The 60,473-nt window shown below is 48.0% G+C and overlaps 3 protein-coding genes across 3 annotated transcripts; all 3 read right to left on the bottom strand.

Annotated features, from left to right (window-relative positions):
- Positions 1-385: 385 nt before the first annotated feature.
- AHNAK2 (AHNAK nucleoprotein 2) lies at positions 386-30,840 on the bottom strand. The gene is given in 17 exon segments (XM_072865494.1): positions 386-11,653; positions 11,656-13,080; positions 13,083-13,926; positions 15,030-18,235; positions 18,238-18,792; positions 18,795-19,661; positions 19,664-20,476; positions 20,479-20,765; positions 21,860-24,047; positions 24,050-25,024; positions 25,169-26,636; positions 27,428-27,609; positions 28,392-28,533; positions 29,139-29,195; positions 29,962-30,051; positions 30,673-30,749; positions 30,804-30,840. Coding segments are annotated over 17 exon segments (23,517 nt in total). The 3' UTR covers positions 386-1,349.
- Positions 14,125-14,806, bottom strand: LOC140652749 (protein AHNAK2-like). The gene has a single exon (XM_072863962.1). It carries the CDS (start codon positions 14,758-14,760, stop codon positions 14,125-14,127), a length of 636 nt encoding a protein of 211 aa, XP_072720063.1. The 5' UTR covers positions 14,761-14,806.
- On the bottom strand, positions 20,922-21,757 carry LOC140652750 (uncharacterized). Its single transcript, XM_072863963.1, has one exon. It carries the CDS (start codon positions 21,723-21,725, stop codon positions 20,922-20,924), a length of 804 nt encoding a protein of 267 aa, XP_072720064.1. The 5' UTR covers positions 21,726-21,757.
- Positions 30,841-60,473: the final 29,633 nt, after the last annotated feature.

The raw sequence follows: 60,473 nt of genomic DNA on the forward strand, positions 1-60,473 counted from the left end.
GATATAGAAACAAAGAACATCTCAAGCTACAGATGGATAGACGACCAAGTACACTTCCTTTACAACCCAGTTTCTAAATGTTTTGCTGTGTCTGCTTTCCCTGTACTAAGTAGAATACGGAGAAAGAAAATACAGGATGAGAAAACTACTATAACAAAGCATGTCTGCACAGGCGTATCTATAAAACTTGGGATAGTAATGAGTGAAAAGTCTCCATTACCACCATATTTAGAAACTGTGCTGTCATTAAGCAGCCACTTCAGCACATAGTGGGGTATACTCAAACCTTTTGCAAATCTAAGCTGGGATTTTCAGAATCAGAAAATGCTATCAGCACTATCAATAACTCACGCTACTCAAGTTATTATTCATATGGTGAGTTTATTGTGAATTAAGAATACAGACAGTGTTTTAATGATACATGTGAAGGCTGTCACATATGCACTCTGGTTTTCATTGTGTACTTGAGAAAAGCATTAATAAAAACAGAGAAGCAAATAATTATATACATCTAATTTCCCCGAAAATCTTTGAAGCAATTCCACCAGTGCAGCAGATCATTCTCTGCATTTAACTATCCAGTAAATATATACATTAAAATTTATTTATCCACATTTTAATAATTATTCTTTGTCAGCATGTTTTATTTTGGTATCTTAAAAATGTGAATTAGTTATATGGTTTTTGGTCTTGAATTTATTCTGTTGGGTTTTTAAAAATTCTTTTAAGGCTAAATATGACCCACCACAATAATCAAAAAATGAGAAGAGAGGAAGAGGTAAAGCATTAGTTTCTCTACACTAGTATTTTGGGTTTATTTTGCATTTTAAAATGTTTGTGGAATATACATATTACCTTAGCTGAAATAAAGAAAAATATTTTAATAAGAAAGCAAAAGTAGGTCAGAAAGGTCCAAAATCGAAACAGGTAAGTATAGTTATCATAGCACTAGTTTATACTCCATTCTGGAAATAATCTATAACCTAAACATAATCAGTATGTTTTTTGAGAAGCTTATTTAACAAATCTTTTTGCTATCATCGAGCCTTTCAATGGTTCGCTTTCATGGTTCAGGTGTCTTTTCAGACTTCGCTAAAACTATGGGCTCCTCTGCACCTGCAGTAATTGTTGCCTTTGGGGCAGATTTGAAGAAATCAGTATTTTTATTGGTGCACAGTATAGCACATCCATGTACTTGAAATTTACATGTGGTAAATTCTGTTCAACTGTTTTCATGAATATCAGCTTTGGGTTTTGTTTAATTTTCAGTTACTAGAAAATTAAGAAAACATTCTTTTCTGTACATGTAGATTATTTTATTTTCATTGAGGGTTGAGAATAGACAATCTTCATTTGGTTGTATCTCCAGGAATATTAGATTGACTATCTTTTTCTTCCTCCAACAAGATTAGTTCAGTTCTTGCTGAAGATGTCACGATAGTTCGAGAAACTGGAACGTTAGAAGAGGCCTCATCAATTTCAACTTTTTCACCTTCTGTTGTTTCTTTAGGTGATAAGCTTTCTTGTGCATCAAAAAATACATCAGGTTTATCTGATGGGCTATCTTCATCTGAGATTCTTCCCTCTTTATGACCCATCTCTTCTTTGTCAACAGTCTTAGCCTTTTTGGAAGGAGATGTGAAACCAAGCTTGGGAAATCTAAACCATCCGGTTTTTTCAGTTTGCTTAGAAGAATCATTATCTGATGTGTCAGCAGGTTTCACATCGTCTGGAACTGATTTTTTTACTTCTGTTCTTGAATCTGTGCTTGTTTCATCACCAGAAGATGAAAAGCCAATACTTGGAAGCCAAAATTTGAATCTTCCAGGAGATCTTTTACTATCAGTCTTTTCTTTTTCATCGGTTATGTCTTTTTCTTCATCTTCTAGTGCTTCAGCTACGTCCTCATCTTTAGAGAGAGGACCTGCAGTTATTCCCTCTGGTGACTTATCAGGAAGACTCTCTTGAAGTTTACCGAAAGGCTTTACTTCAACAGCAAATGTTTTTAACTTTGGCAAACTTACTTCTCCACTAGATTCTTCAGTCTCACTGTGTGGTTTGCCAGGTAGTTTAAGCTCAGCACTGCCAGTCCTCTGTGGTGTTACTGCAAAGCTTTCATCAGCACATTTAGGTTTGCTCACTGATACACCTTCTGTTGAAGATGGCTGCTGGACTAACACTTCTAAGTTGCTATGTGATTCGGGCAACTTCACCTTGAGCAATGAGAATCCCAAAGCAGCAGTTTTGACTTCTGATGAGAGAATCTCCGATTCTTTCAGTATTTCAGTAGTGTAAATCTCACACCTTTCAATAGCAACATGTTCAGGTTCTACTTTCTCACTCACTTCTTGGCCCTCTACATATGACCAATGAATGTCTTGCCCTGCATGTGAAAGGGAGGACTCTATGGTAGCAGTCACCTGTGCTGTTTTAACGTCAGGTTCAGTCAGTGTTAGAATTTTGCTTTTTGCTTTTTGAATACCACCCTCTAGAGCCTCTGGTGTTTCTTCAGGGATAGCAGAGCTTGCTTGCAGTTGCACTACTTCAATGTCAGTACTAGATCCCTTTGGATCTGTTACCACTTTTGACACTGAAACATCAGCCTCATTTGTGAGAGCTTTGAAAGTGAATCTTGGTATTTTTAGTTTGGGAATGTTTATATTTACTTCTCGGCCATCTTGTGATTTGTCCACTGTTTCCACTGTTATTCTGGCAGACGTTTCCATATGATCTAGAGCTGGGCTTTTCAGGCCAATAGATGCTTCTGATTTTTGAAACTGCATTTCTGCTGTGCCTATTTCAGTTTTAGATACTGAATCAGCTTCTGACTTTGGCAAATTGATATCATCTTCAAAATCCTTCACTTCTGAATGCAACACTCCAAACTTTGGAATCTTAAACTTGTATGTTTTAATTTTACCTGTTTCTGCTCTGTCTTCTACTTGCACTTCCACCCCTGCAGACATGTCCTTTTCAACACTTTTCACTTGAAATTTCATTTCAGGATCTACTCTAGCAATTTTAACATCCATCTTCACTCCTGGAACTTCTACCTTTAGATCTTCCAGCTTAGCTGTAACGTAAGCACCATCTTCTGATCCCTTTGTTGTAGACCATTCACACATAGGCCTTTTTAGTTGGCTTCCTTCACTGTCTTTTCCTGTAATTTTCATCTCACCTTTTATCTTTCCTTTTTTAATTACTGCCTTTTGATTTTGAACATCTAGCTCTTCCTTTGGAAGACTAACATCTATTTTCTGCTGTGTGGCATCCAGAGTAATTTCACCTGATGATGGTTTACATCCTACTCCTGAAGTCTCAAACTTAGTGGAACTTTCCACCTTTGGGACTTCTATATCCTGTGATTTGACTTCATGCTCTTGAAGAGTCAGAGTACACGTAGGAAACCTATTTGTTAAACTGTTGTCTTTGTCAATTTCTGAAGCACTTAGGTATGATTTAGACAATTCTGCTGAAGACACTGTGAATTCTGAAGTATGCATTTTTTGTCCTTCAGCACTGCGCTTAACTATGTCTGCGTAAGTTTCAGTTTTTGGAATATTGACTCTACTATCTGTTCGTTCTGTGGATAATGAACTATCTCCTTCCATCTTTGACAAGCTAACATCAGAACTCTTCACAGAATCTCCTAATTTTGGAATCCTTTCTTTTCCAATAGTAATTTCAGCGACTGCATGTGGTAATGAGAAGGTATTTTCAGGAATACTTGTTTCAGTTTGTACTTTGGCAGAGGCAATGCCTGCCTGAGCTTTTTCCATACTTTTTTCAATATCAGCATCACCTTTTTTTTCCTTTAAGGATGTCCTGCCAAATGCAGGTATTCTGAATTTTGGCATTTTAAACCATCCCTGATGTTCTTCAGTCTGAACTTCTTCAGCTTTTATTTCATGTTCTTCTTTTAATTTTATTTCTTTCTCCTCAAGGCTCTCAATAGCTCCCTCTGTCATTGGTTTAGACAATGATTGGGGGCTTATGTCTACCTTTGGAGCTTCAATGCCAGCTGTCAGATCTTGGGGTGTTTTTATCTTACAAACACCTACTCCAGGATCTGACATATCAGATGTAAGTTCTGATGCTGGAACTCCCACAGCAATGTCAGCAATTTTGTTTGTCATTTTTAGCTGGGGTAGCTCAGCTTCTATTTTTGGAGAGCTGATGTCTGTCTCTGGGCCTTTCCCTTTTGTTAGGGAGATTCCAAACTTTGGCTTCTGGAACTTGGGCATTTTAATCTTCCCTTCAGGACCTTCCAATTTCATCTTCCTTCCATCTACAACTGATGATCTTTCTGTTACTATTTCAGGGCTCCTCACTTCAACTGAAGCTTCTCCTTTGAGGAAAGTAATATCTGTTTTTTGAATGGTATCTTCATCGGTAGAACTCGATTTTAGGATAATTTGTTGAAAATTCCCCTCTGAGGGAGGCAGAGCAGCATCAGTCTTTGCTGAGCTGACTCCCATTTCAGTTTGGAAGGCTCCGGTTTCTATTTGGGAAAACTCCAGAGTGGGGATCTTAACATCAGCCAGTTTTATGCTTATTTGTGCCCCTTCTTCTGTCATTTTGGAATGGCTTCTTTCTAGATCAGGTATCTGTATTGACTCATCACCCTCTCTTTCTGTTTTAGGAATAGTAGCATCAGCTTCAACTTTTGGTGAATGAGTCTGAGATTTGGGAACCTTGATCTTGGAGAGTGAAATTTTAGGCATGACAAATTGAGGCTTTTTAATTGGACTTTTTTGTTCAACTTTTCCTGCAGATATTTCCAGATCAAGGGCTGGCCCAGTACCTTGATCATCAGTTGCAGTTCCTCTCACTTCTGTGTCTATTCTGCTTGATATTACAGCAACTTTATCATCTTCCAAATTTGCTCCAGAATCCGGTTTAACACTTGCTTCCTTCTTTGGTGACCGACTGAAGGATGGAAGTTTGAATTTTGGCATTTTGAAATGTCCTTCTTTCTCTTCTCCATCTCCATCTTGCTTTGTTTCCCCTTTGATTTTTAGTGCTGCATCTGAATCCTGAATATCACTGTCTTTTTTTGGAATAGAAATGTCAGCTGATGGGAGGTGAACATCAGCCTCTGATGCCTTGTTGTCAGCTTTGGTCATTTTGACTTTAGGGCTGTAAGCTTCTGTTCCTGTGCCACATTCCACCTCCAAATTTGGTGCTTCAACAGCAATGTCAGCTATTTCTACCATTGCTTGTAGTTGGGGAACCTTGACTTCCGATTTGGATTGGCTGACCTCCTTTTCTGACCCTTTCCCTTTAGAATGTGTAATTCCAAACTTTGGCATTTGGAATTTAGACATTTTTGTTTTCCCTTCAGGACCTTCGATTTTTATTTCTACATCACCCACAGCAATTTCACTTGATGTTCTTTCAACAGTTGTGTCAGGACTCTTCACCTCAAGGGAGCTTTCAGTTATCATCTTAGTATCTGAGGTGGAGAGGCTGGCATTAGCAGCAGCTGATTTCAATGTTACGTCATCTTCTTCACATGTGGGAAGCATGACTTCACCTGTAGGCATGTTAATATCCATCTCTATTTTGGGAGCTTTGACTTCTGGTTTGGAAAATTCCAAAGTCGGGACTGTAACTTTTTGCATTTTTATGCCCATTCCTGCCCCTGCTCCACTACTCCCTTTCTCAGATTTCTGTACTGAAACACCTTCTTTTTCTTGTTTGGGACCACAAACGTCAGTTTCCAGTATGGGCAGAGAGGCCTGGACTTTTTGACCCTTAATTTTAGGGAATGAGATCTTCGGCATGATAAATTGGGACTTCTTGTTTCTGGCCTTTTCAACATCTTTTTCTGTTGATGTATCAAATTCCACATGAAGGTATTGATTTTCAGGGGTAGGAAATGCTAATTCAGATTCTGTGTCTCCAGATAAAGTAGACAAAGTGGGTTCTTCCAGATGTCCCTCAGCTTCAGAAGGAGCAATAGCTTCTTTCTTTGGTGACCAACTAAATGAAGGCAGTTTGAATTTTGATGTTTTAAATTTGTTTTCTTTCTCCTCAGTGCCTTTCTCTCCTGAAACTACTTCCTGTTCTGCCTTGCACTCTAAATCTGGGCCATGGATGTCTACTTCTAATTTTGGCATGGTAACTTCCATTGATGGGAGACTGACATCCAACATTGGTGCATCCAGAACAACTTCAGGTGAAGGCTTGTGCATCTTTACACCTACTTCGGCATCAGACATCCGAGCTGGTTTTTCAATATCAGTATCAGCCATATCAGATGTTATCCTTCGTTTGGAAATTTCAGATTCCACTTTGGACCCAATGTCACTTTCTGATATTTTTCCCTTAGACCAAGAAATTCCAAATTTTGGTTTTCGGAATTTAGGAATTTTAACTGTAAACTCTGTGTCATCCACAGATATTTCACCGGCTGGTATTTTCCCTCCTTGCTTCAGACTTCCTTTCTCCAAAGAACCATCTTCATTTAAAATTTCAAAATCTGTTACTGAAAGATTCTCGTCAGCAACAGATGATAATTTTGATTCAGATTCTGCTAGATTCATTTGATATTTAGTAAGAGTAATATCGCCTTTTGGTAATGGGGAATCCTGTTCAATTCTAGAAGAAGCAATATCAACTTTGGAGAAACCCAAGCTAGGAATCCTAAATTTAGTATGTTTAGAACCACTGTCTCCCTTATTGTCAGGAAGAACTTTGGATCCCACACTGCCTGTAAGAACAGAAGGAGTTTCCTCTGTTACAGAATAACAAACGGCTTCCGACACAGAAACGTCAAATCCAGAAGTACTGTGTGCCTCAGGTTTAGAACATTTAGAAAAGGAAACCTTAGGCATTGTAAAGAGAGAACCTTTAGCTTTACCCATCTCAAGCTCTTTTCCGGAGGAGGAATCTATGGTGATGTCAACAGCGGGCGCTTGGATCTCAGCCGCGGGCAGGGTCACGTCGACTTCGGCGGCTCCTGAGGGCACCGTCACTTGGGGCTCCTTGAGGCTGACGTCCACATCAGCGGCCACGGTGCCCTTGGCCTCCCTGCTGCCGGACCAGCCAAAGGACGGCATGCCGAACTTGGGCATCTTGAACTTGCCGTCCTTGGTCTTCGCGGCCTCCTTCTCTGGGGCTTTTGCTTCCCCTTCAAGGGTGAGGGCCGCCTCGGGCGCCTGCAGGTCAACGGTGGCCGTTGGAAGGGTGACGTCGACGGATGGGAGGCTGATGTCCACCTTGGGAGCTTTGATGTCAGCTTTGGGCATTTTGAGGGAGGGCTTCTCCACCTTCCAGCCGGCCCCTTCGGTTTTGGCACCGGGGACGTCGGCTTTGAGGCCCAGCGCGGGGCCCTCCCCTGTGACCGTCACGGTGGCGGAGGGGAGGTCGACCTCTGCGGTGGGCAGGCTGACCTCGCCTTCCAGCCCTTCCGCCTTGGGAGGCGACACTCCAAATTTGGGCTTGTCGAACTTGGGCATCTTAAACTTCCCTTTCAGGCCCGCGGCTTCCAGCTCGGCTGCATCAAGCGAGCCTTTGGCAGAGGGCACTTTGAGGTCTATCTCGGGCGCCTGGAGCTCAAGGGAGCCTTCGACGGAGGGCAGCTTGATGTCGGGGGCCGCGATGCTGATGGCGCCGGCGCCGGCCTTGATGTCTGCCTCTGGGAGGCTGGCGTCGACTTTGGGCAGGCTGACGTCTGCGTCCAGTTTGGGAGCCTTGACGGTCGGCTTGGAGAAGACCACGCTGGGCACCTTGACTTTTGGCATGTGTATTTTCATGCCGCCACCCTCAACTTTGCCGGCAGCCACCTCCAGGCCGCCTTCTGCGTCGGGGGCCTGCAGGGCAAGTTCGCCCTCCTGGACTTCAGCTTGGGCTTTGGGCAGCGAGACCTCGGCCTTTGGCAGGCTGACCTGCACGTGGGGAGCTTTGACTTTGGGCAGCTTGACGCTGGGCATCTTGATGTCGGGCATCTTGAATCGACCCTTCTCGCCGTCTCCTCCGGCGGCCGTGTCGACGGTCAGCTCCACGCCAGGCGCTTGGATCTCGGCCGCGGGCAGGGTCACGTCGACTTCGGCGGCTCCTGAGGGCACCGTCACTTGGGGCTCCTTGAGGCTGACGTCCACATCAGCGGCCACGGTGCCCTTGGCCTCCCTGCTGCCGGACCAGCCAAAGGACGGCATGCCGAACTTGGGCATCTTGAACTTGCCGTCCTTGGTCTTCGCGGCCTCCTTCTCTGGGGCTTTTGCTTCCCCTTCAAGGGTGAGGGCCGCCTCGGGCGCCTGCAGGTCAACGGTGGCCGTTGGAAGGGTGACGTCGACGGATGGGAGGCTGATGTCCACCTTGGGAGCTTTGATGTCAGCTTTGGGCATTTTGAGGGAGGGCTTCTCCACCTTCCAGCCGGCCCCTTCGGTTTTGGCACCGGGGACGTCGGCTTTGAGGCCCAGCGCGGGGCCCTCCCCTGTGACCGTCACGGTGGCGGAGGGGAGGTCGACCTCTGCGGTGGGCAGGCTGACCTCGCCTTCCAGCCCTTCCGCCTTGGGAGGCGACACTCCAAATTTGGGCTTGTCGAACTTGGGCATCTTAAACTTCCCTTTCAGGCCCGCGGCTTCCAGCTCGGCTGCATCAAGCGAGCCTTCGGCAGAGGGCACTTTGAGGTCTATCTCGGGCGCCTGGAGCTCAAGGGAGCCTTCGACGGAGGGCAGCTTGATGTCGGGGGCCGCGATGCTGATGGCGCCGGCGCCGGCCTTGATGTCTGCCTCTGGGAGGCTGGCGTCGACTTTGGGCAGGCTGACGTCTGCGTCCAGTTTGGGAGCCTTGACGGTCGGCTTGGAGAAGACCACGCTGGGCACCTTGACTTTCGGCATGTGTATTTTCATGCCGCCACCCTCAACTTTGCCGGCAGCCACCTCCAGGCCGCCTTCTGCGTCGGGGGCCTGCAGGGCAAGTTCGCCCTCCTGGACTTCAGCTTGGGCTTTGGGCAGCGAGACCTCGGCCTTTGGCAGGCTGACCTGCACGTGGGGAGCTTTGACTTTGGGCAGCTTGACGCTGGGCATCTTGATGTCGGGCATCTTGAATCGACCCTTCTCGCCGTCTCCTCCGGCGGCCGTGTCGACGGTCAGCTCCACGCCAGGCGCTTGGATCTCGGCCGCGGGCAGGGTCACGTCGACTTCGGCGGCTCCTGAGGGCACCGTCACTTGGGGCTCCTTGAGGCTGACGTCCACATCAGCGGCCACGGTGCCCTTGGCCTCCCTGCTGCCGGACCAGCCAAAGGACGGCATGCCGAACTTGGGCATCTTGAACTTGCCGTCCTTGGTCTTCGCGGCCTCCTTCTCTGGGGCTTTTGCTTCCCCTTCAAGGGTGAGGGCCGCCTCGGGCGCCTGCAGGTCAACGGTGGCCGTTGGAAGGGTGACGTCGACGGACGGGAGGCTGATGTCCACCTTGGGAGCTTTGATGTCAGCTTTGGGCATTTTGAGGGAGGGCTTCTCCACCTTCCAGCCGGCCCCTTCGGTTTTGGCACCGGGGACGTCGGCTTTGAGGCCCAGCGCGGGGCCCTCCCCTGTGACCGTCACGGTGGCGGAGGGGAGGTCGACCTCTGCGGTGGGCAGGCTGACCTCGCCTTCCAGCCCTTCCGCCTTGGGAGGCGACACTCCAAATTTGGGCTTGTCGAACTTGGGCATCTTAAACTTCCCTTTCAGGCCCGCGGCTTCCAGCTCGGCTGCATCAAGCGAGCCTTCGGCAGAGGGCACTTTGAGGTCTATCTCGGGCGCCTGGAGCTCAAGGGAGCCTTCGACGGAGGGCAGCTTGATGTCGGGGGCCGCGATGCTGATGGCGCCGGCGCCGGCCTTGATGTCTGCCTCTGGGAGGCTGGCGTCGACTTTGGGCAGGCTGACGTCTGCGTCCAGTTTGGGAGCCTTGACGGTCGGCTTGGAGAAGACCACGCTGGGCACCTTGACTTTCGGCATGTGTATTTTCATGCCGCCACCCTCAACTTTGCCGGCAGCCACCTCCAGGCCGCCTTCTGCGTCGGGGGCCTGCAGGGCAAGTTCGCCCTCCTGGACTTCAGCTTGGGCTTTGGGCAGCGAGACCTCGGCCTTTGGCAGGCTGACCTGCACGTGGGGAGCTTTGACTTTGGGCAGCTTGACGCTGGGCATCTTGATGTCGGGCATCTTGAATCGACCCTTCTCGCCGTCTCCTCCGGCGGCCGTGTCGACGGTCAGCTCCACGCCAGGCGCTTGGATCTCGGCCGCGGGCAGGGTCACGTCGACTTCGGCGGCTCCTGAGGGCACCGTCACTTGGGGCTCCTTGAGGCTGACGTCCACATCAGCGGCCACGGTGCCCTTGGCCTCCCTGCTGCCGGACCAGCCAAAGGACGGCATGCCGAACTTGGGCATCTTGAACTTGCCGTCCTTGGTCTTCGCGGCCTCCTTCTCTGGGGCTTTTGCTTCCCCTTCAAGGGTGAGGGCCGCCTCGGGCGCCTGCAGGTCAACGGTGGCCGTTGGAAGGGTGACGTCGACGGACGGGAGGCTGATGTCCACCTTGGGAGCTTTGATGTCAGCTTTGGGCATTTTGAGGGAGGGCTTCTCCACCTTCCAGCCGGCCCCTTCGGTTTTGGCACCGGGGACGTCGGCTTTGAGGCCCAGCGCGGGGCCCTCCCCTGTGACCGTCACGGTGGCGGAGGGGAGGTCGACCTCTGCGGTGGGCAGGCTGACCTCGCCTTCCAGCCCTTCCGCCTTGGGAGGCGACACTCCAAATTTGGGCTTGTCGAACTTGGGCATCTTAAACTTCCCTTTCAGGCCCGTGGCTTCCAGCTCGGCTGCATCAAGCGAGCCTTCGGCAGAGGGCACTTTGAGGTCTATCTCGGGCGCCTGGAGCTCAAGGGAGCCTTCGACGGAGGGCAGCTTGATGTCGGGGGCCGCGATGCTGATGGCGCCGGCGCCGGCCTTGATGTCTGCCTCTGGGAGGCTGGCGTCGACTTTGGGCAGGCTGACGTCTGCGTCCAGTTTGGGAGCCTTGACGGTCGGCTTGGAGAAGACCACGCTGGGCACCTTGACTTTCGGCATGTGTATTTTCATGCCGCCACCCTCAACTTTGCCGGCAGCCACCTCCAGGCCGCCTTCTGCGTCGGGGGCCTGCAGGGCAAGTTCGCCCTCCTGGACTTCAGCTTGGGCTTTGGGCAGCGAGACCTCGGCCTTTGGCAGGCTGACCTGCACGTGGGGAGCTTTGACTTTGGGCAGCTTGACGCTGGGCATCTTGATGTCGGGCATCTTGAATCGACCCTTCTCGCCGTCTCCTCCGGCGGCCGTGTCGACGGTCAGCTCCACGCCAGGCGCTTGGATCTCGGCCGCGGGCAGGGTCACGTCGACTTCGGCGGCTCCTGAGGGCACCGTCACTTGGGGCTCCTTGAGGCTGACGTCCACATCAGCGGCCACGGTGCCCTTGGCCTCCCTGCTGCCGGACCAGCCAAAGGACGGCATGCCGAACTTGGGCATCTTGAACTTGCCGTCCTTGGTCTTCGCGGCCTCCTTCTCTGGGGCTTTTGCTTCCCCTTCAAGGGTGAGGGCCGCCTCGGGCGCCTGCAGGTCAACGGTGGCCGTTGGAAGGGTGACGTCGACGGACGGGAGGCTGATGTCCACCTTGGGAGCTTTGATGTCAGCTTTGGGCATTTTGAGGAGGGCTTCTCCACCTTCCAGCCGGCCCCTTCGGTTTTGGCACCGGGGACGTCGGCTTTGAGGCCCAGCGCGGGGCCCTCCCCTGTGACCGTCACGGTGGAGGAGGGGAGGTCGACCTCTGCGGTGGGCAGGCTGACCTCGCCTTCCAGCCCTTCCGCCTTGGGAGGCGACACTCCAAATTTGGGCTTGTCGAACTTGGGCATCTTAAACTTCCCTTTCAGGCCCGTGGCTTCCAGCTCGGCTGCATCAAGCGAGCCTTCGGCAGAGGGCACTTTGAGGTCTATCTCGGGCGCCTGGAGCTCAAGGGAGCCTTCGACGGAGGGCAGCTTGATGTCGGGGGCCGCGATGCTGATGGCGCCGGCGCCGGCCTTGATGTCTGCCTCTGGGAGGCTGGCGTCGACTTTGGGCAGGCTGACGTCTGCGTCCAGTTTGGGAGCCTTGACGGTCGGCTTGGAGAAGACCACGCTGGGCACCTTGACTTTCGGCATGTGTATTTTCATGCCGCCACCCTCAACTTTGCCGGCAGCCACCTCCAGGCCGCCTTCTGCGTCGGGGGCCTGCAGGGCAAGTTCACCCTCCTGGACTTCAGCTTGGGCTTTGGGCAGCGAGACCTCGGCCTTTGGCAGGCTGACCTGCACGTGGGGAGCTTTGACTTTGGGCAGCTTGACGCTGGGCATCTTGATGTCGGGCATCTTGAATCGACCCTTCTCGCCGTCTCCTCCGGCGGCCGTGTCGACGGTCAGCTCCACGCCAGGCGCTTGGATCTCGGCCGCGGGCAGGGTCACGTCGACTTCGGCGGCTCCTGAGGGCACCGTCACTTGGGGCTCCTTGAGGCTGACGTCCACATCAGCGGCCACGGTGCCCTTGGCCTCCCTGCTGCCGGACCAGCCAAAGGACGGCATGCCGAACTTGGGCATCTTGAACTTGCCGTCCTTGGTCTTCGCGGCCTCCTTCTCTGGGGCTTTTGCTTCCCCTTCAAGGGTGAGGGCCGCCTCGGGCGCCTGCAGGTCAACGGTGGCCGTTGGAAGGGTGACGTCGACGGACGGGAGGCTGATGTCCACCTTGGGAGCTTTGATGTCAGCTTTGGGCATTTTGAGGGAGGGCTTCTCCACCTTCCAGCCGGCCCCTTCGGTTTTGGCACCGGGGACGTCGGCTTTGAGGCCCAGCGCGGGGCCCTCCCCTGTGACCGTCACGGTGGCGGAGGGGAGGTCGACCTCTGCGGTGGGCAGGCTGACCTCGCCTTCCAGCCCTTCCGCCTTGGGAGGCGACACTCCAAATTTGGGCTTGTCGAACTTGGGCATCTTAAACTTCCCTTTCAGGCCCGCGGCTTCCAGCTCGGCTGCATCAAGCGAGCCTTCGGCAGAGGGCACTTTGAGGTCTATCTCGGGCGCCTGGAGCTCAAGGGAGCCTTCGACGGAGGGCAGCTTGATGTCGGGGCCGCGATGCTGATGGCGCCGGCGCCGGCCTTGATGTCTGCCTCTGGGAGGCTGGCGTCGACTTTGGGCAGGCTGACGTCTGCGTCCAGTTTGGGAGCCTTGACGGTCGGCTTGGAGAAGACCACGCTGGGCACCTTGACTTTCGGCATGTGTATTTTCATGCCGCCACCCTCAACTTTGCCGGCAGCCACCTCCAGGCCGCCTTCTGCGTCGGGGGCCTGCAGGGCAAGTTCGCCCTCCTGGACTTCAGCTTGGGCTTTGGGCAGCGAGACCTCGGCCTTTGGCAGGCTGACCTGCACGTGGGGAGCTTTGACTTTGGGCAGCTTGACGCTGGGCATCTTGATGTCGGGCATCTTGAATCGACCCTTCTCGCCGTCTCCTCCGGCGGCCGTGTCGACGGTCAGCTCCACGCCAGGCGCTTGGATCTCGGCCGCGGGCAGGGTCACGTCGACTTCGGCGGCTCCTGAGGGCACCGTCACTTGGGGCTCCTTGAGGCTGACGTCCACATCAGCGGCCACGGTGCCCTTGGCCTCCCTGCTGCCGGACCAGCCAAAGGACGGCATGCCGAACTTGGGCATCTTGAACTTGCCGTCCTTGGTCTTCGCGGCCTCCTTCTCTGGGGCTTTTGCTTCCCCTTCAAGGGTGAGGGCCGCCTCGGGCGCCTGCAGGTCAACGGTGGCCGTTGGAAGGGTGACGTCGACGGACGGGAGGCTGATGTCCACCTTGGGAGCTTTGATGTCAGCTTTGGGCATTTTGAGGGAGGGCTTCTCCACCTTCCAGCCGGCCCCTTCGGTTTTGGCACCGGGGACGTCGGCTTTGAGGCCCAGCGGGGCCCTCCCCTGTGACCGTCACGGTGGCGGAGGGGAGGTCGACCTCTGCGGTGGGCAGGCTGACCTCGCCTTCCAGCCCTTCCGCCTTGGGAGGCGACACTCCAAATTTGGGCTTGTCGAACTTGGGCATCTTAAACTTCCCTTTCAGGCCCGTGGCTTCCAGCTCGGCTGCATCAAGCGAGCCTTCGGCAGAGGGCACTTTGAGGTCTATCTCGGGCGCCTGGAGCTCAAGGGAGCCTTCGACGGAGGGCAGCTTGATGTCGGGGCCGCGATGCTGATGGCGCCGGCGCCGGCCTTGATGTCTGCCTCTGGGAGGCTGGCGTCGACTTTGGGCAGGCTGACGTCTGCGTCCAGTTTGGGAGCCTTGACGGTCGGCTTGGAGAAGACCACGCTGGGCACCTTGACTTTCGGCATGTGTATTTTCATGCCGCCACCCTCAACTTTGCCGGCAGCCACCTCCAGGCCGCCTTCTGCGTCGGGGGCCTGCAGGGCAAGTTCACCCTCCTGGACTTCAGCTTGGGCTTTGGGCAGCGAGACCTCGGCCTTTGGCAGGCTGACCTGCACGTGGGGAGCTTTGACTTTGGGCAGCTTGACGCTGGGCATCTTGATGTCGGGCATCTTGAATCGACCCTTCTCGCCGTCTCCTCCGGCGGCCGTGTCGACGGTCAGCTCCACGCCAGGCGCTTGGATCTCGGCCGCGGGCAGGGTCACGTCGACTTCGGCGGCTCCTGAGGGCACCGTCACTTGGGGCTCCTTGAGGCTGACGTCCACATCAGCGGCCACGGTGCCCTTGGCCTCCCTGCTGCCGGACCAGCCAAAGGACGGCATGCCGAACTTGGGCATCTTGAACTTGCCGTCCTTGGTCTTCGCGGCCTCCTTCTCTGGGGCTTTTGCTTCCCTTCAAGGGTGAGGGCCGCCTCGGGCGCCTGCAGGTCAACGGTGGCCGTTGGAAGGGTGACGTCGACGGACGGGAGGCTGATGTCCACCTTGGGAGCTTTGATGTCAGCTTTGGGCATTTTGAGGGAGGGCTTCTCCACCTTCCAGCCGGCCCCTTCGGTTTTGGCACCGGGGACGTCGGCTTTGAGGCCCAGCGCGGGGCCCTCCCCTGTGACCGTCACGGTGGCGGAGGGGAGGTCGACCTCTGCGGTGGGCAGGCTGACCTCGCCTTCCAGCCCTTCCGCCTTGGGAGGCGACACTCCAAATTTGGGCTTGTCGAACTTGGGCATCTTAAACTTCCCTTTCAGGCCCGCGGCTTCCAGCTCGGCTGCATCAAGCGAGCCTTCGGCAGAGGGCACTTTGAGGTCTATCTCGGGCGCCTGGAGCTCAAGGGAGCCTTCGACGGAGGGCAGCTTGATGTCGGGGGCCGCGATGCTGATGGCGCCGGCGCCGGCCTTGATGTCTGCCTCTGGGAGGCTGGCGTCGACTTTGGGCAGGCTGACGTCTGCGTCCAGTTTGGGAGCCTTGACGGTCGGCTTGGAGAAGACCACGCTGGGCACCTTGACTTTTGGCATGTGTATTTTCATGCCGCCACCCTCAACTTTGCCGGCAGCCACCTCCAGGCCGCCTTCTGCGTCGGGGGCCTGCAGGGCAAGTTCGCCCTCCTGGACTTCAGCTTGGGCTTTGGGCAGCGAGACCTCGGCCTTTGGCAGGCTGACCTGCACGTGGGGAGCTTTGACTTTGGGCAGCTTGACGCTGGGCATCTTGATGTCGGGCATCTTGAATCGACCCTTCTCGCCGTCTCCTCCGGCGGCCGTGTCGACGGTCAGCTCCACGCCAGGCGCTTGGATCTCGGCCGCGGGCAGGGTCACGTCGACTTCGGCGGCTCCTGAGGGCACCGTCACTTGGGGCTCCTTGAGGCTGACGTCCACATCAGCGGCCACGGTGCCCTTGGCCTCCCTGCTGCCGGACCAGCCAAAGGACGGCATGCCGAACTTGGGCATCTTGAACTTGCCGTCCTTGGTCTTCGCGGCCTCCTTCTCTGGGGCTTTTGCTTCCCCTTCAAGGGTGAGGGCCGCCTCGGGCGCCTGCAGGTCAACGGTGGCCGTTGGAAGGGTGACGTCGACGGACGGGAGGCTGATGTCCACCTTGGGAGCTTTGATGTCAGCTTTGGGCATTTTGAGGGAGGGCTTCTCCACCTTCCAGCCGGCCCCTTCGGTTTTGGCACCGGGGACGTCGGCTTTGAGGCCCAGCACGGGGCCCTCCCCTGTGACCGTCACGGTGGCGGAGGGGAGGTCGACCTCTGCGGTGGGCAGGCTGACCTCGCCTTCCAGCCCTTCCGCCTTGGGAGGCGACACTCCAAATTTGGGCTTGTCGAACTTGGGCATCTTAAACTTCCCTTTCAGGCCCGCGGCTTCCAGCTCGGCTGCATCAAGCGAGCCTTCGGCAGAGGGCACTTTGAGGTCTATCTCGGGCGCCTGGAGCTCAAGGGAGCCTTCGACGGAGGGCAGCTTGATGTCGGGGGCCGCGATGCTGATGGCGCCGGCGCCGGCCTTGATGTCTGCCTCTGGGAGGCTGGCGTCGACTTTGGGCAGGCTGACGTCTGCGTCCAGTTTGGGAGCCTTGACGGTCGGCTTGGAGAAGACCACGCTGGGCACCTTGACTTTCGGCATGTGTATTTTCATGCCGCCACCCTCAACTTTGCCGGCAGCCACCTCCAGGCCGCCTTCTGCGTCGGGGGCCTGCAGGGCAAGTTCGCCCTCCTGGACTTCAGCTTGGGCTTTGGGCAGCGAGACCTCGGCCTTTGGCAGGCTGACCTGCACGTGGGGAGCTTTGACTTTGGGCAGCTTGACGCTGGGCATCTTGATGTCGGGCATCTTGAATCGACCCTTCTCGCCGTCTCCTCCGGCGGCCGTGTCGACGGTCAGCTCCACGCCAGGCGCTTGGATCTCGGCCGCGGGCAGGGTCACGTCGACTTCGGCGGCTCCTGAGGGCACCGTCACTTGGGGCTCCTTGAGGCTGACGTCCACATCAGCGGCCACGGTGCCCTTGGCCTCCCTGCTGCCGGACCAGCCAAAGGACGGCATGCCGAACTTGGGCATCTTGAACTTGCCGTCCTTGGTCTTCGCGGCCTCCTTCTCTGGGGCTTTTGCTTCCCCTTCAAGGGTGAGGGCCGCCTCGGGCGCCTGCAGGTCAACGGTGGCCGTTGGAAGGGTGACGTCGACGGACGGGAGGCTGATGTCCACCTTGGGAGCTTTGATGTCAGCTTTGGGCATTTTGAGGGAGGGCTTCTCCACCTTCCAGCCGGCCCCTTCGGTTTTGGCACCGGGGACGTCGGCTTTGAGGCCCAGCGCGGGGCCCTCCCCTGTGACCGTCACGGTGGCGGAGGGGAGGTCGACCTCTGCGGTGGGCAGGCTGACCTCGCCTTCCAGCCCTTCCGCCTTGGGAGGCGACACTCCAAATTTGGGCTTGTCGAACTTGGGCATCTTAAACTTCCCTTTCAGGCCCGCGGCTTCCAGCTCGGCTGCATCAAGCGAGCCTTCGGCAGAGGGCACTTTGAGGTCTATCTCGGGCGCCTGGAGCTCAAGGGAGCCTTCGACGGAGGGCAGCTTGATGTCGGGGGCCGCGATGCTGATGGCGCCGGCGCCGGCCTTGATGTCTGCCTCTGGGAGGCTGGCGTCGACTTTGGGCAGGCTGACGTCTGCGTCCAGTTTGGGAGCCTTGACGGTCGGCTTGGAGAAGACCACGCTGGGCACCTTGACTTTCGGCATGTGTATTTTCATGCCGCCACCCTCAACTTTGCCGGCAGCCACCTCCAGGCCGCCTTCTGCGTCGGGGGCCTGCAGGGCAAGTTCGCCCTCCTGGACTTCAGCTTGGGCTTTGGGCAGCGAGACCTCGGCCTTTGGCAGGCTGACCTGCACGTGGGGAGCTTTGACTTTGGGCAGCTTGACGCTGGGCATCTTGATGTCGGGCATCTTGAATCGACCCTTCTCGCCGTCTCCTCCGGCGGCCGTGTCAACGGTCAGCTCCACGCCAGGCGCTTGGATCTCGGCCGCGGGCAGGGTCACGTCGACTTCGGCGGCTCCTGAGGGCACCGTCACTTGGGGCTCCTTGAGGCTGACGTCCACATCAGCGGCCACGGTGCCCTTGGCCTCCCTGCTGCCGGACCAGCCAAAGGACGGCATGCCGAACTTGGGCATCTTGAACTTGCCGTCCTTGGTCTTCGCGGCCTCCTTCTCTGGGGCTTTTGCTTCCCCTTCAAGGGTGAGGGCCGCCTCGGGCGCCTGCAGGTCAACGGTGGCCGTTGGAAGGGTGACGTCGACGGACGGGAGGCTGATGTCCACCTTGGGAGCTTTGATGTCAGCTTTGGGCATTTTGAGGAGGGCTTCTCCACCTTCCAGCCGGCCCCTTCGGTTTTGGCACCGGGGACGTCGGCTTTGAGGCCCAGCGCGGGGCCCTCCCCTGTGACCGTCACGGTGGCGGAGGGGAGGTCGACCTCTGCGGTGGGCAGGCTGACCTCGCCTTCCAGCCCTTCCGCCTTGGGAGGCGACACTCCAAATTTGGGCTTGTCGAACTTGGGCATCTTAAACTTCCCTTTCAGGCCCGCGGCTTCCAGCTCGGCTGCATCAAGCGAGCCTTCGGCAGAGGGCACTTTGAGGTCTATCTCGGGCGCCTGGAGCTCAAGGGAGCCTTCGACGGAGGGCAGCTTGATGTCGGGGGCCGCGATGCTGATGGCGCCGGCGCCGGCCTTGATGTCTGCCTCTGGGAGGCTGGCGTCGACTTTGGGCAGGCTGACGTCTGCGTCCAGTTTGGGAGCCTTGACGGTCGGCTTGGAGAAGACCACGCTGGGCACCTTGACTTTCGGCATGTGTATTTTCATGCCGCCACCCTCAACTTTGCCGGCAGCCACCTCCAGGCCGCCTTCTGCGTCGGGGCCTGCAGGGCAAGTTCGCCCTCCTGGACTTCAGCTTGGGCTTTGGGCAGCGAGACCTCGGCCTTTGGCAGGCTGACCTGCACGTGGGGAGCTTTGACTTTGGGCAGCTTGACGCTGGGCATCTTGATGTCGGGCATCTTGAATCGACCCTTCTCGCCGTCTCCTCCGGCGGCCGTGTCGACGGTCAGCTCCACGCCAGGCGCTTGGATCTCGGCCGCGGGCAGGGTCACGTCGACTTCGGCGGCTCCTGAGGGCACCGTCACTTGGGGCTCCTTGAGGCTGACGTCCACATCAGCGGCCACGGTGCCCTTGGCCTCCCTGCTGCCGGACCAGCCAAAGGACGGCATGCCGAACTTGGGCATCTTGAACTTGCCGTCCTTGGTCTTCGCGGCCTCCTTCTCTGGGGCTTTTGCTTCCCCTTCAAGGGTGAGGGCCGCCTCGGGCGCCTGCAGGTCAACGGTGGCCGTTGGAAGGGTGACGTCGACGGATGGGAGGCTGATGTCCACCTTGGGAGCTTTGATGTCAGCTTTGGGCATTTTGAGGGAGGGCTTCTCCACCTTCCAGCCGGCCCCTTCGGTTTTGGCACCGGGGACGTCGGCTTTGAGGCCCAGCGCGGGGCCCTCCCCTGTGACCGTCACGGTGGCGGAGGGGAGGTCGACCTCTGCGGTGGGCAGGCTGACCTCGCCTTCCAGCCCTTCCGCCTTGGGAGGCGACACTCCAAATTTGGGCTTGTCGAACTTGGGCATCTTAAACTTCCCTTTCAGGCCCGCGGCTTCCAGCTCGGCTGCATCAAGCGAGCCTTCGGCAGAGGGCACTTTGAGGTCTATCTCGGGCGCCTGGAGCTCAAGGGAGCCTTCGACGGAGGGCAGCTTGATGTCGGGGCCGCGATGCTGATGGCGCCGGCGCCGGCCTTGATGTCTGCCTCTGGGAGGCTGGCGTCGACTTTGGGCAGGCTGACGTCTGCGTCCAGTTTGGGAGCCTTGACGGTCGGCTTGGAGAAGACCACGCTGGGCACCTTGACTTTCGGCATGTGTATTTTCATGCCGCCACCCTCAACTTTGCCGGCAGCCACCTCCAGGCCGCCTTCTGCGTCGGGGGCCTGCAGGGCAAGTTCGCCCTCCTGGACTTCAGCTTGGGCTTTGGGCAGCGAGACCTCGGCCTTTGGCAGGCTGACCTGCACGTGGGGAGCTTTGACTTTGGGCAGCTTGACGCTGGGCATCTTGATGTCGGGCATCTTGAATCGACCCTTCTCGCCGTCTCCTCCGGCGGCCGTGTCGACGGTCAGCTCCACGCCAGGCGCTTGGATCTCGGCCGCGGGCAGGGTCACGTCGACTTCGGCGGCTCCTGAGGGCACCGTCACTTGGGGCTCCTTGAGGCTGACGTCCACATCAGCGGCCACGGTGCCCTTGGCCTCCCTGCTGCCGGACCAGCCAAAGGACGGCATGCCGAACTTGGGCATCTTGAACTTGCCGTCCTTGGTCTTCGCGGCCTCCTTCTCTGGGGCTTTTGCTTCCCCTTCAAGGGTGAGGGCCGCCTCGGGCGCCTGCAGGTCAACGGTGGCCGTTGGAAGGGTGACGTCGACGGACGGGAGGCTGATGTCCACCTTGGGAGCTTTGATGTCAGCTTTGGGCATTTTGAGGGAGGGCTTCTCCACCTTCCAGCCGGCCCCTTCGGTTTTGGCACCGGGACGTCGGCTTTGAGGCCCAGCGCGGGGCCCTCCCCTGTGACCGTCACGGTGGCGGAGGGGAGGTCGACCTCTGCGGTGGGCAGGCTGACCTCGCCTTCCAGCCCTTCCGCCTTGGGAGGCGACACTCCAAATTTGGGCTTGTCGAACTTGGGCATCTTAAACTTCCCTTTCAGGCCCGCGGCTTCCAGCTCGGCTGCATCAAGCGAGCCTTCGGCAGAGGGCACTTTGAGGTCTATCTCGGGCGCCTGGAGCTCAAGGGAGCCTTCGACGGAGGGCAGCTTGATGTCGGGGCCGCGATGCTGATGGCGCCGGCGCCGGCCTTGATGTCTGCCTCTGGGAGGCTGGCGTCGACTTTGGGCAGGCTGACGTCTGCGTCCAGTTTGGGAGCCTTGACGGTCGGCTTGGAGAAGACCACGCTGGGCACCTTGACTTTCGGCATGTGTATTTTCATGCCGCCACCCTCAACTTTGCCGGCAGCCACCTCCAGGCCGCCTTCTGCGTCGGGGCCTGCAGGGCAAGTTCGCCCTCCTGGACTTCAGCTTGGGCTTTGGGCAGCGAGACCTCGGCCTTTGGCAGGCTGACCTGCACGTGGGGAGCTTTGACTTTGGGCAGCTTGACGCTGGGCATCTTGATGTCGGGCATCTTGAATCGACCCTTCTCGCCGTCTCCTCCGGCGGCCGTGTCGACGGTCAGCTCCACGCCAGGCGCTTGGATCTCGGCCGCGGGCAGGGTCACGTCGACTTCGGCGGCTCCTGAGGGCACCGTCACTTGGGGCTCCTTGAGGCTGACGTCCACATCAGCGGCCACGGTGCCCTTGGCCTCCCTGCTGCCGGACCAGCCAAAGGACGGCATGCCGAACTTGGGCATCTTGAACTTGCCGTCCTTGGTCTTCGCGGCCTCCTTCTCTGGGGCTTTTGCTTCCCCTTCAAGGGTGAGGGCCGCCTCGGGCGCCTGCAGGTCAACGGTGGCCGTTGGAAGGGTGACGTCGACGGACGGGAGGCTGATGTCCACCTTGGGAGCTTTGATGTCAGCTTTGGGCATTTTGAGGGAGGGCTTCTCCACCTTCCAGCCGGCCCCTTCGGTTTTGGCACCGGGGACGTCGGCTTTGAGGCCCAGCGCGGGGCCCTCCCCTGTGACCGTCACGGTGGCGGAGGGGAGGTCGACCTCTGCGGTGGGCAGGCTGACCTCGCCTTCCAGCCCTTCCGCCTTGGGAGGCGACACTCCAAATTTGGGCTTGTCGAACTTGGGCATCTTAAACTTCCCTTTCAGGCCCGCGGCTTCCAGCTCGGCTGCATCAGCGAGCCTTCGGCAGAGGGCACTTTGAGGTCTATCTCGGGCGCCTGGAGCTCAAGGGAGCCTTCGACGGAGGGCAGCTTGATGTCGGGGCCGCGATGCTGATGGCGCCGGCGCCGGCCTTGATGTCTGCCTCTGGGAGGCTGGCGTCGACTTTGGGCAGGCTGACGTCTGCGTCCAGTTTGGGAGCCTTGACGGTCGGCTTGGAGAAGACCACGCTGGGCACCTTGACTTTCGGCATGTGTATTTTCATGCCGCCACCCTCAACTTTGCCGGCAGCCACCTCCAGGCCGCCTTCTGCGTCGGGGGCCTGCAGGGCAAGTTCGCCCTCCTGGACTTCAGCTTGGGCTTTGGGCAGCGAGACCTCGGCCTTTGGCAGGCTGACCTGCACGTGGGGAGCTTTGACTTTGGGCAGCTTGACGCTGGGCATCTTGATGTCGGGCATCTTGAATCGACCCTTCTCGCCGTCTCCTCCGGCGGCCGTGTCAACGGTCAGCTCCACGCCAGGCGCTTGGATCTCGGCCGCGGGCAGGGTCACGTCGACTTCGGCGGCTCCTGAGGGCACCGTCACTTGGGGCTCCTTGAGGCTGACGTCCACATCAGCGGCCACGGTGCCCTTGGCCTCCCTGCTGCCGGACCAGCCAAAGGACGGCATGCCGAACTTGGGCATCTTGAACTTGCCGTCCTTGGTCTTCGCGGCCTCCTTCTCTGGGGCTTTTGCTTCCCCTTCAAGGGTGAGGGCCGCCTCGGGCGCCTGCAGGTCAACGGTGGCCGTTGGAAGGGTGACGTCGACGGACGGGAGGCTGATGTCCACCTTGGGAGCTTTGATGTCAGCTTTGGGCATTTTGAGGGAGGGCTTCTCCACCTTCCAGCCGGCCCCTTCGGTTTTGGCACCGGGGACGTCGGCTTTGAGGCCCAGCGCGGGGCCCTCCCCTGTGACCGTCACGGTGGCGGAGGGGAGGTCGACCTCTGCGGTGGGCAGGCTGACCTCGCCTTCCAGCCCTTCCGCCTTGGGAGGCGACACTCCAAATTTGGGCTTGTCGAACTTGGGCATCTTAAACTTCCCTTTCAGGCCCGCGGCTTCCAGCTCGGCTGCATCAAGCGAGCCTTCGGCAGAGGGCACTTTGAGGTCTATCTCGGGCGCCTGGAGCTCAAGGGAGCCTTCGACGGAGGGCAGCTTGATGTCGGGGGCCGCGATGCTGATGGCGCCGGCGCCGGCCTTGATGTCTGCCTCTGGGAGGCTGGCGTCGACTTTGGGCAGGCTGACGTCTGCGTCCAGTTTGGGAGCCTTGACGGTCGGCTTGGAGAAGACCACGCTGGGCACCTTGACTTTCGGCATGTGTATTTTCATGCCGCCACCCTCAACTTTGCCGGCAGCCACCTCCAGGCCGCCTTCTGCGTCGGGGGCCTGCAGGGCAAGTTCGCCCTCCTGGACTTCAGCTTGGGCTTTGGGCAGCGAGACCTCGGCCTTTGGCAGGCTGACCTGCACGTGGGGAGCTTTGACTTTGGGCAGCTTGACGCTGGGCATCTTGATGTCGGGCATCTTGAATCGACCCTTCTCGCCGTCTCCTCCGGCGGCCGTGTCGACGGTCAGCTCCACGCCAGGCGCTTGGATCTCGGCCGCGGGCAGGGTCACGTCGACTTCGGCGGCTCCTGAGGGCACCGTCACTTGGGGCTCCTTGAGGCTGACGTCCACATCAGCGGCCACGGTGCCCTTGGCCTCCCTGCTGCCGGACCAGCCAAAGGACGGCATGCCGAACTTGGGCATCTTGAACTTGCCGTCCTTGGTCTTCGCGGCCTCCTTCTCTGGGGCTTTTGCTTCCCCTTCAAGGGTGAGGGCCGCCTCGGGCGCCTGCAGGTCAACGGTGGCCGTTGGAAGGGTGACGTCGACGGACGGGAGGCTGATGTCCACCTTGGGAGCTTTGATGTCAGCTTTGGGCATTTTGAGGGAGGGCTTCTCCACCTTCCAGCCGGCCCCTTCGGTTTTGGCACCGGGGACGTCGGCTTTGAGGCCCAGCGCGGGGCCCTCCCCTGTGACCGTCACGGTGGCGGAGGGGAGGTCGACCTCTGCGGTGGGCAGGCTGACCTCGCCTTCCAGCCCTTCCGCCTTGGGAGGCGACACTCCAAATTTGGGCTTGTCGAACTTGGGCATCTTAAACTTCCCTTTCAGGCCCGCGGCTTCCAGCTCGGCTGCATCAAGCGAGCCTTCGGCAGAGGGCACTTTGAGGTCTATCTCGGGCGCCTGGAGCTCAAGGGAGCCTTCGACGGAGGGCAGCTTGATGTCGGGGCCGCGATGCTGATGGCGCCGGCGCCGGCCTTGATGTCTGCCTCTGGGAGGCTGGCGTCGACTTTGGGCAGGCTGACGTCTGCGTCCAGTTTGGGAGCCTTGACGGTCGGCTTGGAGAAGACCACGCCGGGCACCTTGACTTTCGGCATGTGTATTTTCATGCCGCCACCCTCAACTTTGCCGGCAGCCACCTCCAGGCCGCCTTCTGCGTCGGGGGCCTGCAGGGCAAGTTCGCCCTCCTGGACTTCAGCTTGGGCTTTGGGCAGCGAGACCTCGGCCTTTGGCAGGCTGACCTGCACGTGGGGAGCTTTGACTTTGGGCAGCTTGACGCTGGGCATCTTGATGTCGGGCATCTTGAATCGACCCTTCTCGCCGTCTCCTCCGGCGGCCGTGTCGACGGTCAGCTCCACGCCAGGCGCTTGGATCTCGGCCGCGGGCAGGGTCACGTCGACTTCGGCGGCTCCTGAGGGCACCGTCACTTGGGGCTCCTTGAGGCTGACGTCCACATCAGCGGCCACGGTGCCCTTGGCCTCCCTGCTGCCGGACCAGCCAAAGGACGGCATGCCGAACTTGGGCATCTTGAACTTGCCGTCCTTGGTCTTCGCGGCCTCCTTCTCTGGGGCTTTTGCTTCCCCTTCAAGGGTGAGGGCCGCCTCGGGCGCCTGCAGGTCAACGGTGGCCGTTGGAAGGGTGACGTCGACGGACGGGAGGCTGATGTCCACCTTGGGAGCTTTGATGTCAGCTTTGGGCATTTTGAGGGAGGGCTTCTCCACCTTCCAGCCGGCCCCTTCGGTTTTGGCACCGGGGACGTCGGCTTTGAGGCCCAGCGCGGGGCCCTCCCCTGCTGCCGTCACATTTTGAGAGATTTCTTCTCTTTTCTTTGATGTTATACTGGATTCCTCCTTTTTTATTTCTGTATGAGGCTTGATAATCAGTATTTCCCCTTCTTTCTCTTCCAAATGAGTCTCCACTGAGGATGTTTTTATAGTTAGAGTTTTCATAGTTGGCATCTGATTTTCTGGCAGTTGTGTAATATCCTTATCATTTATTTTTCCTTTGGATATCGCAGTTTGAATTTCAGTACTTAGAATATTCTTTTCTTCTGCGGATACACTCATCTCTGGTTTTGCACCTACTTCTAGGGACGGCATTTTTCTTTCCCTGTCGCTTACCTGATTTTCGCTTTGCCCTGTCTCATCCTTTGTAGTTGCCCAGGTAAATGTAGGTAATTTAAACTTTGGCAGTCGGAATTTGCTTTCTTTTCCCTCTATATCTTTTTCTCCTGTCTTCATGCCAATGTCCATCTTCAAGGTTTTATCACCTGTGGCCATGCCATCTTCTTTTGCCTGTGCCTTTTTTACAGTATCTACTGATTCAGCTGTGCTTTCATCCCTTGCTATTTTCATGTCAGCTTTAGGTGTTTTGGCCATTTTGAATGATGGCATTTGTAGTTTCCAAGTAGATACTTCTGATTCTGCTTGAGGCATATGAGGTTTCACATCCAGACTCCTGCCCTCCTGTGAACTTGTGTCAGCTGTTGCTTCTGGTACGGAATGTGCAACATCACTTTCTGGTTTGGTGTTTTCAGTTTCTGGCTCTTTTTTTTTGGGCATTGAAATCCCAAGTTTTGATTTCTGAATTGTTAGTATTTGTGTGTCTTCTTCTGCTTGTTTTTCTCCTGTTTCCAGTGTGTCAGATGTGGTGTGTAATTCTGCTTTAGCAGTGCCTATTTCTAGACCTTTTACCTGTATAGAGCCTTGTGCTGTGTGACCCGTCATGTCTATGTTAATTCCACTTTCTCCTGTTTTATCTGCTGTTCCTTTCTGCTTCTTTTTTCGGGATTTTGATGGGACTTGCGCTGTTTGTTTTGTTGGGCTTTCTTTCAGATCAGGTGTTTCTAAACTGGGCTTTGGTATCTGTGTTGCTATAGCTGGTACTTCAGGTACAGTAAATTTTGATGTTGATTCCTTGTCTTTTTCTTTTTTAATGCTTATTTCAACTTCAGGGCATTTTTTTGCATGAGATGGAATGCCATTTTTCATATCTTTTAAGTCTTTTGTTAAAGTTTCATGTACCTCCCCTGTTTTAATTTCATAAGCAGGAGATGTTGTATATTCAACAGTTAGTATTTCGGGATTTTCCAGGCTGATATCTTCTTTATGTATTTTTTCTCTTTCAGCTAACAGTGTAGTTTTTATTTCTTTTTTTTGCTTGTCTTGTGTTTCTGGTTTGGATCTATGCATTTTGAATCCAATGCTAGGGAACTTCAGTTTCTTTTGGCTTCCTTTTTTTTCTTTGATATGGACTTCTTGTTGAAATTGAGACTCTGTGTCTGTGCTCGTAGGGGAAATATCCTGTATAGCAGGCTCATATGCATCTGATGTACTATGAGATCTTCTGTGCCCCAGTATCTTTTTATTTTTAATTGACTGGAATTTTGGCCATGATAATCTGTCTTTTTTAGGCCTCTTGCTTCTTCCTACCCTTTGGTTTACAATTAATGTTTCCCTGTCTTCTTCTGAAATGGCTTTTCCTGAAACATGCAGTGTTTCTTCAGGAATGCTGTCACTGCGTTCTTTTTCCTGAAAGAACAAATAATAGTCAGAAGATTAAAAGTAAACTAAATATAGATGCAACACAAAATAAAATACATGCTATAAAATATGTAGAAAAATGTGCTTTTTATTCACAGTATCTACTTGTTATATAAAAAATTCCTGAAAATGGTGTATGTAATTCAGGCAGAAATTACATAAAACAAATGGATTATATGACTGTAATATGTGGATTTCTGAAGGTTTATGTTCTTTGTAAAATGTTGCAGTAAATAGAGGTTTCTATATGTATCTGTCTCTCTATATGTCTGTACAAATATATAATATTTATATATATGTATATGAAGAGAAAAATAATTTTGAATGTGATGGAGACCTATGAGCAGATCATGTCTATGGAGATATCAGTGATTAAACACATATTTTAAAGAGAAAATTTTGTTGATGAACTTTTGAGAAAAATATTTACTGGTATTTTACATTTTGCAAAATATTGAATATACGTATTACAGGGCTTATCTGAGCCTCTTCTATCAGTGGACACTTAACAACAAAAAAAGTGCTGACTCACTAGAGAAGAAAGTTTTTCTACCGTAACGCGAGATTGTGGCTTTGTCCAAAATCTATAGTCTTGCCCAGGATATTTATAAAGCTGCAAATATTGTTTGGGATTTTTTTATTCTCATAAGTATTCACGCTAGTATGTTTAAACACATGCCTAAGTCTTAAGAAGACACAAGTGTGTATGTTCTGGTCTGTTTCCACACAGCACATCACTACAGTGTTATCCAAACTTTGTAAACTAATCAAATAACTACCTGGCTTAATCTGTCCTTTTTGTACTGGGCTGCAGAGTGAATGTGTTCTAGCTCTTCTTTCCCAGCAATTTTTCTTTTGAGGCTGAATTGGACTCTATATGGCTCGGAATATTGGAGAATCTTGAGTGCATCTTCATATTTGATATTATCAAAAAATATTGTAGCACTTAGAAGCTGATCACCTGCAAGTGGAATCAGACATAATTTTAATTAGTTTATGTTTTCTTGCAGTTTTTCAAATTCTGTTGAATTAATGCTCATTAAAAAAAATAATTATCACATCCCATTTATTTAAAATATAAAATTATGTTCACATAATAGAATTACAGAATAGTTAAGGCTGTAAAGGACCTCTGGAGATCATCTAGTCCAACTTCCCTGCTCAGGGAAGGGTCAGCTACAGCCAGTTGTTCAGGTCTATGTGCAGTCAGGTTTTGAATATTTCCAAGGATGGTGACTCCACAACCTCTCTGGAAAACCTCTTCCGGTGTCTGACCACCCTGACAGTAACAAAGTTTTTTCTTATATTTTTCAGTATTTAGACTCTGGACTTTTGTTCTTGTTTAAATCATTGTTTATTGTAATTTTGTGGCATACTAGTTTGTGAAAGAATCAAAGGCAGGTTCTTTATGAATGTTATGAGTTGGGGTTTTTTTCATTTTAGTTGTGTATACACTACTTTCTATGTATCTTTTTCACTGTTCCAGTGAAAACTAGATAATCTTTTTATTGTATTAAAAAAAAATCACATTTCATTATTGTTTAAGAAACTTATCTTTGAAATTATTAATATGGAAAGGTTAAGCTCACACATAATATTAGTTGGTTTGGGATCTACTATTTCTATTACCTAAAGAGATGACAGATCAGGTAGGTATCTATATGCCCACACAGCTACATACCTGGTTATTTTAAGTTATATTAAAAAAAAACCCCCAAAAACAGACAGAAAATCAGACTGTACCTTCTCTCAGACTAAATATTTTTGAAGCAGGAGATTCCTTAAGTACTTTTTTAATAAATATTCCTTCATTTCCTCCACCTGTCACACTAAAACCACTAGCACCAGCTTCCACTTCTGTTTTCAGGGTCACTTCCATTGTCTCCTAGATATAGAAAAAGGTGTGAATTTATAATTTTTATGCATTTGTATCAGTGTTCTACATTATTCTACAATAAAACATTGACTTTCCTCAGGTATGTTTTCAGTAGCTCGAGAAAGATTATCTAAAATAGAGAATGTACTTGTTCTGTGTGGGTTTGATTCTCTTCTAAATTAGAATGAAGCACTTGTGTTAGGGTTATAGGGCTGGATCAGGGCCATAGGGAAAATAGGTTGTAATTTTAAAACATGATACATATGGAATATTTTAGGGCTGAAAGACTGTATTTTCTGTGAAGATGTTAAGACCTGAATTAGAGTCAATGGGCCAGAAAAGTCAGACTAAGAGCTAATGCTGTACTGTACTCAAACCAGAGAAGGCTAAAAAATGCTAAAAAGAATTATGGAAGGACCCCAGATAGGACAAGTAAGTGCTCATGCCTGTGCCACAACTAGGCAATTTGTGAAGTTCCTGGTCAAAACAAGTCCAAAGTGACTCTTTGCCCATTTGTCCTTCCCTCTGTCCACCCATCCACATCTGTGTGTTGTAACGGACTTTACTATTTTGCAAACCACATGCCTAAAACTACTGAGTGCTTTTAGACTGACCTGTGGATGACTCTGTTTTGATTTTTCTGTAGAATACTTTTTGTTTTCTTCTTGAAGCTGAAAAATAAGTTTCAATTATTTAGTGTTCAGAAGTCACGCTGTTGTAAATTACAACAAAAGTCCTACATCAGTTAAAATGCCTGGTTTAGACTAAGAACTGAGGTGAGGCTGACTTTAATGACAATAGGGTTCTACAAGTGCAGTGTACAATGTGAATGATTTAACTATATTACTCCCAGTAGTAAAGTAGATGCCAAGGCCTCCCTGCATTGTACCAAAATTTGCATGAAATGAACACCAGAGACCAACTGTATTAAGACACTGGGAGCTTTTATGTGTGTTACTCATGTCGCACATTTGTCATGCTTTCATCTTTGTGAACATACATTTTTTCATTTATTTGACTTCAGCATGAATTTCAAACTGTTGCTTACTTATCTTAACATAAATGTACTAATCAAATCTTTACCTTTGAATAACCAAAAGGTACAGGTAATTTTGAAATATGTATTAGCTGGATTCAAGCCAGTTAAATATTCTAATAGGAAAATCATTGTGCCTCCTTGACAGTCTCTGCCCCAGGTCCTTTAAGGAATGAAGTCAAATGCATTTTTTCCCAAGAAACAAGAACATGGCTAACGACAAGTCCAGTACAATATAAAACCGTCAATGAACATGGCCCTGATTTTGGCAGGGATAGGAAGACAATATGGCTGCAACAACATCCTGTTACATGACATATGAGTCTTGGCTAGTTGTAGGAGCTAAAGCCTCTTGAATTAACTCGGTAAAGCCACGCCTGCATGAAAACTCAGTGTCTTGCCTTAAAATATTCTTCTTCTATGGAATATTCATAAACTGGAGAGGATCCTTGTGGCCTTGGACGGATGTCTTCTACTGCCACTTCATTAACCTGTGGAAAAGAAATGAGTGGTGGGAAAGGAACATCCACCATTAAACAGTGACCCATTTTTTAGGAGAGTTTTTCTTTTTAGGCATAGTCTCCTTCTGTGTACAAATCTTTCAATAGTAATGGTGGATGCAGAAAAACCAATAACTCTTTCCTTAGGTCAAGAACAAATACAATTCTCTTTTAAGGATGTTACTCAAGAACACAAGGGACAGAGTCCTGAGCGACAAAAACAATAGTATGCTGATTTTGGTTTTCTTTATGAATTGTATGCATCTATGGGCTGAACAGGCTGAAAATACTGACAGATCAATCAGTAATAATTGAAAAAGGCAATAAAAATTCCCTCTCCTGCTTTATTTGCACACCTAACATTTGCATCCTGTGGCTTCAAACTTTATTGCCCTCTATAACCAAGCAAACCATGGAAGAGTTCCAGGAAGAATTTCTGCTGACAAGCACTTGGCATGCTTCATTCTGGACCCAAACAACAGGGAATCTAAACTGGCTAAAGCTTTAAAGAAAAGTTACTGTAGTCAACAGCCACGTAATAGTTTGCTAAGTCTTGGTATTAAACTTATGCAAACCCCCATCCCAAAAAAACCTAACTCTAAAAAAACTCACAGAATCTTCGTCCTCTGCATCCGCATCAGCATCAGCATCTCCCGGAGGCTCGGCCGGTCTCAGCTGTCGTCCAGAACCTGAAAGCAGCACACAGGTTGTTGGTGTCTGTGGGAGTCATGCAGAGCACAGACCAGTCGGCTTGAAGGCTGAAGCCCTCCGGAGCAGCATGCCCAGGGGATGTGCACAGGCTGGCTGTAGAAAGGCCTGCTTTCATTTAGATTCCTTATTGCAGATCTCATCAGGCCGATCTTTCCAAAGATACCAGAAATATTTGTATCCAGAAATGTAAAGGCTTTTGTGAAGGAAAAAATCCCCAGATTGGATAAAATGTAGAACTAGAAGTTGGCCAGATTTTTCCTGATTACCAAGGGGGGCTTGAGGTGTGTATTGGGCAGAACTGGCAGGGTTTTGGCAGCGGTGTGGCTGCGTGGTGGTCTCTGTGGGAGGAGGTCACGGACCACCCTGTGCTGGACGCAGCTGGTTGCAGCCAGCTCCTCCTGCAATACTGAACCGATCAGAGGGGTTTCTGGCACCTCTGTGAAAATGTGTTTAAGAAAGGGTGGTCAATGCTGAGAAAAAGAGACAACATCACTAGAGGAGGAGGAGAAAGACAGAGAAGACCACACCAGAGCAGAAGGAGAGAGGAGAGATGGCAGAGCAGGAGAAATGCTGGAGCAAAATAGGATCTTGAGGAGGGGCTGGAGGAAGAAAAGCTGCCTGAGCAGGGGCAGAGAGGAGGAGGCTCGACTCTGACTGGTCAGCGGCTGGTGGAGGAACCCACCCTGGGGCAAATGAATACAAAACGGGGAGTGGAAAAAGAAAAGCAGCCACCATCTGCTGACCCCCAACTCCTGTGCCATCCCTCACCTCCCCAAAGGGACTGAGTATAGCCCACAGCAAGGGGATTGGAGACCAGAAAGAGGGAAGGAGAGGTGTATGGGGGGGAGCTGAGGTGTTTTTCCCTAAGTGGTTTTATATTTTTTTTAAATATCAGAATCAGTAATTAAAAGTTCATTAATTGGCAATAAATTAAATTTATTTAAATTCCCCATCTCAAAACTCTTCCTTGCCTTTGACAGAGGTCTTAAGACAAGAGCCGGAGAGTAAACATCATGAAGCTTTGATAGTCATAAAGACTCTGCTTTCTTGGTTTTTAAAAGTATTGAGGGCAGAGAGAGATGAGGTGAAGGAGATGGGCTGTTTGAAAGTATGATTCTGCTGAAATGCCTTAAATTGGGCACCAAAGAATGAAAACAGCATGAATACATCATCGTTTTCAGCGATCTGGGCTTAGCCAGTAGAGGACAGTGTGGCTGAATTACACATGCCCTGATGCATGGGCTATTCTAATACATGCACAAGTCCTTGTCCTGATAACTATGTCTCTTTCCTGTCTCCATGCTCCATTTTTTCAAGCCATCAGGCTGTCTAGCTCTCACACCCAGTTCTGCAATTGCCATTAGTATACATAGTTTTGGCTCTCCTAAACAGATCCTCTGGCTTAAAAATATGCTCGAACACTAGAGAAGACAACCGCAAGCAGAACTGTGCAACTCATTTATTGTCTACTTTAAATGAATACTCCTTGGGCTGGAACACAACATTTCTGGATGTGGATATTACATGCTGTGTGTGCAGACAAGCTGGCACGACTTATGCATGTATGCAATCACTCTAACTTACACAAGTTGCCAAGCTCTCGTTAAAATGGCTGTGATTTTGCTAGCCTTTCTTCATAGTTTTCTCATGTCCTACATTTATTTTTTCCTTGACTTTTTTGAAGATGAAATTATTTAGTTACAGGCAGGGTTTTGAAAGAGTTATGCCATGTGATCCGTGATGGACCACTTTGGTAATAGTGCGCTTCCAGTGTCAATATCCCATGTCAGTCTGTGGGCCAAGTTTCCAAACTTGACAGAATAGAAGGCAACCTCATTAGCCATATGTACATCATCTTACTCAGCTCTCCTGTGGTATTTTAGCTCCAGAGAACTAGGATCAACTCAGAACACATCATCAGGGCTGCCAGACCATACCTCCTTTCGTCTTCACAGGACTAGTCCTGACGCCTATGATGGACAATTCTAGAAAATTATCTTAACACAGACCCTAATTCAGATTAAAGACCTGCATAAATTGACTTGATTTTTTTTCAAAAGCTTTTGCAACTTGCAATTTTCAGAAGCTCAAGAAAATTGGAAAATTAACATAACCTTGTTAAAAAATTTAGATGTGGATTTATGAACCTGATTTTAGGCATTTCTGCTTGAAAATTCTGGAATCCATTCATGAAGCTCTTCACCACATGTATTTTAATAAGCATCATATGACAAGAAGAGCTGCAGGACTGAGGCTTGATTGTTTAATTTGCTTAGTGCTTCTAAAGATTCAGGTGCCAACAGAAAATTTTATGGCTGTTACTAAAATTCCAAGAAATAGTAAGGACTTAGTCTTGTGGCATTGCTGTATTTTTCACTTGGGAGAATCCCACCCACAAGCCCTGCAGTCCAGCAGAATGACTTAACAGAATATTGCTTGGATTGCTAGAGCGTTTGCTCTTCAGTGCAGCACTTCAAGGCTAATTACAGCATTGATCCCTGGTGGCGGCCAATAATTTTGCTACTGGAAATGAAAAAGGAAAGAATTATCAGGGAGAATTCTTGGGCTGGTTCACTGCTGTTTCACTTATTTTACCCTGGTGTAACTTCAGTGACATTTTACTTGTCTAGAACTGGAGCAATGCAAGTATGGGCTGCTCTGTTCTCAGGACTTGAATGGTTTGTGCAGTGGATTTATCACCATCCAGAGAAGGTGACTCTGAGTCTAGGGTACTGCAGCTATCCTACAGGCTCTAACAGCGGTAAAACTTTTAAAATTAGATGTTTTAAACAAAGGATACTTCGAATGATTAGGTGACCAACACCTTCAAAATCTTCCTGTTGCTAAGAACAGGCTGCTCATAAAATCCAAGAGAATTAGATCACTTCCCGCAGTGAGACCTGAACACTTATTTTCCATTGGGATGCCATTTTAAGACAACAAATGACACTGCCAAGTCTTGTTCAGCATGGATGTAGAGAGGTAGACCTGGCCTGGATGACACCTCATCTGGGCCTGGACCAGGAGACAATTTCTTACCTTCCCCCAGCTGTTGATCAAGCAAAGTACTGGTATACGAGGCACAAGGGTGGCTTCACATGCTTGGCCAAGTATTGGCAGGTGATTGTTCTCCTTGTCCTTGCTAGAGGGGCTGTGGATCAAGGTTTGCCAAAATGTCACCAGAAAAAAAAAAATCCCCTTCTGCTAAGATGCAAATCTGTTGCATAAAAGGCCTCTTTCACCCCCTCATGATGGGCAGGAAGAGAGAGAGTCCTGTGAAAGCCTTTAGTAAACTGCTACCTCTCCTAAATGGTGATAGTAGGACTCTTTCCTACAAAATGGAGCAACAGACCACTGTCCCCAGGGCTAATACAGATGCGGCTGAGATTGCATAGCAGGACATCAGCTACACAAATGACCTCCTCTCCCAAAGCTTCACACTGAGGCCTCTGCTTCCATCCTGATTTCCCCAAACTCTGCCTAGTTGTATATTAATTGTCCCCTCTACCATAGCCAACCTATGTCATAAAAGACTTCTTGTGCCTCTGATTCCTACTGTAGACTAAAATTTGCTTCAGATTTTTCCTGATTCAGAATGCATTAAAAACAAATCTATAAAAGAGGGCAATTACACTACATCGATGAATTCCATTTTCAGCAAAGCCTTCTTTCTGTGTGTAAAAGACTTTGCCAATAAACTATGATTTATATGCATGTCATTCTCATGCCCCAAATAGTAGTGATGCCAACATTTTATAGGTTTTAACTTTTTTATACACTCTGGACAACCAATGCTTTGTTCAACATGTTTTCAAAACAAGATGGAATTTACATCAGTGACTACTTCTAATAGCCACAGAACTGACTTCAGAACAAGGGAATTTTTTGAAACTAGGCAGTAGGAGTTATATAGGCTGGAATATTTTCATATAATAAGACTGAAAATTGTATTTGCTTTTTTTAAATGCCATTTTAAAAAAAATTATTTTATCTTTAATCCAGCAGCCCACAGGGACTGTTTTGGGTAAAACCACAAAAATGTAAAATCACGTTATTTTTTGGTATTCACATTTGGTGGGTAACAGTCTTCAAAACCACATGTGATACATTATAATGAATTTAAAGTATGACAGTGTCATTGAATTCAAATCAATTGTGCTTTAATGTATTGTATAAACTGAAGAGAAACCTAGCTTTAATGGGGACACTGGCATATAAAATTACCATAATCTGTATACTTTAAAATCAAATAAAACAGCAAATGAGAATACCAGAGATGTTAAAAAAAGAAGCTATAGCATCCTTTGCTGATCATCCTAGCTTCCTTGTTTACAAATTATATCCCTTTCTCTGCAATTCTTAGATTTGGGCTTTCTGCCTTTTAAGATTTTACACTAAAGTTAGTTTGCATATGAACGTAGTGAATTTAAGTAATCTGCTCTTATCTTTAAGCATATAACTTTTCCTTGCATCAACTTCTTAGGCATTATCTTTCCTGCTAAAAGTCACTTTGTTTTGTTTTCTTTTATTTAATTTTGTTCTGTTTTTTGTTGGAGAGAACTAAAATGCTACTGTTGTGTTGTTTTCCCTGGGATTTTAATGTAGGTCAGTCAAAACTGATGAGAGTAGCAATGGTTGCAATGCACATATTTTTTACGAAGATGCAGGATAAATATTGCTCATTCCAGGTAATATCCTCACCAGGAGAAGAGGTTTCTTCTTGCCATGTGCATGAATTATCTAACTTCACTTCAACAACTAGTTTCTCTTAACAGAAACCTGATTTGTGGTAAACATCTGTCCACAGGTGAAAACTTGTATGCTTTGCTCACTCATTAATTATTAGTTGTTAAAATATGAAGGTCACAACCTGTGCCTTTTCTTTACGAGGATTTTGGTGTTTGCTGGTTACCGTTTCTTAGCTGTGATAAGAAACAAACAGTCCTGTTTGTGCAGTATTGTGGAAATGAATAGCTTTGAGTCCACGGTCAGTTAGAAGACTTGTGCCTTAACACGTGGACAAGGCTGGGACATCGTTTGCTCAGGTCTTTTCTGACAACGTGAAGCACACTCTGGGCACGTAACCTGATTTGTATTATTAATAAGGAGAAGGAGGAGTGAATAATTGCAAGACAAACAACAACAATAATAATTTAATATCATTGTCATTGTTGGCACTGTGTTTGACCCAGCAAAGAATTCATACATGTAGGTCAGCAGTTTTCACAGTGCTCCCTCATGTGCTTATGTCTCATTGTAAATAACGTTGTGCATCGCTGCTGTCATGGACAGCTTCAGCTGGCTCCTGTATCAGACCTCTTGTCCTGCAGCCACCGGTCCCTGTACCTGCTGATCTCTCTGTCCCTGTGCCCTCAGGCACCCTGTCATGGGCCTGTTACTTCTCATGTGTGCATGGCTAGTCACTGCTACTGCACTGCTCCACAATTCCTCCTATTTTTTGAATTAAACCCCTTTCTCAAAATGCCTGAATTTTTTTCCCCACAGTTTGTTCTCCCTCTCTTCCAGGTATCACAACTACTGGGATTCCTTTTCTTCCCTCAGAGCTCTCACAGCCGCCTGAGCAGTGCTGCTGCGAAGCCCCACAGCCCCTTCTGATTCACTTCTTATATTTGAAATAGGGAATATTTAGAATAGTTAGAATATTTAAAATCGTAGGTCCCAGTTCAGGAAAGCACTTGATAACAGGAACGCTATGCACATGCTTGGCATTCAACTTGGCCTCTCAAGAGCACTTTTTCAGATAGATAAGTTCACCTGACTTTAGTTTACTAGCAGAACTTTTTCACTTCAGGGTTATGGGCAAAAAGGCAGCAATTCAAACATTTTATTTTTTCTTTGGCAACCTCAGTGCTTCAGTTTCCATGTCTGCTTCTTTTTTATATGCATCCCAATCCACTGTCTCTATTATTTTGATGAGTTATTAAATTAATGCACCTTGCAGTGAGTTCTTTGGGTTTTCCAGGATTTCCCAGAAGACTGAAGACTGATGAATAAATGTAGATCAACCAGCTAATTAAAATGTCACTTCAGCTAGGCAGTGTCATCAAGCATATAAGCTATTGCATTCTTGGTTTGGCTTTCTTAAAGCTCCCATGACTGAAAAATGGCCTAAATCATTTTTTTTTAAAAGCCCTCACAGACAAAGTTACAACGACAGCACAAAGACCACCTTTTCCACCTCGGCTACCATTTTCTGGATACAAACATGCATTTTTGGCACTTAAAAGAACTATTTTCACCACTTTCCAAAATCAGCTGTGCTAAAGAGCTCTGAATCCACAAGCAGATCTTTGTGTTCTGCTAACTGCATCAATTGGCTTGACGAGACAGAATTTGCCTATCCCTGCACTAAAAATGCTGTGCAAATGACATGTACAAGCACAAAAATAGTTACTCAGTATCAGCAGCGGCCCGAAATGTTTCACTATTTCTCTTTGTTTCCCCCCCGAGTTTGTTTCCTCAGCTTAAGTTACAAATGGAAGTGGTGACGTAATGCTACATTAAAGAGGACTAAAAGCCTAGCTATACTGTAATGCTTCAAGGACTATTGTTAAAAAGAAACAAACCATGGCAGATTTGTTGTTCAGAGCTGCTGTCTGGAGGCTACATGGCAAAGAGTATCTGCTCTAATACCATACCTTGGGTTCCGCTGTGAATTTCCTTAAGTGTAAATGCCAAGGTTAAGTGTAAAGACCACGAACAAGAACAACCAGAACACGTGAGTATAACAGGGCTGCTCAGTGTGAGGGGCTTGGCTGTGGCGGTTCGGAGCAATCATCCCCGCCACCCAAATCCTCCTGGGCAGTTCGGTGGAGGAGTTGTGTCCTTCCAAGCAAGCAATGCTGGAGGGAAACGATCCTGCAAGCATCAGTTGGCAAAGATAAGGATCTGAAAGTGTCTGCAAATAAACTCTTTTATGCATGCGCTGTGTCGTTCCTTGAGGAAGCTGCCACGAGCTTTAAAGCACAGCTCATGGCACAGGCTCTTGTACAGTCTCTGTAAGCCTGACCGTGAGCTCCAGCAGGCCTATGGCATTCCCAGTAAGCAGCTCCAACTATGCTGGGGAAAACCATCAGCGAAAAATCAAGAGGTTCGTCTTCTACAGAGATTTCCTAGCACATTCCAGAGACCTGGATTCATTCCATTGTCCTGCAAGATCCCACGGACTGAGTTACAACAACTGCTGGGCAGGGCTCTGGGGCACGGCAGGACCACAGCGGGAATGCCGTGGCTGTCACTCTATCCGGGCAGGATACATGGCAATGGGGAGATGCGGGCGCGATGTCATGGAGAAGGCTGCCTCTCCCAGCCCTCCATCACAGGAAGGTAATGTTACTTCACTTGAACCACTGCCAGCAAGACAGCGGGGCACCCACCTAGATGAACCAGCTTGTCAGCTCTGACATGAACCATTGCCACAGCAGAAAAAGCAGCCATTCTGCCTCAGAAAAAGTGACAAAGTGAGGAATAGCACCTCCCCTTTAGTGTTTCCCCCCTGCCCTGTGCTGGGAGTAGGACCCTCCCCACCAAGCCCTGAAGTTCTGGTCTCCCTAACTGTTTCTGTGGGATGAAGACAAAGGACTAGTCTGTGGAATGAAGATAAAGATTTTGCTGCTAAAGGGGTTTAACAGGCCTTATTATCTGCAGGATGCTATCAGAAGCATCTAGGCCTGTGTTTAAGCTATACTCCCGCCTTTGGTTTGCATTTGGTTTAGTAATGCTCCCTGGCTGCACACTGTCACTGAGCTGCGTGCTTGCACCGCGATGAACGTAGCTCAGACTTTGGAGCCGAAAGCAGGGCCTTGTAGCACAGCAGAGCTAAAGGAGCAGCTACTCCCAAATAACCAACGTGTGAATACTTTCCTTCCATTCAAGGCATGAACAAGATGTTTTGATTCAATGCCTTGGTATGTTAAGCTGCCCTTGTCGGCAGTTAGAGTACTTCATTAAAAGCCTTCAAATCATCTCATCTCAAAACCCTCCAAAACCAGAAAATATATGTAAGTTACAATCATCAGTCTCCTCACCCGGCCGGAGACCTGTTTGTGAAATTAGCTCCTACCTTTATCAAAAGGAACGGTACTCTGCTCTGCAAAGTACATCCAAGTAGAGAAATGTCTAAGGAATTAAGGTTTCTTACAGACCATACTGAGCTCTGTAGGATTTTATAGAGCATTTTCCACAGGTTGATGAATATCAGGGAAGATGTGGAAGAGCACTGGCAACTAAGAACAGATATAAACACTACCATAAAAAGAGAAACTAACAGCCCCCAGATGAAAAGGAGAGTTAATGGCTTTCCCGTGAGTGTGTGCTTATTGATAAGCTCTGCCCACAGATTTAAAACTATTAAAAGTATGCCTGCTCACACTTCACAATAGGAGCAAAACCTTTGATGAGATGGATCAGAAAGGAGCTCTTTATTTTTACAGTGGTCCGTCTTTCCTCTAATGGTAAAGATAAACTTAATAGAATCCATAGGACATTTCGGAGCATGAGAATAAATAGATCTGGTGGGGCTCTGCACAGACTTTCTCAGCTTGAGTCATATTTATACATGAAAAGTACAGGAGACTTTTTTTTTTTGCAATTGCCAAGTTGAAATTTCCTAGATCCTGGGTTAATGAATTTCATCCAGCTATCACCACTTTTTGGTGACTTGGCTATATGGGAAATGTAATTTGGCCAGATCCACATAATTCTTCTGGTACAAGAATAAAATATTTACTAAAATATTTCATTAGTCCGATATTTCACCTGTTGCTAAAAAAGAATAATGTTTCACAGGAGTAACACAGTGTTTGAAAATAAGCTCTCAACCAAAGTTTGTTGTGAGAACATGATTAGAATGATGTCCAAAAGAGACAGCGAAGGCAGGCAGCAGTGGCTGATACCTGAAGACAGGATAATTGATACCAGTTGATACCTGAAGTTGTCTCTCCTGGTCCATCCCTCCTCTTGCTAGCTAAAATACAGCTGCAAATGGCAGGGTGAAAAAAGCAGCTGGACAAATGCTCATGGCACCCACCAGATGACCAGAGGTTCAGTGCTGTTTCCCCCAACCCAATGGTTCTGTCTCAGAAATACAAGTTCTGCATCGTCTCTGTAGTTTTAGTTTAACGATTGCCTGGAGGGTAGGTGTAATGTCCTCTCCTGAGCCTGTGCGTTTGCTTGTCTTAGGCAGGAATTTTCCTGTCTCTCAGGTTTTACGTGACAGAATGGGTTTCCAATGTGTGTTTTACTTCCTGCACGAATTCCCACGGTGTTCTGGTGTATAATTATCGTGATGATGGTGTGACATTAGGACCCTCTCTGATAATTATCAATTATGATCTTTTTCCAGGACTGCAGGGCCTCTGTTCTCACAAAGTCATGCAATTGTTGTTATGTATGTCCTAGCTCCTGGACTGAACCAAAATTGCTTTCCACCCTTTTTGACAGGGCAAAAGTGGGTTAGAGATTGATAGCCAAATAAAGCAATAACAACTGGTCTAATCCCCTGTGATCCTCAACAGTTTCATCTCCTGGGACTCTTAACAATTTTATCTCTTGTGGTGTACTGCTTTTACTTGCAATTGAGTCTCTACCAGTTCTGTAAATAGTTGCATGGATACCCAGCTAAAATCTCCCAGGGTGTCACCGTCATCTGGATGGTCTGGATTTTAAGAAGGTCTTTAGGGGCATGCTGCAAGTGAAGGGCTCTCACTTGATCACCAGCTTACCAGCTTCAGAAACCTGAGCAGGAACTACTCTGCAGTTATTTGATTACCCAATATATTGATTAGGCATGTTGCAGCTTTTTTCACTCGAAAGAAACCCCTTCACCTATATAACAAACTAGTTTTTGAAAGTCAATGCAAAGCTGCCTTCCTCTCAGAGCGAGAGACAGTTGATTTCTACTGTCCTCCCTGTTAGATAGCTGTGAACTCAGCTCTTATCACGACTTGCCTGGAAGCGGAGGCAGGTGGGTGCCTATTGCAGATAAGGCCCATAAAGCTCACGCACGTTAACTTTCCCACACTCCCTCTCCTCGATGATTCACCCCTCCAAGAATCCAGGCTTCTTCCAGAGCAGATTGCCTGTTGCACTGTGAAAGCACAGCCCTGCTCAGATTTAGAAACGAACCAAATGAATACATTTATTAAAAATGATTGTTCTGTCCACGTAGGCTTGATTGGCAGCCCTGGAGACTCAATTTCTCTGGTGGAAGAGTAAGTACTGCTTGAGAAGTAGGGGCCGTAACACCAAGCTGTTCCTTAAGGTAGCCCAGTACTGATCTGGAGAGGTAGCAGGGTAAGTTGGCTACTCTCTGACACATTAAAGGCGGATGCTAATTCTTGCTGCTTTTGGTAGAGAGTACATTTGTCCCCTAAGAATAGGTCTTAGATAAAGGATCTACTAACGTTATGCAAAAAGCCCAAAGTGGGCTTTATATAAACGGCACTTACCACTCCAAATTAGAAACAGATTTTTCAGCCCAAGCTGCTCATCAAAACCACTGCTTAAAAAACATCCTTATCAGAATCAATGCACAGTAAAAAATTTTGTATTTTTATATAACTATAAACATATGTATATATATACATATATATAATTTTTTTCACGTTAAAGATCCTTATGGTCTAGGAAGATTTTTCATTTCTCTTTACTCCCCTGATAAAATTCAGTGCAGAATTAAGTGCCCAGATGTAGCAATATTAATGGAGTGATGTTACTTTGCACATTTCTCTGGTATGCTGGGCATAGCCCCTCTCAAAACAGGAATGCAGTAAAAACCTTGTAGCTTTTCCACAACCTTTTATGGGGGCTTTTATATAAATATCTGCCCTTGGAAACAGGTTTTCAGTTTGAGAGAAAGTTCCTTGGGCAACTTGTTTGGATGTAAATCATCATAGAAGGAAATATCTTTTAAGCTTTTAAATTCCTCAATGTATATGTAATACAAGACATATGGGATAAAGGTGACAGAAAATTATTATGGGAAAGTATTTTATATCAAAGATAAAGTTAGCAGTTCCCTCACTTTGTTAAGATAAAAATCTTTTCTGTCAATAAACAGTGATGGTAGCAAAATAGTATTTGGCACAGACCACTTTCTCTTGTTTTTATGTGGATTAGGAGAGTCCCTTTAAAAATTAGAGAGAATTTCTGGATGCAGACTGTGGGTTTACAACAGCATAAAAGCTTACTTACAGATAAATTAATCCGTTGAGTCAAATTAATAAATGAATTAGTATAGTTCTGTTCACGTCAATGCAATTAAAATCTGAATAAATTGACTATAAACTTGGTTTTCAGTCCAAAAAAGGTCAGATTTTGAAATAATTCAACAGGTGACCTACCATATTCTTTTCAAAAATGTTGTCTCCTTATTTCAATTCATTGGTTTTTACCTCTTTTTTGGAAGTCTTTCCCTAGCAGATGTATACCTTGCCCCAGCATTTCTAAACTTGCTGTTTGAGAACTGTCTTCTTCTACAAATTAAATTTCTGAACTTAATCTTTATTGTTTGAAATTAGAAATAATCAGATACAGGAGACTGAAAAACATTGGAATTTTAAGTGCATGTTAAGTTATAGAAGGAAAAACTGAAGACTACAAACTTTCTTTGCATTATATTTTTGCAGAAAAATTATTTGAATTTTGCATGAGGTTTGTAAATGATTCTGTGCTCATTTTCCCCCTCTGTGCTGTGTAGCCAGTACTGAGGCACCCAAAAATAACAAACCAGCATGCTTGCCTAATAGATTAGAGGAAAACACAGTTTAGTTAAGGAAATAGATTTCAGTTTTATGTTTCACAGAGGCTAGTATAAACGATAGGGAGAAACTAATTTTTTAAAGACTCATTACTGCAGTTCTGGATTTCTTTTTGATTACAGACTCAAATAGTGAGAAAGTAACTACACTGCAGTTCATCCATGTAGTAACTGGTGAATGAATTGAGATGGGTGGAGTTGTTTGAAAGCACTAAGAGGACTATTTCTTGGATTTTATTATCAACCCTAAGGCTGATTCGTAACAGTTCCAAACATTCATAGCCTCTCTGTAATACGAAAATAATGATAACTTCTGAAAACGAGGAACTGTTTCTTTATCATAATGGTCTACTCACACACAGGTTAAATATTTTTTGAATCAGTTAAAACAGAATGCATTCTTTTTGAAGGCACATTGTAACGTTTTTCTCAATGAACAGCTGTGTTAGATTCAGACTAATGTATAAGGGAGAGTAAATTACATTTTGCCCTTTAGCTAGACCAAGGGCTCTACTGAAATCAACAGCCTTGTACCAATACAAAGCTAGCATAAGGAAAAGGAAGACCCCAGGGCTTCAGTTACAGCCTCTGAGATCTTCTGCAAGTAAGTGGATCTGATTCTTCTCTCAGGTGGCTTCGCAGAGTCATTTACATCTGTGCAGCAGGAGGACAATACAGTGGCTTGTTCCCACCTTGCAGAATGGCACTGACCACCTTGATTTGTGGAGCTGTGGAGAGTTTGACTGCAAGGGGATAGAACGGGAGGCACCTGGAAATGCCCCTCAGTCCATCTGTAGGTTTTTCTGCACATCCTAGCAAAGACTATTTTAAAACCAACGGTGTTTTACTACTTACGTTTTCTTGCACCCTGCCTTATCCAACGGCCCCAGTGAGTACTCTCTGCTTTCTGTCTGTGAGCTGCTGTTCATCATGTGCTGCAGACGGACTATTACTCTCTCCTAAGGAAGGTGTGTTTGCATTCCTTGCCCCACCACCATACACATTTTACAGTGAATGAAGCCAGAAAAGAGAACGATTGCTACTGTGAAATTATCCTGTCTACTGTTTACAAGGTGGAATAATTTTCACATTACTATCAACAAACAAAAAGCTCCACCACCATCTTACCGCAACATTTTTAAATACTGCAGTCCCAAAGTCCTCCATGAACTGAGATGTCAATAACATTTTAGCAATGACTGAGATATTTGCTTTATATAGTGCTCTGGGGGTCAGTTTTGACAGCATTCTGCAACTACGCTAAGAGCAGAATTTGTTTTTTCTTCATTGCAAATACTTTGAACACTATTTAATCACACTTTGAACACTCTTATGGGAAAGGTCTGTCCCCATTTGACCAAGAGGGAGTAAAGGAAATCGAAAAACGCTGGGCTGATCTTTGAAGAAGACAAACAGCCAGAGGTCTCCTGTTTTCAGAGAAATCAAGTGTTTGACATCTTTCAGTGCAAGGTTTGATGCAACTGGGCACAGATCAGAAAAGGGCAAAGACAACCCACATGTAGCCCAGAGTAAGTCCTACTTCAGGAGCTGCTAACTGAAAAACAGGTCCTTTTACACTTCTACACCAGGTAAATCTACCATGGTAAGATTATCTCAAAGGTTTTGTAAAGACACCAGGGCCAGGGTCTCAAGTGCGTAGGACCCAGAACCAACAACACTAAGCAAAGCGCAGTGAACAGGGCCAGGGCTAAAATGTGGGATCCCCTGGGGCATGTTCTTCTGCTTATGGATTTGGTTAGGGAAAAGACGTCTTTGTTTTTGGAACACAGCTTGGCCAGCCAGCGCTTGGTGTTAGATCTTGTTCTTGACCCCTGGACTTCGCAGGCCCATTCTCAGAGGGTCTCTGCGTGCATGTGCAAACTACATGTTGCTGCGGGATTATCCTCTGCAGCTGGAACCACTGGCCCTGTTAAAAACTTCTGGACTGGTAGGTACAAGAAGGCTCTGAGGTTTTTGTTACTCTTATCGCTTGGACACATGTGGATATTACTTACACATTACTCTGCACACCTCTGCAGCAGAGAAGGTCACGAACACTTCACAGCTATATGTCTGAAGAGAGGGGTCTGAAAATGTATCTGAAGAATTTCTAGGGAAGTTTAAGCTCTCCTTGCTGGCAGTGCCAGCTCAGGGATACGGGAAAACACATTTTTCATGCCTGTGTTTTTTATTAAATGCAGCTGTCAAAAAAGAGGAGGGGTCATGTTCCTGAAAAGGTGTAGTGAAGAGAAGACAAATGGTTGGAATAAAGCATTAACAGGAATGTGCCCACTCTGCCTAGGCAAAAATCACCACTTCTGTAGAGCATTCAGGGCAACCTTTAAACTAGCTGGCTCGGGGACTAGCAGCTGTTTAGCTGTGGGATTTCAGTGAATGCGGTACAAACACAGCCCACTCCCCAGGGAAGTCAGTACTTGCTGCACGTGCCACTCCTCCCCGTCCCCAGACCAGCTGGATAGACACTGGCCTTGCACGAACTGCACCTTCCCACTGCTGCATGGGCACATCTGGAGAGAGAGTATCTTTACCTAAGCCTCGCTCTCCCTGCCATGCTGCAGATAATGTTTTCCAAGTGTGTTGGCAGTGAACTTAAACCATCTACCGCACTCTGATAATGCTTACCTCTAATAATTTTGCTGCAGTAAAATTACGGAGGTGAAAACAGCAAAGGCAAAGTGAGTGTTTATTTGCTTGATGATAATTTTCCTCTTATTCAATAGATACAGATTCAGATTTTGCCCTTTGCTCTAAATCCGCATTCTGAAGGAGTTCAGCTGGATTTATACCAGTGCAATAGCAGAATTTGGCTTGTGATCTTCAGATGACAACATCAGTTAACAGACTCGCTTATTTCTCTGCAATGTATTCTTTGGGTTTTTCTATGAAGTTCCTATTCAACTAGCATAATAGTCTAACTAGGATGCAGTTGTGTGGCAACAGTGTACCACATAAATTAAGCTAACTCTGGGTAATATCACAAAAAAGTATGTGTTTATAGCTTCATGCCAGTTTCTGACTAATGCTTTTGTTTGTTGCTATAGCAAACCACACATGAATCTGATAGCCAAAAGCATGTTTATGACTAACCTTAGCTCTCTGGGGATTGAAAATATGGAATTAAAAAAAAACCCAACCACAATACACAATGTGAGGAGAACATGATAGGAAACACCTTTTTTGGCATGAGTTACTATGAACATTAAAAGTGAAGAACATCATGAGTGGAAAACATTAGGAAATAGGAACTGTGGGAATAACTGGCTTTAACCCACAACGACTCAACTACAGCTTTTATTTCACATCGCAAAGTTGTCTGTGCAGGACTGGAGTACACTGCAGGAAGTCCTGGCTGCCTGTTAAGGGATGGATTTAAGCCTCTGAAGTCTGGAGAAGCTTTGGATCACACTTTAAAACATTCAGACCACTTCACTCGAGATAATTTTTACACGGGGCCTTGACACCCAGGACACTGGTATTCACTTAATTAATTTCTATTACAATTTATACTTCAGTAGTTTCCAAGAGCCTGTCCCAAGACACCTCATTACGCTGCACAAATACACAGTGAAGAACAATGCCGCCCCAAAGAGCTTTCTGTCAAACTAATGGGGAGAGCCAAAGGGAGAGGAGGATGGACAGAGGGAGAGTGGGAGGCAGAGACAGAGAGGAGATGTGACTGCACCACCAACCAAATCAGAGGTTGAACCCAGGTGTCTTGCACCCCACTTCACTTGTCTGATTCAGGCTGCCAAATATGCTACTGTGGGAAGAAGAATACACTATGTACCCTGCAGAGGAGGGAAATCAATACAGTTAAAGTGATTCCTAAACTAGCATAGCTTACAACAAAGCTACATTATGTCAGGTAAAATTTATATTAGTGTTGCCCTCAATAACATCTGTTATTGAGTTATTCTCAATAACATCTGTCGTTCATGGGCGAAAAAAAATAAAGGGGAGTATTGTAGTCTAGTGTATAAGCACAGAAAAGATCTGTGTTTTCTATTGATATTAATTACTCTGCTTTAGGTTGCATATTGCATCTTTGTTCACAGAGTTTTATGTGCATAAAGACATATGATTATCATGATTCATGGCAAATTCTTCCATCATCTCTCCCAACACTCAGCAGAGAGTTTTGAGATCGTATACAGCTTTGTGGAGAGGGAGGTCTGACCAAGCTGTAGTGTTCCAGGTATTTCCAAGGGGGTGTTCATGAAAGACATCTTGACCCATCAGTAAGATAAACAGGACAGCATCATAAACGGAAGCATACAAAAGTCTGTAGGACTCAGACGTTACCTGCTGGTCATTTAGTGCCACAGGATCAAATTTTGAAGTACTGAGATTTCATCCTGTGCCTACTCGAGCAAGACATCCATGGGCCTCAATGAAACTAATATATGGCATGCTACATCACATTCATCTTGTAATTCAGACTGTGATATGGGCTGAGATCAGCTTTGATTCCATCTCATAAAATCCAGCAGAGCACACAGCGTCATTGCACACAGTAATCATGCCTGCATCCTTGTAAGAGTAAATACTTTTAGAAAAAAATGCAAGCTTTTTGTAGATTAGCCATGAATTCAATTGATGTATACAGCAAGTAGCATTAAGACTCAGTGTTGTATAAAGTAAAAAACAAAGGCAAATAAGATACAGGCAGAAGTTTTCCAGCTATAGCCTAAGTATCACTTCTGGACTGCAGAGCAATTGCTTGTGACATGCAGAAAGCCATATACAACTCTTTCTTTGCTTTCATATGCTTTTTCAGTTCTTCACATGTAGCAGAAAATGCATCTTACACAAAAGAAAAAAAAAAGATACTAGGTTTCTTTCCTCCACGTTGGGAACCCGAAAACAGCTTTGGGTACTGGAAGTACCATACGGAGACCATTTCAAAACAGCTACCTCATTCCCTGTGACTTACCCCAAAAGCAACTTCTCTTCCCTGTGAGTGGTGCAGAAAATGAGATAAGAGATCATAAGTATAGGTGAAAGAGGTTGCCAACCCAGCTCCTGCTCTGAATAACCTTCTGATCTGTAGTAGCAGAAGGCACTGGTTACTAGTACTTACGCATGTGTATTTATGCAGGCGCAGTGCTACTTAATGAGCATCTTTCCCTGTGGGCTCTCAAAGGGCATAGATACCCCCCTCTTGCACCCTGGGGGGTATCCATCACCCAGACAGCATTGCCTGGCGCATATGAATATGCCAGCTTGGCAGCTGCAGCATTTGGTCATGGTCACCAAGAAAGTCCCTGCACCTGCCCAGAGCACCATGTGAAAGCAGGCGAGCTCTCCCTGCCTCACAGAAAGTAAGGCAGCAAAGCAAAAAAACTGACTTGCTCAAAGTCACAAAGCAAGTTGGCAGCAGAGCCAGCAATAAATACAACCCAGATGTCCTGGATTCCACCTCCTCCCTGCACCATGCTGCCTCTCTTAGCTCAATGCTGGAAGGAAATGTTTCACATTTACTCATCCCTCCTTTTCCTTTGTCAATAGAAATTAAAGCAGGCATCTGACTGCCTAAGCCTTGAATACTCCAATGGTTTCCAAGGCTTGCAGTGAAGTCAGCCAACATTTCTATTGAATCCAGCCCTAATGGACAACTAGAAGTGATTTCTTTGCCAACTAGCCTATCAATGCAAAACTCATCTAAGCACATATTACTTTTATATAGATATGCATTGTATATATATATTTCATGACTTTGCAAAGAACCACTAATTACAAAAGTACAATTGTTGCAACTCAGCCAGTGAATAGACCGATCTACTACTATTTAAAAAATTTAAATACTGCATCATTATTTTTGTAAGTATAGGTTTTAAAACAAGCCTCTGTACCTTTTTACTGTGTTGAAAGGCAGGAAGGTCTGTCAGGATGGTTCTTGCATTGAACTTACTCAGGTTTGCTTGAAGACTGATGTTTAATTAGTATTAATTTTCCATTAATCTATTTTGTGAACAAAATGTCCAAATATTTAAGATTTGCTCATTAAGCTATCTATGATGTCTGTGTGGAGGGCCACTTCCATGTATTTTCCAAAAGCGATGTAAATCTCATTTCCATGGGAATACGTCATGTCCTGTCAGCAAAATATCCTTACTGCTGCCAGCCCAAGGTGAGTCCAGGTCTCTGAGCAGTTGAACACACTCTTACTTGCATTTTTTTTCACCCTTGAGGCGAATGCCACTCCATTTTTCCTGCCTGTCATCATAAAAATCCAGCTGGGAGTTGTAGGTGTTGTGCTGCTGTTGCTGTAACTCCAGTGCCAATGTGTTGCTCTGGCTACCGAAGGGTACTTTAGAGGAGCTGGACAGAAGTTAAAAAGAAATGCAGCATTGCACATTGTATCCTTCTCTCCTCCAAACACTCGATGGGCATGACAGTGGGAACAAAATCTTTAGCGGCTGCAGGTTGCCTAAAATACTTAACTCCTCTTTGCAGAGCTTACTCATTTTTCTTGACTAGAAAATAAACGTATGCAAGATTTTGCATTCAGGTCTCCAAGCAGAGGTCTCTGCCCCTCCACAGGACAGCAGCAGGAGATCCCACACGTAGTAAGATCACAGTGCTCATGCTCAGTCGTATTACGTGCCTCCACCACGAGCACTTTGCACGAATCCACGTGCTGGATAACTGCATCCACAGCTTTGCTCCAGCCAGCAGGGATTTATTATGACTGAGAATTTTGGAGATCTTCTAGACAACGAAACAAACCAAATCACAGCCCAAAAAAGCCTTCCTTCTTTCTCCGTGAAACTGTTTCCACTATTTCCTCAGTACTGTCATCTCTGTTTTGCTCAACTTGCTTGACACAAAGTTTGTAAGTCCTCTGAGGCACATCTGGCTAGGTGGCTATATATCACTTAACATGGTGGCGACCTTAACCTGCCATCAGCCTGCACCAGCAATAAATGACAAGAATAAGTCTTGACAAACGTGTCTGGGTTGTGCCATTTTTGTGCAACAATAGTAAGTTTGACAGATTTGAGTCTGCCTTCATCCCAGAGACATTGCCTTCTGCAGTCTTTGCAAAGCAGGGAACTCTCACTCCTCCTCAGAGCTATTGCAGTCAGGTTAAGGACATTGCTCCTTGCTGCGATTTCTCAGTGCCAACTTAGCAAGTCCCAGCTCCCTTCCCCTGAGTGTGCAGGCTCTGGCTGGCCTCGTATGTAGTTCCAAGTGTGTCCGAGAGCCAAAACCTTATCGCAGTCCATCTCTGTCTCCTCACAAGAACAGAGTTAGTGGAGGAGTTAGCGTGGTCTGTTTGCGCTGGTGTGACAGCCAGCTCCTGTTTTGGATTAGTGGATGATGGTTTTCCCTCCCTCTCTGTCCCTTATCAGGCATTTAAAAGAGAAGGATTTGTGGGAAGGAGAAAATGCTCATTTTCATGGCTTTTTATACCTCTTTTGCCCTCCCTTTGTTCTGGTGCAAATGAAAGCCCCAGGCCCAGGCTCGTGGGCTGGATCTGTGTGTTCTGCCCAGGGGCCTGACTTTTGTCAGCCCAGGCCATGAAATAACAGTGTGATAGTGGAGAAGTGTTCATGCGGCACTTGAATTTACCTGCAGTTCCCCGCACAGAGAACTGCTGTCAGAAGACCGGTTTTTGATGCATGTCACAACCTGGGAGAGCATTGCGAAAGCGCTGCTTCCCTATCCCACGGCAGGGTGGAGATCTGCTGACTCCAATCTCCATTTTTCAAAGCAGGGCAGAGACTGATCGTGAACCAGCAATGAGCCCCAAACACAAAGGAGCGCAAATAAATTAATAAAACACAGCTGAGAATGTCGGGGGCAGCGGTCAGCAGAAACACCCCAAACACCCTGCCCGCTGCGAGGACTTGCTGTGCGTCTCGCTGCTTACGTGCCAATACAGTTCCGCAGCGCCTGGGTCTGATGCAATGCCTACGAGGTGTTTCCCCTGGGCTGGAAAGGCTGTGGTTGCCCACAGGGGTGAGGAAGGGGTTTTGCTGCGTGGGGTTGTCTCACCCACGCTGGTTTTCACTGTTGTGTGGCTGGACGTGCGTGTGTGTGGCCCTGCTGGCTGCTCTCTCAGTGCCCTTGAGAAATAATGCAAAATCATTAGTTTTCTTTCCCTGCTATTTGCTTCTGTCCCTGCTCCGGGGTTGTCTTTGACTCCATGGCTGCATCGCGAGGGTTTGCAGGCACCTTTAAGCAGTCTCGCTGAGGCGCTGGCAGTGGGGCATGCTGCAGGCTTCTCTGCTCCCAAACCTGTCTTTTTGCCAGGGTATCTTCTCTCAACGCTGCCTCTGCTGGGCAGACTGACCCCAGAGATACCAGCCTGCAAAGGACTTCAAGGTGGGCCTGTCACAAACTTCCTTCATGGGTGCTGTATGAATTTAAACTTTTTTTCAGAAAAAAACTCTAGAAACTGAAAATAGGAAATCAGGTTTTTTCCACAGATTTTCCTACCCAAGCCTTGCCATCAGCTATGGTCCACATCCAACAAGTTAATCCGACTCAGCTACTTCAACCCCTCTGTTTCAGAGCACCTTGCCCCTCCGCAGGGATGAGTGCCCTGAGCACCCCTGCCAGCACTGCGCTGCCAGGCTGAGCACCATTGCCTGCGTGCAAACACCCCACCTGCTCCACCATCAACCCATCTGCTCTGCCATCTGCCCACCACAGCCTTCCCTACTGCTGCGCCGTGCAGTCGTCTTCTGGGCAAGCCATGGTCCTATGCTGAAAGAGAGGGATTGCATCATTTCTTAAATCGAGAAAGAGACATTTCTACATTTGTATGGCAACGTGCTCCAGAGCCCATAGGCTGACTGGGATGTCATCTTGCCAGGCACTGACTGGACGTACAGTAACTGCTGCTGACACATGTGGCTATGGGTGCTGGCCCTGAACTGACAAAACACTGCTGCCCTCCAAACAACATGTGTGCTACCTACAGCTGCTGAGATCCTGCCACTCTGGGACGTTGTATTTTCCGATACTCTCCGAGTAGCCTGGCCTCTGAATAGACATACCCCATGTGTCCATGTATGTGCCCATGCTCCCAGTCCTGCTGTGGTCATCAGCAGCAGAAGAGGAATGATGTTCCAGGTCTCTGGGATGAAACCCATGGACTAGGGCTGGCCACATGGTCGGGATGTGAGCGGTTCTGCAGGACTGGGACTGTTTATCCATGGTAGCAAAGCAGACAAAGGAAGAAAGGGAGAGAAGGAGGGGGAAGCATGGGGCAGAGCTCCTAGGAAAATGTGCTGTGGCCAGTTTGCTTGGGCTCCTTGGAGATTCCTGACGGCTGCTGTGATCTCCTCACCTTGAGACGCAGGGATGATTTGTTGTCACATGCACTGAGCACCCTGTTTTCTTTCTAAGAAATAAGCTGGTATATTTAGGAGAGATGACATTTATTCTTGAGCTTATCTGCAAGAGCTAGGCTTATTCTCTGGGCTTTAAGGTTTATTTAGAATAAATAAGGTTTATATATTTGGTTGGTGAAGCATGCAATGTATACATTATAATTATGTAATTAATGCCCTAATCTCTGCAATGAGCTTTCCTGGCATAACCCAGTACAGTTATCCAAAAGCTTCTTTTTAATCCCTGAGGAAGGATAATTTTAAAAAGAAAAATATTATTTCTCCTGCTATCTCTATCCAAACCATTTCATTCGCAGATTCCTCTTAGACTGACTGAAGCAGTTGTTAAATCCACTGTGGACATATAATCCAAATACAGATGTGATCACAGTGCCATTACTAAATGTATTCCTTTCTAACAGTTCTGTGGGGGTCCTGACTCCATCCAGCTCTGTAAATCACTGAAATGTCCCCTTATAAATACCTGTGTGTGAAATACCTTTCAAAAGTCTGTTTTACACCACTTACACAGTCATTAATTTTCTAGTCTAACACATGCCCCAAAAGGAGTGATAGCAGAGCCCAAGAAGGTATTACCCTTCACGACCACTCCAGCACTGTCTGTTCATAGGAAGCCTGATTAATAAGTTAGTATCACAATTGCACGCATCATCTGCCTTTGTAGCCATCCATCACCACGAGTACAAATACCGCATGTAGTCATTCTGATGTGAAAATGCCCATTTTACCTCCAAAATGGGCTCTGACTAACTGGTTACTTTAACACTGAGTTGTCCGAGCTATTTGTTGCACAAATGATTTTTTTCTCATAATCAAGTCCATTATGCGAAAAAGTCAACCTTAAAGAGTGTGAGGACACAGTTCATATAAAAATCAATGCAGCCTTTCACTACCACATAGATCAGATCAGCTCTGACATATATGAAAATATTTGGGGAATGCTTAATGATATTTTTGTATTCTTGTAAATTATTTGCTTTCGGCTGATTTTAGAAGCAGGAATAGGAAAAGCTCAGCTCACAACAGGAAATAGCAGCAATCGAAACCACTAGCTTTCTCGTGATAGTTTCACAGATCTTCAGCTTATATTCCTCCCAATAAACCCGCATACATTTCAAACAAAAAAAACCAACCCAACCTTTTGGATGCTCATCCTATCCGAGGGAGAGTTGCTAACCTCTTTGAGGTTCACCAAAAGCTGATTTCTAACTATTTTTCAAAATAACGATGCCTAATCCCACTTGGACATTTTTCCCCTTCAGAATATAATGCAAACATCAGTTAAAGCAGTTCTTGCTGTGAAGAAAATTTATTGTCCCATTCACTACCAAACTCTGATTTTTGCTCCTGCATGCATGTCCTTTGAGTTTCTTCTTCATGCTAAAATTTCCATTTTGGAATTCACTCCTCCAAGTAATTCTGCTAAGGCTGGATATTTGGATTAAAATGAGAATGACGTGAGGCAAGGAAAAGAAAAGTTCCTGCATGTACTTATTTTGAGGGAAAAGTAGAGTGTTGTGCCTGGCTGGCAGTCAAAAGGCTGGGTGCTGGGGCAAACCACACAGCAAGCAAATGAAGAGGTGACCTGTGGAAAGCTGAATGATACTAGCTTTCTAGGACTGGTACAGAGTATGGGATACTTAGGAAAAATAGGGATGGTTGGACTAATAAAATGTATGAGCTTTCAGGACTCACTGCAAGGTGGAAGATTTTATATCTATAGTAGTTTATTAGACTATTTAGCTAGGACTTGTAGAAATGGGAAGAAATACATGCAGCTTGAAACCTTTGATTTTCAGCACTGGTAGACTGAGGCCGCAAACATACCACTCTTCAAGGGAGGAGAGCTGAGAAGCCAGTGGGCAGGTAGAAAGGTATTTAAAATCAGATGGCTGCATGGATAACAGCTGCTCCCCTGACTCTGCAAACGTCAGGCACAGCCCATGGCTATCAAAATCAAGTGGTGTTTGTTCTCTTAACTACAGAGAAGAAATAACATTTGCCCAACAGTGAAGAACAGTTACTATGTCTTTGGAGACTTGAGCATTTATCAGCAGGCTTGGAAATCATATAAACCTTATCTCCTTGTTTGTGTTTTTGAAAACCAGATAACTTTGCCCTCTGAAGACACTGCTATCTTTATTGGGCAGATGAAGTGGCTCAGTGCCTGCTCTTCTTCATGCACTCGCATTCCTGCTCCGTGGAATTTCGCTGGGATTTGGGCTGTTACCATGGCCTGGGACTCGCTCACTGCAGAGCTGTCGTCCCTCTGCCATGGGAGCAGATGAGTCCCCTATCAGTTACCTTGGCTTATTTATTACTTACATGCCATAATAACCTTAAATATTTTGACTTGTTCCAGCCACTCTGGACTACACATTTGGTCAGATTTGGATGGTGAACCCATGGGTTCCTCTTCTCGGATAGAAAACTGTAGACCCATTCTCTGCAATAAGTCAGCAGTTACTTCCAGACATTTGGCTAACTATAGCCCCTTTCAGGAAGTAGGTAGGAAATGTTGGTAGGAAATATTTAGTATGTGAAAGGTCCTCTCCTAACCTGAAGTTTTGTTTTCCAATATGAAATAATGAATTCCAGCCTTGACTTTAAAATCCAGAGTGAGATGAGCAAATGTGTGGATTTAGCAAGTTTCCCTAGGTGCAGCCGTAATCCTCCTGCACTGGGGCGAGGCACAGCTGTGGGTCATCCAAAGGACCTTTCTTGCCACAAGAGTGTTGTCTTGATTTCTGTCACATGTGGAGAGATAGCAACCTAGTCTCAGTAGGGTTTAATCATAGCTCCGTCAGCAGCTGAATCCCCTACATCGCTCAGTGCTGCTCCACCACTTGGCTTTGGAGGGAAGAGCCTGCTAGGCAGATTGGAAGTTACAGCTAAGGGAAGCAGGAAAGGCAGTAGTTGTTAGATGATGTTGTCAGGAAAACAGGTTTTTTGCACACTAGAGCTCAGGGATGTGGCAAACTGCCTGAAAGCAAAAGCTTGCCCTTGCTCGGTCTGCCTGTGACGGTGCAGAGGGACAGGTCCCCTCCTCACTCAGAGCAGGTCTAATGTTGAGGCCTTTTGCATCCCTACTGGTTTGGATTGAACCTGCAACATGGAGCCCAGAAACACAGTGAGATGTTTTTCCAGAGGTGGAAACCCTGATTTTTCCAGTGCATATTTTGCTGCTCCCTGATGTGAGGGACATTATGAAATGCAAAAATAGCTAGATGTAAAAAATTGATTGAATCTATTTACTCAAATATTTACTCAGAATATAAGCCAGTAACTTTCACACCTTTCAAATACACTGCCTTGTATTCTGATTATTTAGGTCTCCTGATGTGAGGAAGCTGGGAAAAAATCTTAAATTCCTCAGCGTTTTACACTTGTCTAGGATGAACTGACTTCCTTGCCCTAGTAGAAAACTTGAGGGAAAAAAACCAACCCAAAGTTCTATGCATCTTTAGAGGTTCAAACCAAGGGAATATACATGCCTGTGGCTTCATACAAGACATGACATTTCAATAAGATCCCGGTGCTGTACATCCTACTCCCTCCGCTCACAGTGACAACGTTAAGTAAAGTGCATGTGAAGCTCCTGACGTGGCTTCCCAGAGAAGGGTGCCTCGGAGCATGGGGCACTGAACCCACTGAAGTCAACAGGAGGTTAACTCAGATCATAGCTATTCCCCTGACCATGTATTACAGACTGTTGGATTTTGTTTCAGCGATGAGCTTCAAGTACAGCCAAAAGTGAATAGAGGCACGTTGACCTCATACTTGTGAATACAGATTGAGTGTCCAAGACAATTAAAAGCAGAAAATACGTGCCATCTCCAAACCCCTGGCAAATCAGTGCTAGAAGTTACCGCTGCCCCGTCTGACTGAAAAGATGTTAACACCCGCTGTAGAGGAGGTTGGAAGGCAGCCACCCTCGACGGATTGCTTATGAGCACTGACTAGAGTCAAACCGACTTCAGTTGGAGATTTACACAAGCCTCGTAATCTAATAGTAGAGTTTACTTTATGAGAGTGCCACACCAAAGATAGTAAAATGCAATTTTAGCTAACAAATCTACATGCTTCCACAGAAAAGCTACAGCCATCATGGAACATGTCAGCACTGCAGAGCGCCTGGCGCAGATTTATAGTTTTCAGTTTATTGCTGAAGAGTTATTGTTAACTCCATTGTTATAGAGTTACTGCAATTAAAAGTTCCAGTCACACTTATCGTTTTTAAACATAGCTAATAAAACTCAATAAATTCTGAGACGTTATATGCTTTCCTGTGCTGTTAAACATCTGAAACTTTTCCATGCTGGATTTTTGACCTATGTTAGGATAGATTTTGGAAGTAAATTGGCTGTTGTAAGCTGCTTTTCCTCTAATTTCCTTGGATCTGCAAAATTCCTAATAGTTTTTCTTTATTATAGTAAGAGATATAGCAAGGCAATACTTAGAAGTTCTCCCTCGTGCATGCAACAGGTGATCATAAGCCAAGTACTGTATCTCCCAAGAGTCACCTTTCAACTTTCTGTGTTTCTTGTTTCATAACTTATAAAGAAGAATGGTTATTTTTGTTGTAGAGGGGTAGACCTTTGGTGTTTTCTCTCATGTGAGTAATGTTTTTTCTCTCTTCTATCAAAGCTTTAACAACATGTACTTTTCATTCTCTCTACAGGTGGCTACAGATACAAATCCTACTTCTGATCATCTGTATTCAGGTGCTCAGTGGTTGGGGCAAAGAACCTAGACAGGTGGACAGAATAATTTTACCCAGTATATTTCCTAGCACTTTCTGAACTAGCCTCAGCAGCCTCACAGTGAACACATACAGGATCCCACTTCTACTGACAGGGTTATGGATCTGTTTTTTAAATGCTTCAAGGTTAATCTTAGTCTCAAATAGCACTAACATACAGAGATCCTAGTGCCAAGTCAGTATATTATGATATATATATATTGCAAATGGTATCTATTGAGATATAATATCCACACAACTAGAATTCCAGAATTAGAAGCACAGATACTATAAAAATCCAAACATATCTATGGGGAAAACAAATAACGGAAAACTCATATTCATCAGAAAACAACTTCACTATAAGTAAATTGAAATTTGCACCTTGCAATTCACTGCAACTGGGACTGGCTCTTTGTACTACAAAAGAGAGTTTCACTATCTTTGAGATCGTACGATGGGTTAAGGACACAGACAGAGGAAGTAAGAAAAACAACGTGCATGATCTGGAATAGAGATTACTGAATGGAGGGGTGTTTATAGGACTGAGAACCAACATCCCTCTGAAAGCTTTGGGAGGTTTAGTGCACAAGCTTGAAACCCCTGCATTAAAAATGTGGATCAGAAACTTTTTAACAGGCTGAACACATTCGTTCATCCCTGATCTCACTTCTTCCCATACACAAGAAAGAGACAAAGCTTTACGCCAGGTGGGATGCACCTTGGCTGAAGTTCTGGCCATACTTTTCCCCAGCGGTATCGCTTAACGCACAGCATCTTCAGGTTTCGCTTATCAAGTGCAGCAGCTGGGAACATTATGTCTTTATAACCAGAATGTTCAGTTTCTGTATCAAAGGACACAAAATACACGCCCCCACATCTCTTTGCAATTGTAAAAGCCCATCATCTACTGCAAAGATTGCAAACTTGTGCAATCTGCATCAGAGATTAAAAAGAAAGAAAGAGAGAGAGAGGGGTTTGTTTAAAAAAAGCCACAACTTACCAAAAATAACTGAAGTTCTCTAAAGTTGCCCTGAAGTTGAAATAGCCCAGAACACCAGTGCAGAGCCTGCCTTAAACTCTCTCTCTTTCTCACTCCCCCTCTCTCTCCAGCAATTGGAAGGAGGGCTGTGCAGAAATTCAGCAAACAATTTTCCTTCTATGTCGACCGGGGCGTTCCTCTACGGCAGAAAGGGGATGGCTAAGCCTGGGTGAGGCTTGTTGCTATCCCCAAGCCAAAGAGCGCTGTCGCAGACTACACAGCCTGTGAAATCCAATCCCTTTCTCTACTAAGGCAACAGCTGTACGGCTTCAGCTGAGGCGGGAGCAGCAGATAGACCCTGGACTTGTTGCTGGTCAGGCTTTCCAGGCTGGGGGACGCAGAGGAACGGGGGTACACGGGTTTCCGTAAGCTTCACGTCTTCTCCCCGCTTATTGCCTACAGCTACAGGCACGAGCGTACACAGGGTGGAGATATGGGGCAATTTCCTCGGGACTGAAAGTATATGGGATGTGAGCGCCCGCGCAAAACAAACAGCTCTTCCTGAAATTCATTCCCAGCCTTGCTTCAGGACATAAGTGGGTAATTAACACTATATGTATTAGTAAATTCTCATGCAAGCATGCAGACACACAGGATGCAGTCTGTCACAACAGCATGGTTCAAATGGGTTTCAAGGCTGTCCTAGTGTCCTCTTCAAGTTCATTTTTCCTTGTCATTTTTAGTCAGCTGTTTAATTCTTTCCAAAAAAACCCTGAATGCTGAGCTGACAGACCTTACACCAAATGAAGCATTATCATGGCTTGCAGCGTGGGAGTGCTGCTGTGCTTAGTGCTGCCTTTGCAGTGTGTCCTGATACTAACACATGAAGAAGCTGCTTAGCACCAGAAGAAATGGATTTATTAAAATTCCCAGCCCCTCCTCTCACCTGTTTCTATTTCTCCACCCCATGCAAAGGAAGGAAATTTGTAATACAGCTGATTCCTCCCTTTCTGAGGAATTCCACCGATCCTCTGATTCCTCCTCCCTCAAGCTTTAAAAAATGACAGCAACAGATTTCAGTCCAGGCTTCCTTGTTTCACAGAAGTATTTGGCTGCTCGTTTGCGTGCTGTCAAATAGGTGTGAGGTGAGAGAGTGTGCAAAATGCAAACAACACATAAGCAGCCCTGGGAGTGTCCTTGTGTGATCATATACTATATATATAATAATATATAATTAATATAAATATTATGTGAAGCACTATGCAGTTCATACGCAACCTCTATCTTCTTGTGAGTGTGGCATCCACATGAAGAAAGAAAAAAATACGTTGGATGTAGCCAATACAGGGAGGTATGGCGGTGAAGGAGGGAGACGAGGTGATGGAACTGCATCAGCACAGGGGATGTGAGACTCTTCAAGGTGGCATGTTTCAAGTGAAACCTGCAGCAACTGCCTCAAGGATGGAGGCAACCAGACGCAATAAAGGCTTCCTGAGGTGTGGTCAGCAGCAGGAAAGTAAACTGTGATGGCTGGGAAAGCGAGCAAGACCTCTCTAATAGGTAGGTTTTGGCTTGCTGTGCTGCCATCTCTATTTCTGTGCTCAGTCCTTGGGACTATACCGAGGTCCAGCCTTTCTGAACCACCTTTCAACATCATCCTGACAAACAACATATATTTTTAGAAACAGACATGCAAAACAAGAAGCCCAACCTGACACCGTGGTTTGATGCAGAGACAGCTCATTTGGATGCAGAAATCTGGCTCCTACCTCCAGAGCCAGCGGTGCAAGCAGCAGCACTTCAGCAGGGCACAGACCGTGGTGTAACAGCAGCAGTGTGCTCGATCCCTACTCAATGCTTTATTTCAACTGTCTTTGCTGAATATATTGATGGGCGTTGTTTCAATCTTTTAAGAATTTTTAAAGCCCACATGAGACAAAACCCCGGCTAAGTTGAGAGAAGCCAACTGTTTTTCCATAAACCTGGAAGAAATGATTATATTCTTTGTCAAGGTATTGGGAAATCTATGCTCATTGTCACTGGCTTTTTTCCAGTTTCATCTCGGAGCTGAACGTGTAAGCCCTAACATCCGAGCAGTGCCCTCCTGCTGTAACTCCAGTGAATGCAACTCCTATCTTGGAGATTTATCCCCGCATAACTTCCAGCCCCAAATCTTCCCTCTTGTCAGCCGATATGGTGGAGTTCTGTGACTACCAAAGTATTTTAACATTATTTGGCTGACATGAATGCATAATGCTCACTTGGTTTATTTTTAAATATTTATCGAATAAACTGCTTGTCTACTGAGCTATTAAAAAAACACTACCAAGCTGATAATTTCCAGTTCTCCAAATGATTCCAGCACAACAGAGATGACTTATTCAGTGGGCACACTCCAAATAGTCCTTCTTGGTTACTCTTCTTGATAGACGTCTAAATATTAAGAGAAACTCTTTGAATTACGCTGAGGCAACACTGAAAGTTCCTCTCTGCTCTATTGCCTTGCCAGGGAGTATGATTGTATCTCACATTTCTCTGTTCCACCTCTAACCTCGTTTCCCAGCTCCCTATATTACAACTTTGTTTTCTTTACTCAGTTCACAGGTAAGGCTGAGAACACACAATCGAATTACACAAGCTTTCTTTTATTAGTGTTATTCACACCCTGACCTGCGAGTGGACTGATGTTAGGCCTGCACGTAAGGGTGTGCTGTTTTACTAGTAATTGAGAAATGAGATGAAAAACAATGGGAATTTTCTTGTGTTTTCTTTGGTCCAAAGAGAGAGAGACAAAATGTTCGCTGAGATTATAGT

Source organism: Ciconia boyciana, chromosome 6, assembly GCF_034638445.1.
Source record: "Ciconia boyciana chromosome 6, ASM3463844v1, whole genome shotgun sequence".
In the NCBI taxonomy this organism is placed as follows: domain Eukaryota; kingdom Metazoa; phylum Chordata; class Aves; order Ciconiiformes; family Ciconiidae; genus Ciconia; species Ciconia boyciana.

Bases quoted from the DNA above. Each gene is read 5' to 3' on its own strand.
- LOC140652749 (XM_072863962.1), bottom strand. From the start codon at position 14,760: ATGCCCAAGTTCGGCATGCCGTCCTTTGGCTGGTCCGGCAGCAGGGAG.
- LOC140652750 (XM_072863963.1), bottom strand. From the start codon at position 21,725: ATGCCCAAGTTCGACAAGCCCAAATTTGGAGTGTCGCCTCCCAAGGCG.